Source organism: Triticum aestivum, chromosome 6A (assembly GCF_018294505.1).
Source record: "Triticum aestivum cultivar Chinese Spring chromosome 6A, IWGSC CS RefSeq v2.1, whole genome shotgun sequence".
Taxonomy (NCBI): Eukaryota; Viridiplantae; Streptophyta; class Magnoliopsida; order Poales; family Poaceae; genus Triticum; species Triticum aestivum.
Window position 1 is genome coordinate 9,045,939 of NC_057809.1, and position 72,089 is coordinate 9,118,027.

The window sequence follows — 72,089 nt, forward strand, 5'->3', positions numbered from 1 at the left end:
CCAAGCTTTGGCTTTTAGGTGTCCTTAGATTATCTTAGGGGTGCCATGGGCATCCCCAAGCTTAGGCTCTTGCCAGTCCTTGTTCCATAATCCATCAAATCTTTACCCAAAACTTGAAAACTTCACAGCACAAAACTTAAATTAGAAAATCTCGTGAGCTCCGTTAGCGAAAGAAAACAAAAGACCACTTCAAGGTACTGTAATGAACTCATTATTTATTTATATGTGTGTTATACCTACTGTATTCCAACTTCTCTATGGTTCATAAACTATTTTACTAGCCATAGATTCATCAAAATAAGCAAACAACACACGAAATACAGAATGTGTCAAAAACAGAATAGTCTCTAGTAATCTGTAGCTAGCGCAATATCTGTCACCCCAAAAATTCTAAAATAAATTGCTGGACGTGAGGAATTTATCTATTAATCATATTCAAAAAGAATTAACTAAATAGCACTTTCCAAATAAAAATGACAGCAGTTCTCTGAGAGCTAAAGTTTCTGTTTTTTACAGCAAGTTCAACAAGACTTTCCCCAAGTCTTCCCAACGGTTCTACTTGGCACAAACACTAATTAAACACAAAAAACACAACCAAAACAGAATCTAAATAATTTATTTATTGAATAACAGCAAGGAAAAATATTGGGTTGTCTCCCAACAAGGGCTTGTCTTTAAAGCCTTATAGCTAGGCATTGATAATTTTAATGATGCTCACATGAAAGACAAGAATTGAAGCACAAAGGGAGCATCATAAAGCATGTGAAAAACAAATCTAAGTCTAACATACTTCCTATGCATAGGCATCTTATAGGCAAACAAACTATCAAGGCAAGCAAAAACTAGCATATGCAAGGAAGAGGAAAGAAACAATAGCAATCTCAACATAACGAGAGGTAGTTTAGTAACATGAAAATTTCTACCACCGTATTTTCCTCTCTCATAATAATTACACTTAGGATCATAAGCAAATTCAACAAAATAGCTATCACATAAAACACGATCCACATGCATGCAAAGTTGACACTCTTCCAAAATAGTGGGATTAACATTAACTAAAGTCATGACCTCTCCAAACCCACTTTTAATAATATTGCAAACACTATTATCAATCTCACATTCATCATGGGGCTTAAATAAATTTTCAAGATTATAAGAAGAATCACCCCAATCATGATCATTGCAACAAGTAGAGGTCATAGCAAAACTAGCATCCCCAAGCTTAGGGTTTTGCATATTATTAGCACAATTTATATCAATAGAATTTATAATATCATCATTGAAATCATGCTTTTTATTCAAAGATCCATCGGGAGTCACTCCATAAGGTACTTTATCACAATTTTCAGATTCACGAATTTCAAGCAAAACTTCATAAAGATAATCTAGTGCACAAAACTCACTAGCAATTGGTTCATTATAATTGGATCTCTTAAAAAGATTAGCAAGCAGATGAGGATCCATAGATCTTAGGTTCTCTGTTTAGTAATAAATAAATAACTATTCCAACCATACGAGCAAACAAGAAACAGGAAAAAGAGGCAAATAGAGAAACAGGGGGAGGATAGAGAGAGAGAGAGAGGGCGAATAAGACGACAAGGGTGAATTGGGGGGGGGAGGAAAACGAGAGGCAAATGGCAAATAATGTAATGCGGGAGATAAGGGTATGTGATGGGTACTTGGTATGTTGACTTTTGCGTAGACCTCCCCGGCAACGGCGCCAGAAATCCTTTTTGCTACCTCTTTTAGCACTGCGTTGGTTTTCCCCGAAGAGGAAGGGATGATGCAGCAAAGTAGCATAAGTATTTCCCTCAGTTTTTGAGAACCAAGGTATCAATCCAGTAGGAGGCTACACGCAAGTCCCTCGTACCTGCACAAACAAATAAATCCTTGCAACCAACGCAAATAGGGGTTATCAATCCCTATAGGGCCACTTACGAGAGTGAGATCTGATAGATATGATAAAGATAATATTTTTGGTATTTTTTATGATAAAGATGCAAAGTAAAATAAAGGCAAGTAAATAGCAAAGTAAATAACTAAGTAGTAGGAGATTGATATGATAAAGATAGACCCGAGGGCCATAGGTTTCACTAGTGGCTTTTCTCGAGAGCATAAGTATTCTACGGTGGGTGAACAAATTACTGTTGAGCAATTGACAAAATTGAGCATAGTTATGAGAATATCTAGGTATGATCATGTATATAGGCATCACGTCCGAGACAAGTAGACCGACTCCTGCCTGCATCTACTACTATTACTCCACTCATCGACCGCTATCCAGCTTGCATGTAGAGTATTAAGTTAAAAACAGAGTAACGCGTTTAGCAAGATGACATGATGTAGAGGGATAGACTCATGCAATATGAAGAAAACCCCATCTTGTTATCCTCGATGGCAACAATACAATACGTGCCTTGTTTCCCTTACTGTCACCGGGAAAGGACACCGCAAGATTGAACCCAAAGCTAAGAACTTCTCCCATTGCAAGAAAGATCAATCTAGTAGGCCAAACCAAACTGATAATTCGAAGATACTTGCAAAGATAACCAATCGTACATAAAAGAATTCAAAGAAGATTCAAATATTATTCATGGATAGACTTGATCATAAACCCACAATTCATCGGTCTCGACAAACACACCGCAAAAAGAAGATTACATCGAATAGATCTCCACAAGAGAGGGGGAGAACATTGTATTGAGATCCAAAAAGAGAGAAGAAGCCATCTAGCTACTAACTATGGACACATAGGTCTGAAGTAAACTACTCACACTTCATCAGAGAGGCTATGGTGTTGATGTAGAAGCCCTCCGTGATCGATGCCCCCTCCGGCGGAGCTCCGGAACAGGCCCCGAGATGGGATCTCGTGGATACAGAAAGTTACGGCGGTGGAATTAGGGTTTTGGCTCTGTCTCTGATCGTTTGGGGGTACGTGGGTATATATAGGAGGAAGAAGTACGTCGGTGGAGCAACAGGGGGCCCACAAGGGTGGAGGGCGCGCCTGGGGGGGAGGGGGGGCAAGCGCGCCCCCTACCTCAGGGCCTCCTGTTAGCTGGCTTGACGTAGGGTCCAAGTCTCCTGAGTTATATTCGGTGAGAAAATCACGTTCCCGAAGGTTTCATTCTGTTTGGACTCCATTTGATATTCCTTTTCTTCGAAACCCTAAAACAGGCAAAAAAACAGCAGTTTTGGGCTGGGCCTCCGGTGAATAGGTTAGTCCCGAAAATAATATTAAAGTGGATAATAAAGCCCAATAATGTCCAAAACAGTAGATAATATAGCATGGAGCAATCAAAAATTATAGATACATTGGAGACGTATCATGAGGCCTGCGCGGCAGCACAGCCGACCGCGGGGAGGAGAGAGCAGGCAATCCCGCCGGCGCTTGTTTGAGCGGCTGGAGCAGGAAGAGCAGAGATTGAAGAAGCACGACGGCCGTTGGATGGACATCCAACAGTCACTGCTTGTGTGTCAACCTTTTTTTAGGAAAGCCTTAAATCTGTGGAAAACAGCATACAACGCATCTGCCATTATTTCTAATAATCTACAACCCACTTGCTAATTCTTAATGTTTTTTTGGAGCCCATATTCTTTTTGTTAGCATTACAGCCCATATTGTGGCCACGGTTAAAAAATCATACGAAAGTTTGCATATTTCTGTGCGGTCCGAACTCTTTTTAATCCCGAAATTTCGAGTCATGTTCAAAATGATTTTAAAAATAAATAAATAAATATATATATCAATATAAAATCCAACAAATTGTCCATGCATAAAAATCAATGCAATTTAAAATCTCAAAATGAAAAAAAGAAACTTGAAACTAATTGCCGGTTTGATGTGTTTTAAAAATGTATAGCCCATTTCTCATTACTGATAGGCCATTTTCTTGGCCAGCCGAATGAACCTCTCCTTGTCTTGAAAGATTTGCTGCCCAAGAGGCCTGACAAAGCGACTTACTTGGCAAATCACAAAAAACCTGGGCTGTGGCCATGGACCCAGCCGCCGCCGTGGACCCAGCTGTCAGCCTCTCCACGTACAGTGCTCTTCCGATGGAAGTCGGTCATTGACCACATTGACCATGCCGCGCCGAGAGAACCAAGGCGGTGGACGACGGCGAGGCCTAGGAACGGGACGACGCGGAGCCGGGGAAGACGCGGCAGTGGATGCCCACGCGGAGAGGAGTACGAGGGTTCACTGGTTCGGCTGCGGTTTGAGGCTGCCGTCGCCGCAGGGTCTGGCTAGCGGTGGGAGTAGTAGGGGGCGGTGAGGCCTCAACGGCAGCATAGCCGTCCACTGGAGGCAGGAGCAGGCGGTCTCGCCGGCGTTGGTTTGGGCGGCTGGTGCAAGAAGAGCAGTGATTGAAGAAGCGGCAGGTCTGTTCGATTCAAATCCAACGGTTACTGCTGCTAGAATCATTTGTTGACTAAGTTGACAAGCCCTGCGTACGCGTCAACTTAGTAGGCCCACAGGTCAGCCTCCCAACCGGTGCGCCTCAGATGTCAATGGGAGTAATCATTTTTTTCGCATAATAAGGAGGCAGTTGATTGCGTGCAGCCAGCCCAGCGGAGGGAGTAGGGTGGGCCGGGGAAGCCTGCGCGGCATCACAGCGGGCCACAAGAGGAGGGAGCAGGCAATCCCGTCGGCGCTAGTTTAGCCGGGTGGAGCAGGAAGATCAGAGATTGAAGAAGCACATCGGCCGTTGGATGGACATCCAACAGTCACTGTTGCTAGAATCGTGTGTTGACTGATAAAGCCTTGCGTAAACAAATCAGCCTTGAAATCTGTGGCGTGTACAGCCCATTTGCTATTATTTTTTATAACTTTTACTCATTTTCTAATTCATATGGAATTTATTGCAGCCCGTTTTCCATTTTTAGAATTGCTGCCCATTTTATAGTCAGTACCAGGGTTAAAAAATTAACTAAATATGTGGGAAATTTGGAAAATTCATAAATTTTTGCTGGGGGGGGGGGAATATTCTTAATCCAAAAATTAGTAGCCATACTAAAACAAATTTAAAAATAAATTAGTACTATGTCATGTTAAATCCAATGAAATACTCCCTCAGTCACAGAATTCTTGTCTTAGATTTGTCTAAATATGGATGTATCAAGTCACGTTTTGGTATTAGATACATCCGTATCTAGACTAATCTAAGACAAGAATTTTGGGACAAAGGGAGTATAAGATATTAGTGAAGAACAAAAACAAAAAAAGAAACTAATATCCCATTTGCTATTTTTTTGGAATTTTCAACCCTTTTGATATTACTTTTAACAGACACTGACCATACTCTTTGGCCAGGCCGGAATGCATCCCTCCTCGTCTTGAAAGATTTGCAGCCCAGTAAGTCGGAGAGAACAAATAGGCCTAGCTTGGGTATTCTTCAAAAAGAAATACTGGGCTACCTATTTTCCCAAAGAAAAAACTGCTGGGCTGGTCATGTTGTTAGACGGGCCACAGAGACCGCACAACCCAGTTTATAGCCTGCTCCTCTGAATTACTACTAAAAAAGTTGTGCAATTCTATCGTTAATTGACTATACGTTGAAAATGATGTGGGTCCTAGATATCAGCAGGGTGGATTAGAGTAAAAAACGAGGGGGTCATCTGAGTAGTAAAAGAGGCGCTTGCTTGTGTTCGGGAGTGGACCTGGTGGGTCCGTACTGTCATACTCACAACTACAGTTCTCTCCCGATTCACTATGCCGAAGAATAATATCGACTGAATGTAATGACACTATCATAGGAAATAATATCCTCCCATTAAATCGTGAATTTAAAGAACTGGTGCATGAGCATTTAGCTTTATTTATTTATTTACTTATTTATGTTTAGGTGACCATGAGCATGTACCTGGGCTGGATTCATGTGAGAGCCTCCCTTCCAGTTAATTATGGGCTTCTCTATTGGGCCTTCATCAGTGGGCTGCATGTTATCAATAAATGGAAAATGTGTTCCGTACGAAAAATAGTATGCACTACGTACGGTAGGGGCACTAAAGTATCGAACCGTGAAACGACTTCCAAAACATTGTGTTTGTCGTTCTAACAACACATTTATTCAACCAACAGACGAAATATACTACTAATTGTACATCAAAAACAGCAGCAGCAGCAACCAAGGCTAGGGGTGCAACAGAAGCAGTAAGCAGGCCAGAAGAGTGAAGACGCAGCTCCCCGGTCAATGCATTTCACTCTTCCGAGCAACGCACGGGCACTTTACTATAGATTAGTACGACCAAAAATTGAACTAACATTATATATAGTACGATAAATGATGATGCATGTCACCTAAAATTATATCATTGAAAACTATGTTTAAATATGAATCCAACGATATTGTTTTTGTTGACATGCACTAACATTTTGTCAGTTAAATCTTCAGTCAAATTCAATGGGGGATAAACCACGACCGAGTACTGGTGTAGAGGGCGGCGCTGCACAGGAGTCTCACCCCGCTCGTGGCGCGGCAGTAAAGCAGTCATATCACAAAACCCAACCACTCCCAGTAATAAGTGGCCTGGTGTTAAGGCATATCTCTCTCAATGTAGTTTTGGTGATTGATGACAACATGCTTGCGGACTAATCGTGTGCGTTGAGCATTTCAGAGATTCATCCTTTGGCACGAGACGATTTCTTTCCCCTCGGAGTGTTATTCAAGACGGTGTAGCTCTTTCGTTTCCTGTTTGGTGGACTAGTTTCGTAGGAGTCACCGTACTACCAAGAGGGGGTCCGCTTTGGTAAGGCTTGGGTGGAATCAACACATACACATCCTTTCCTCACCCTATGAGCCGTTCCGCTTAAATGGAGTGCTCTTTCCCCTGTCAGTGTGCGGTTTTGGGTCCAAGCGGTAGTACCGCGGTACCCAGCGGTAGTACCGCTTGTGGGTCTCAGCCGCAGTACCGGTGCGGTACCAGGCTCCTTCCACGTCGACTCAAGGGGGTCGCCTCTCGTGTCGGGTTGTGCGGTACTTGCAACGGTAGTAGAAGCGGTAGTACTGCCCTACCACCGCGGCAGTACCGCACTGGGCTCGGCTCCTATACTGCACGGTAGTACCGCATGGCAGAGCGGTAGTACCGCTGGGTCCAGCGATAGTACCACTGCCCCCTGCGGTAGTACCACCCTCTGCGGAGCTGTTTTGGAGGTAACGGTTGGATGGGATCCCCTCTTATAAAAGGGGATCCTCACCTCTTCCCCCAAAAGCTCCATTAATGCTCCAAGCTCCATTTTCGTCCGATCTCTCTCCCTAGCCAATCAAACTTGTTGATTTGCTCGGGATTGGTTGAGAAGGCCCCGATCTACACTTCCACCAAGAGAAATTTGATACCCCACCAATCCCTAGCGGATCTTGTTACTCTTGGGTGTTTGAGCACCCTAGACGGTTGAGGTCACCACGGAGCCATAGTCCATTGTGGTGAAGCTTCGTGGTGTTGTTGGGAGCCTCCGATTAAGTTGTGGAGATTGCCCCAACATTGTTTGTAAAGGTCCGGTCGCCGCCTCCAAGGGCACCAATACTGGAATCACGGCATCTCGCATTGTCTGAGGGCGTGAGGAAAATACGGTGGCCCTAGTGGCTTCTTGGGGAGCATTGTGCCTCCACACCGCTCCAACGGAGACGTACTTCCCCTCAAAAGGAAGGAACTTCGGTCACACATCCTCATCTTCACCAGCTCCACTCTTGGTTATCTCGCACCGTTACTTGTGCAAGCTTTTTAGTGTTACTTCCCGTGCTTGCTTGTGTGCTTGTTGTTGTTGCATCATATAGGTTGCTCACCTAGTTGCACATCTAGACAACCTACTTTGATGCAAACTTTAATTTGGTAAAGAAAAGCTAAAAATTGTTAGTTGCCTATTCACCCCCCCCCCTCTAGTCAACCATATCGATCCTTTCAATTGGTATCAGAGTCTCGTCTCTTAACTAAGGAATTTGCCGTCCGAAGAGTATGGTTGACACCGTAGACAGGGTGGAGGAGCACTCCGGTGTGAATCCGATCTCGTCTCTACGGGCGATGGGGGAACCTCGGTCTCTCGTGAGGAATTCAATGTAGCCTTGGCGACATTGAAAACCTCCATGACGACCGAGGTTGAAAGCATGTTTACTAAATTCATTGAAGGGCTTAAACTATCCACCGCACCGTTGAAAGTGGGTGATCCCACTGACAAGGTGACGGATGCTAACTCCGACAATGGGGAAGCTAGTAGTGGAAAGGCTCCTTCTTCTAGTGGTAAAAATGGCACCGGCATCTTTGCCCATGTGGAACCACCACTTGTTTATGGTGGACCGATTCCTTCCACCCATTTGAATCATGCCGGTCCTCCCCCTAAGATTGTGAAAAATGAGGACTTTGATTCTTGGGTTTATCGCTTTAAGCGTCATTTAAATCATGTGAATACTAATCTTTGGAGAATCTTGAAGAAGGTTTCTATCCGCATGACCCAAGCAACTTCACTCCTCGAGAAGCCGCGGATTATCAATTCAATGAGAATGCTCTCTTCGTCATCCAAGATGCAATTCCACCCGAAGATCTACCTCATATTTGGCCCTTCGCCTTGGCCAAAGATGCATGTCTTTGTGTTGTCTCTCTCTACTGGGGAAGCGCAAGCATTCAACGCTCCAACTATGAAGTAGTGCAAGATGAAGCCGATGAGTTTGCAATGAAAGAAGATGAAGAACCTCGTGAGCTTTATCGAAGAGTAACCAAACTCGCGGTCGCACTTCGAGATCATGGGAGCAAGGAAATGGATGAAAATTGGATCAAGCGCAAATTTCTCAAGGCAATGATGCCTTACCACAAGGCCATGTCCTCTGTCATTCGTCATAGGCCGGACTTCCACACTTTGACCTCAAGTGAAGTGTTGGATGAGTTTGTGGCTATGAACATCTTGGACAAGACCGCCGACAATGCGGTGCTTCGCTCTCAAAGGGCAAATAAGCCCAACCTTGCATTGAAGTCCAAGGTTTGTGTTGAAGAAGAAGAAGAAGAAGAGGAGGAAGAAGAGGAAAGAAACCCCGAAGATACAAAGTATGCCTATCATGAACACATGGCACTTGCTTCAAGGCAATTTTGGAGCAAGAAGAACTCAAGGCCAAACATCAACAAGAACAACTCAAGTGGCACGAAGAGCAAGCAACGTGTGAGGACTTGCTACAATTGTGGCAATGTGAGCCATTTTGTTGCGGAGTGCCCGTTTGAGAAGAGGGAAGACAATGGTGGCAAGCTCATACGAAAGGACAAAGCCAAGTCTTTCCCCAACAAGAGCAACTTCACCAATAAGACACCTCACAAGGCGTTGTTGGTTCAAGAAGAGTACCATGAGGATGAGGATGATGATGAAGATGGTGAGTCGGTTGCCATGGCCTCCGTTTCCATTGCAAAAACTCCACGAGTGTCTCTCTTCGACTCACCCAATGAGAACATCACCGCCAAGTGCCTCATGGCTAAAGCCACCAACAAGGTGTTTGCTTCCGATGGGGGATCATGGTTGCTCGATAGTGGAGCTACTAATCATATGACCAGAAGAAAGGACTTGGTGGTGGACGTGCAAAAGATTCCATCCATGCCCACCAACATCGAGTGGGGTGACGCCTCGTCCTCTAATGTATTGGGACTCGGGAAAGTTGTCATTTCTCACGATCTTACGATCGAGAAGGTCATGTTTGTTGAGTCCCTTGCATACAATTTACTTTCCGTTTGTCAACTAGCACTTATGGGCTTTGCCACTTTCTTTGATATTGATACTGTGGCCCTCTTGTGGACCAAGACTCTCAAAGTAGCCTTTGTTGGGCATGTCGAGAACGGTCTCTATGTGATTAACTTTTCGGAGCGACCCACTAAGACCGCGACATGCCTAATGGCTAACATTGACGTGGGATGCCTTTGGCATCGCCGTTTAGCCCACGTCAATATGAGATCTTTGCAAAGTCTTCTCAAGGGGGACCATGTCCGTGGACTAACAAATGTTAGTTTTGCCAAAGATCATGCTTGCAGTGCTTGTATCGAAGGAAAGCTACATGAGAAGGCTCATCCTCCCATGACTATCATCTACTCGAAGAGGCCTTTGGAGCTCCTTCATTTGGATCTCTTCGGGCCTCCATCCTTTGATAGTCTTGGCGGTAGAAAGTATTGCTTGGTGATTGTGAATGACTATTCAAGATACACTTGGGTATATTTCTTCAAGAGGAAGAGCGAGACCCAACAAACCGTCATCGACTTTGCAAATGAATCTCAACGACAACACAATACAAAGATCTTGACTATAAGGAGTGACAACGGCTCCGAGTTCAAGAACTACACCTTGGATGAGTTTTTGAGTGATGAGGGAATCAAGCATCAATATTCCGCACCCTATACCCCTCAACAAAATGGTGTAGCAGAGAGGAAGAACCGGACGTTGATGGATGCGGCAAGGACCATGATGGAGGAGTTCAAGTCTCCCTACAACTTTTGGGCCGAAGCCATCAACGCAGCGTGTCATGCATCTAATCGGCTCTACCTCCGCAAAGGCTTGAAGAAGACTCCATATGAGATACTCACCGGTAACAAGCCCAACCTCAAGTATTTCCGGGTGTTCAGGTGTAAGTGTTTCATTCTCAAGAAAGGTGTTCGGTTGTCTAAATTTGAGGCTAGAGCTTATGAGGGCATTATTTGTTGGTTATGCTACAAACTCTCATGCTTACCGTGTTCTCAATAAGTCCATGGGACTTATTGAGGAAACGTGTAACATGGAGTTTGATGAGAATAACGGCTCCCAAGTGGAGCAAAGTGGTACTTGTGATGTAGGTGATGAAATTCCTCCCCAAGCCATAAGAAGAATGGGTGTTGGTCATATCCTACCCATTGAGGAACCCCTTGTGGCCAAAGGAGAAGGACAATGTTCCACTCAAGTGGAACCTTCACCAACCCAAGACCCACACGCTTCCGAAGAACAAAGTGAAGGCCCTCAACCTCAAGAACAAGACCAAGGGCAAGGTCAATCTCAAGATGGTGTTGTAACATAAAGTGATGCCCAAGGTCAAGTTCTCTCCTCCGAGCAAGTTCAAGATCAAGAGCTTCCTCAAGATCAAGAACAAGCTAAAGACGGCGCTCAAGATGATCAAGCGACCACTCCTCGTCTCACCCCCGAGGAGGAATTGGAGCGTCGTGCCGCCAAGATTGCTTCCAAGCTCTCCACCAAGGATCATCTCATGACAAATGTGCTTGGAAGCTTAAGAAAGGGGGTAAGCACTCGTAGACAATTAGCAAACTATTGTGAACATCACGCGTTTGTCTCGTGTGTTGAACCCCAAAAGGTCTATGAGGCGCTCGAAGATCCGGATTGGCTCAATGCAATGCATGAAGAACTCAACAACTTCGAGCGCAACAAAGTGTGGAGATTGGTGCCAAGGCCAACGGAGAACCACAATGTCATTGGAACCAAGTGGATATTCAAGAACAAGCAAGATGCTCATGGGAAAATCATTCGCAACAAGGCTCGTTTGGTAGCATAAGGCTACTCCCAAGTCGAGGGTATCGACTACGGTGAAACATTTGCTCCCGTTGCTCGTCTTGAATCCATTCGCATGTTGATTGCATATGCTTCTCATCATAACTTTAAGTTACAACAAATGGATGTAAAGAGTGCTTTTCTTAATGGTCCGATTAATGAATTTGTATATGTCAAGAAACCCCCCGGGTTCGAGGATCCCTACTTTCCCGATCATGTGTATCAACTCGATAAGGCACTCTATGGCCTTAAACAAGCCCCACGTGCGTGGTATGACCACCTTACCGAGTTTTTACAAGACCGTGGTTTTGAAGTTGGGCTAATCGACCCCACTCTTTTTACTAAGAAGGTCAAAGGGGAGTTGTTTGTGTGTCAATTATATGTTGATGATATTATCTTTGGTTCCCCTAACAAAGCTTTCAATGAGGAATTTTCCGCTCTCATGACCTCAAAGGTCGAGATGTCTTCCATGGGAGAGTTGAAGTTCTTTCTCGGGTTCGAAGTGAAGCAAAGGAGAGAAGGAACCTTCATCAATCAAGCCAAATACACTCAAGACATGCTCAAGAGATTCAAGCTAAGTGATGTCAAGCCGGCTTCCACTCCCATGCCCACCAAGTGCCAACTTGACATTGATCCCAATGGTAAAGCGGTGGATCAAAAGGTATATCGCTCCATGATTTGCTCCTTGCTTTACCTTTGTGCATCTAGACCGGATATCATGTTGAGTGTGGGTATTTGTGCACGGTTTCAAGCCGCTCCTAAGGAAAGTCACTTTGTGGCGATCAAGGGAATCTTTCGATATTTGGCTCATACCCCAAACTTTGGTACCCAAGAGGAGCAAACTTCAAGCTTGTAGGTTATTCGGACTCAGATTGGGCGGGAGACAAAGTGGATAGGAAGTCCACTTCCGGGGGGTGCCAATTTCTTGGTTGCTCTTTGGTGAGTTGGTCTTCCAAGAAGCAAAGTTGCATGTCTCTCTCGTCCACGGAAGCGGAGTATGTGGATGCCGGTAGTTTTTGTGCACAACTTCTATGGATGAGGCAAACTTATAGGATTATGGTGTCATTTGTGACAAAGTGCCTCTTTGGTGTGAAAATGAAAGTGCCATCAAGATCTCTCTCAACCCAGTGCAACACTTCAAGACGAAGCATATTGAGATTCGGTATCACTTCATTCGGGATCATATTAGGCGAGGGGAGATCGAGCTCAACTATGTCAACACTCATGATAACCTTGCAGATATTTTCACGAAGCCTTTGGATGAAGCAAGATTTCGCGAGTTAAGGCATGAGCTAAACATCATTGATTCGAGCAATGTGACTTGAACCCTTGCACATCCCACCACACTCAACTTGTTGTCTAGTTTAGGTGTAGGCATGGACATAGGGGGAGTATTGTTCTCTCAATGAACTTTCCCTCCCCCCATAATCCATAAACTAATCAAACTCTTTCACATGTACCATTTTTGATGGTACATGTGCTTCAAAGATGAGTGTTGGTCATGGGCCCAAGGTTTAAATCTTCGCGGCGTCATACCTCTGAACTCAAACATAGGTGGCCTCGGCCACCGCCCTCTCTTGGAGAGGTTTGTTTTTGTCGGTTTTGTGTGTGTTTGTTCTCGCTCTCGTTTTGGTTTCTTTTTCTTGAGATAAGCCTTTTGGCCAGTCCTCTTTGCGGCAGAGCGGTACTACCGCGGCGTGCATGGTACTACTGCTGACAAGCGTCAAGGGGTACTACTGCCCACCCCAGTGGTACTCCCGCTGCGGGGCGGGGAGTGGGGGTTATGTCGGGGCAGGGGGAGTTGTTTTCTCCCCCATACCCATTCTCCCCCACTCGCTCGTCTTCTTCGTCGCTCCAGTGACGCATCGCCGCAGGAAGGCCTCGGCCGGCCGCCGTTCTGTGCCGTATCTCTCCATTTCCTCCGGTGGAGTCGATCCCCACCACGTCCTCTAGCCATGGATGCAGGTATTGCCCCCGATCCCGTTCTCTCTTTGCCTAGATCTTGCATCTAGTGTTTAGGGGCAATAGGCATTGTTTTACTTGTCTTTTGGCTAAGTCGAGGCTTGAGTAGGATGGAGATGGCTTCTAGGCCCTTTGGATTGAAGTTTGGTAGGCTTATTTTTGAATTTGGCATCTCCGGTAGTGCCGGATCTGTCCACGGCAGTAAGGGAACCATCGTTCCTCGTCTTGAGCGGTACTACCGCCCTCCTTGAGCGGTACTACCGCGCAAGCGGTACTGCCACGGTTGGGTCGCGGTACTACCCCTACATGCCATGTTCCATCATTTCCTACCATGTTTTGATCCTTGTTGTTTTGTTTGGTGGCTTATGCTCTTTCTTTCGTGGTTGTTTCTTCTGCTCGTGTGTTTGGTTCCAGGTGATGATCATCCTGAGAAGCAGGTCCGCCGTGTCAACCCCGGTCGTGCAACATCAAAGCGCTACCGCACATCTGAGTCAGCAGGTGGTTCCACTAGTGCTCCACCGCCGCCAGCGGGTGCTACCTCAAGTGCTCCACCGCCGCCTCAGCTTACAAAGAGATCGGCAAGCAAGCCAAAGGGAAAGACTGTGTCTGAGATGACTACCAAGGAATTTTTGGCAAAGCATCGCTACAACCCCCATGAGGAAGACCAAGATCCCACTTTGGTCAACTGCCCATTCTGGAACCGCTTTCAGTTTGCCATCTTCTTTGATGTGATCAAGGCTAAGAAGAATCACTTTGTTGATGTTCGTTCTATCGACACCGGTCCTATGGAAAAGGACCTTGAGTACTTTGGCGAAGCCCTTCAGATGTGCACTCAGTTGAACATTCTCAGTATCATGTAGTTCAACAAGGACTTTGATGCCGATTTGATATGCCAATTGTATGCCACTGTCCATCTTGGAACTGATGCAGAAAGGACTCTGACTTGGATGAAAAATGGCAAGTTGCTCACTGTCAAGTGGAAGGCCTTCATGGAGTTACTTGGGGTGGAAGATCACGGGCTTGAGAATCCAGTCGGTTTCCGTCCTCACCGCAATGTCACCTCCTCACAAGCAAGCCCTCTGGCCCTACTGTTCTAAGAAGGTTAACCCCAAGACAAAGAAGGTAACCTATGAGCTGTCTACCTATCTGGACATCCTTCACCGTGTATTCCGAGAGACTCTTTTCCCTCGCATTGGGAATCTGGATATGGTCCACTCCTATCTCGTGGACATGCTTCTCTTCTGCCAGCATGAGAAGGAAGCAAACACTGGAGAGTCCCTGGACATTTCTCATGTTATGTGGTCTAAACTTCTTTCTGCCATTTCTGAGTGCAAGTGCCCGATCTATGGTCCTTTCATCATGCTGCTCATTGAGAAGGCCTGGGCACATCACTATCCTAGGACTGCGCTGGAAACTTGAGAGTTGATTTCTCATGATATCAAGCGTCCGAGGAAGAAGGACAACTGGGGCACCCAGGCCCCTCGATCTGGTGATCCACCTTTTGAGGCTGACATGGAGACTGAGGACGAGGCTGAGGCCGACAAGGATGAGGACTATGAGCCCTCCGGTGTGGAGCCCTCATGGGCTAAGAGGATTAAGTGCAAGATGGAGAAACTTTTCTGCATGGAGTCTCATGGCCAGTACATGTCTCATGTCTCTGAGAAGAAGGCCGCAGACGTTGCAAGGAGCACATGCGCGAGTTGGGTGCCACTGTTAACAGCGGATCTGAGGAGAGGATCACTGATGAGGAGGAGTGGGTTCAGCAGCATTGGCAGTGGACCGATTCAGACACAGAGCAGTTTCAGATAAATGACGGCGGTGCAGACGATCCCGCTGGGATGTGATGTTCGAGATCCTCAGCTTGCTATCACCTGGAGCCGTAGCAACGCTCTTTGCCCTTTTGGTGTCTCAATGCCAAAGGGGGGAGAGGTTAGGGATTTGTGTTGTTGATGTTGCCGTGTTGCGACTGTCTTTGTGGTTTGTGGTGTCGTTGTGTTTTCTCGCCGTTTGCTTTGTTTGGTTTTGTGCCAGTGAGACTGAGGGAGTCCTGGATTAGGGGGTGTTCGAGTAGCCGGACTATACCTTCAGCCGGACTCCAGGACTATGAAGATACAAGATTGAAGACTCCATGTCCGGATGGGACTTTCCTTGGCGTGGAAGGCAAGCTTGGTGATGCGGATATTCAAGATCTCCTACCATTGTAACCGACTCTGTGTAACCCTAACCCTATCCGGTGTCTATATAAACCGGAGGGTTGTAGTCCCTAGGACATCAACTCCATATACAACAATCATACCATAGGCTAGCTTCTAGGGTTTAGCCTCCTTGATCTCGTGGTAGATCTACTCTTGTACTACCCATATCATCAATATTAATCAAGCAGGAGTAGGGTATTACCTCCATCGAGAGGGCCCGAACCTGGGTAAAAACATCGTGTCCCTTGTCTCATGTTACCATCCGGCCTTGACGCACAATTCGGGACCCCCTACCCGAGATCCGCCGGTTTTGACACCGACATTGGTGCTTTCATTGAGAGTTCCTCTGTGTCGTCGCCTTTACGCCTGATGGCTCCTTTGATCATCAACAACGATGCGGTCCAGGGTGAGACTTTTCTCCCCGGACAGATCTTCGTCTTCGGCGGCTTTGCACTGCGGGCCATTTCGCTTGGCCACCTGGAGCAGATCGAAAGCTACGCCCCTGGCCATCAAGTCAGGTTTGGAAGCCTAAATTATATGGCAGACATCCGCGGAGATTTGATCTTCGATGGATTCGAGCCACACCCAAGTGCGCCGCACTGTCTCGCGGGGCATGATCTAGCTCTGTCACCGAACAGTATCCCGGAGGCCGCAAACGCACCAGCTCTGACCCTTAATTCGGAGCCAGTTGTGTCAGTCGAGGATGAGCGGTTGCATGTCACCTCAGGGGCTGCGATCTCAAAGGCGATCGAGCCGAACGCCGGCCCCACACTCCGCATGACTCATGACTCCGAGGGTCCGGACTCCTCTCAGGACTCCGACCCCCCCCCCCCCCCCCCGCTCCCTTGCCGATCGACTCCGATTGGGTGCCAATAATGGAGTTCACCGCCGCGGACATCTTTTAGCACTCGCCTTTTGGCGACATCCTGAATTCTCTCAAGTCTCTCTCTTTATCAGGAGAGCCCTGGCCGGATTACGGTCAGCGAGGATGGGATACGGACGATGAAGAAGTTCAAAGCCCACCCACCACCCACTTTGTAGCCACTGTCGACGATTTAACCGACATGCTTGACTTTGGCTCCGAAGACATCGACGGTATGGACGATGATGTAGGAGACGAACAGGAACCAGCACCTGTTGGGCGCTGGAAGGCCACCTCGTCAAATGACATATATATGGTGGATACTCCAAAAGATGGAGATGGCGATGGAATAGCGGTGGATGACACCTCCAAGAAACAGCCAAAGCGCCGGCGTTAGCGGCGCCGCTCTAAATCCCGCCAAAGCAAAAACGGTGATTCCGGCATGGGATATAATACTACCCCGGATAGCGCCGAAGAACACCCACCACAGCAAGATTCGGCACAGGAAGATGGAGAAGCCAGCCCTCATGAGAGAGCGGCAGACCGAGAGGTCGAGGATGATAACTATATGCCTCCCTCCGAAGACGAGGCAAGCCTCGATGACGATGAATTCGTCGTACCATCAGACCCCGCTGAGCAAAATCGTTTCAAACACAGGCTTTTAGCCATGGCAAGCAGCCTCAAGAAAAAGCAGCAACAGCTTAGAGCTGACCAAGATTTGCTAGCTGACAGATGGACTGAAGTCCTTGCAGCCGAAGAGTATGAACTCGAACGCCCCTCCAAGAGTTACCCAAAGCGCAGGCCGCTCCCCCGATCAGAGGAGGAAGCACCTACATCACCAGCGCACGACATGACAGACCGGCCACCTCACGGCCACGACAGAGAGGCCTCTCGGCCCTCCACCCAAGCCATGTCCCGACGCCGCTCAACTAAGGCACGGGAAAATGCGCCAGACCTGCGAGACGTACTGGAGGATAAGGCAAGACAAACAAGATCGATCTACGGATCACGCAGGCGCCCTACGGCATGTGACGATGATCTTCACTCCGGATACAACAAATCCGGCCGGGCCGAACACAATAGACATAGTTCTTCCGAGCTGCATCGTGATATAGCCCAGTACAGAGGTGCCGCACACCCGCTATGCTTCACGGATGAAGTAATGGATCATAAAATCCCAGAGGGTTTCAAACCCGTAAACATCGAATCATACGATGGCACAACAGATCCGGCAGTATGGATCGAGGATTATCTCCTTCACATCCACATGGCACGCGGCGATGATCTACACGCCATCAAATACCTCCCGCTCAAACTTAAAGGACCGGCTCGGCATTGGCTTAACAGCTTGCCAGCAGACTCAATCGGTTCTTGGGAGGACCTGGAAGCTGCATTCCTCGACAATTTCCAGGGCACTTACGTGCGACCATCGGATGCCGACGACTTAAGCCACATAATTCAGCAGCCAGAGGAATCGGCTAGGCAATTCTGGACACGGTTCCTAACAAAGAAAAATCAGATAGTCGACTGTCCGGACGCAGAGGCCCTAGCAGCCTTCAAGCATAACATCCGCGACGAGTGGCTTTCCCGGCACCTGGGACAGGAAAAGCCGAAATCTATGGCAGCCCTCACGACACTCATGACCCGCTTTTGCGCGGGAGAAGACAGCTGGCTAGCTCGCAGTAACAACTTATCAAAGAACCCTGGTAATTCGGATACCAAGGACAAAAGTGGCAGGACACATCGGAATAAGCAAAAATGCCGCGTTAGTAGCGACAGCAATGAAGAGACGGCAGTCAATGCCGGATTCAGAGGCCATAAATCCAGTCAGCGGAAAAAGCCATTCAAAAAGAATACTCAGGGCCCGTCCAGTTTGGACTGAATACTCGACCGCTTGTGCCAGATACATGGCACCCTCGAAAGGCCAGCCAATCACACTAACAGGGATTGTTGGGTGTTCAAGCAGGCAGGCAAGTTAAGAGCCGAAAACAAAGACAAGGGGCTGCACAGCGACGATGAGGAGGAGCCTAGGCCGCCGAACAACAATGGACAGAAGGGCTTTCCCCCACAAGTGTGGACGGTGAACATGATATACGCAACCCACATTCCCAAGAGGGAGCGGAAGCGTGCGCTACGGGACGTATACGCGGTGGAGCCAGTCACCCCAAAGTTCAACCCATGGTCCTCCTGCCTGTTCACTTTTGATCGAAGGGACCATCCCACTAGCATCCGTCATGGCGGCTTCGCCGCATTGGTTCTTGACCCAATCATCGACGGATTTCATCTCACAAGAGTCCTCATGGACGGCGGCAGTAGCCTGAACCTGCTTTACCAGGATACAGTGCGGAAAATGGGCATAGATCCCTCAAGGATTAGGCCCACAAAAACGACCTTTAAAGGCGTTATACCAGGTGTAGAAGCCAACTATACAGACTCAGTAACACTTGACGTGGTCTTCGGATCCCCGGACAATTTCCGAAGCGAAGAGTTAATCTTCGATATAGTCCCATTTCACATTGGCTATCACGCCCTGCTCAGACGAACCGCATTCACAAAGTTCAATGCGGTGCCCCACTACGCATATCTCAAGCTCAAGATGCCAGGCCCTCGAGGAGTAATCACGGTTAATGGAAACACCGAACGCTCCCTCCATACGGAGGAGCACACGGCGGCTCTCGCAGCGGAAGTACAAAGTAGCCTTCTTAGGCAATTCTCCAGTCCGGCCGTTAAAAAGCCAGACACCGCCAAGCGCGCCCGGAGTAACCCACAGCAGGACCGCCCGGCACGTTCTAAGCAAGCGTAGCAATGCGGCCCCAACCCCAGCTCTCGCAACATAGCGAAACCAGTGCCTCGCGTACATAACTACGCCGTTGAAATACCATGGGCACAGGGGAAGGGGCACAATAACGGCACGCCCAAAATACGGCTTAAAACGTACTAGGGGCTGCCGGATTCTTTTTTTAATTTTTTCTTACTTTCAGGACTCCATACTTCGGACGACCTGTTCAGCAATTCGACTGCCGCACAAACGATGCAAGATCCAGGGAGGCAGACAAGCCATGCCGCATTTTGGAACTCCCAGGTGGTCTCTATTACGAGCGGTATACCTGTTTTGAATACAATTCCGCGGCCTGCCCCTGGTCAGGACATGTTAAATAGTCCAATATCTTTTTGCTTATCGCACTATTTGTATCGTTCGGCTTTGATAAATAGCCTCTCTATAAACAATGCATAGCTTTTTGTCTAATTTTTGCATTATCCTCTTTTCACATATATGTTTATTAAATGACATGATTGCACCCGTACACCATGGTACGGCAAACACGCCAGGGGCTTCAGTACCCCTCATTATGGTGTGAGAAGTCCGTACACTTTCACAAGTGCGGCACCCCGAACTTATAGCACTATATGCATCGGCTCCGAATCATGATTTGGGTCAATAGTTGGGTTTGCCCGGCTCCTATGTTTTGGTGCCTTACGTTCCGCTATATCGGCTAAGGTAGCACTAGGAGAACCACTGCGATTGTGCCCCGGTTCAGCTGGGTTAAGCACCTCAGTGGAGAAAGCTAAAACTGACTGTCATGATGAGGCGAGAGACCGGTCGCTGTTCGAGAGGTTTTTCGAGTCCCTAAAGACTTATGCCGCTTCGAGCGAGGAGCTGGCTTTGTCCGGCCAAGGCGTGGATAGCGCCCCGAACTCGGTCTTCCGAACTAGGGGCTTCGCCGAAATTTAAAATTATAGAGTTCTATGGCTAAGTGAGAGTGTTCAAGCATTATAGTCCGATTGCCTGGTTCGTTGTGCTGAGCGCCTCCCTCGAAGGACCCAACTATGGGAAAAAGAGCGCTCAGGTTTATCCCGAACACCCCAGCACTAGTGGCATGGGGGCAGAAGCCGACGACTGGCCATCTCTCAATTTTTTGATAAACGGCCGCACAGAAAGTAATATTTTAAATTCAATAAGCATTGCTTAGCGCATATGAACAAGTTTTCAGCGCACAGGATAAACATGAGCGAGTTCATTCAAAAATCACATCCTTGGTACATTCATCCGCCACAAGGCGGGCACCTGCAAGAACATCCTTGTAGTAGTTCTTGGGCTTGCGATGCTCCTTCCCCGGCGGCGGCCCGTCCTTGACAAGCTTCTCACCGTCCAGCTTACCCCAGTGCACCTTTGCATGGGCAAGGGCCCGACGGGCACCTTCGATGCAGACGGAGCGCTTGATGACCTCGAGCCTCGGACAGGCCTCCACCAGCTGCCGCACCAGCCCGAAATAGCTCCCAGGCAGGGCCTCTCCGGGCCACAGCCGAACTATGAAGCCCTTCATGGCCTGTTCGGCCGCCTTGTGGAGCTCGACCAGCTGTTTCAGCTGGTCGCTCAAGGGCACAGGGTGTCCGGCCTCAGAATACTGAGACCAGAACACCTTCTCCGTCGAGCTGCCCTCTTCAGCTTGGTAGAATGCAGCAGCGTCAGATACGTTGCGGGGAAGATCTGCGAATGCCCCTGGAGAGCTCCGGATTCGGGTAAGTAACAAGTAGTTTACTTTTATATTTCTGCTTTGCATAAAGAATGCCTTACCCGCTGCTATCTTCCTCATCTCCTCCAACTCTTGGAGGGCCTTTTGGGCTTCGGCCTTGGCAGACTTGGCAGTCTCAAGGGCTGTTGCGAGCTCGGATGCTTGCACCTTTGACTCAAGCTCCAAACTCTCATGTTTTTTCATGAGAGCCTGAAGCTCTTGCTGAACCTCGCCGACCTGAGCCCCAAGTCTGTCTCGCTCGGTGCGCTCCGCGGCCATTTTCTTTTCGGCCTTAGACATCGCCTGCTTAAGGGTTGCCACCTCAGTCGTGGCCCCTACAATAAGCAGTACAATCCTGTTATCTTTTTGCAATCACGCCTTTTTATAGGCACTTTTTCTGTAAGGTATTTCTTACCTTCTTTCTCCTCGAGCCGCCGCTTGGCAAGGCCGAGCTCTTGCTCGGTCCGCTCGAGGTCCTGCTTCAGGACACCCACCTCCGCAGTCAGTGCGGCGGTGGATAGCAGCGAAGCCTGCATACGCATATTGACTCTTTTTTGTTAGACTCCTGCGATATTTAATAGATCCTCTATTCGGCTTTTCTTTCCGAACGCCAAACAGAGCATCAGGGGCTACTGTCTATGCGGTAATATTTTTACATATTTTTACTTACCTCGAAGCCTGTTAGAAGGCTAGCGCAAGCTTCAGTTAGTCCGCTCTTGACGGACTGATCCTTCTGGATCACCGTACTCATAATAGTTTGGTGCCCCTCGTCGATGGAGGCGCCGTCGAGCACCTCCAGCAGATTGTCCGGCACCTCCGGTTGGACGAAGGCCGCCGGCTCAGAAGGCTTGCTCCTCTTGGAAGGAGTTCGCCTACCGCGGTCTGGAACTGTGGAAGATTCTGGCGCGGTGTCCGGCACAAAGCCGGACTTGGATCCCTGGGGGGCCTTATCCCCTTCACTCCTGGAGTCCGGGAGGTTGCCTTGCGGCTCCTCCGGGACCACCTCCTCCTGCCCCGGAGCTTGTCACGACGCCACTTCGGCGTCGTCTGCAGTGCGGGGGGAGACAGCGAGCGGAACTGAGTTCACGTCCGATGAGTCCAGGGAGCCGCCCGACGATTCGTTGAATTCGGCCCGGGGTGGGCTGCATAATTACGTTCGACATTAGGGAAAGCTGTGCAACAAAGGAACATCATGAGTTACTCTGATATCCGAACTTACGATTTCGCCGGACGCTTGGCCCCGCTTGGCCACTCCTCTCCGCCCTCTTCGGCGTCGGGGGAGTAGTCCGGCGGAGGGGTCTTCCTTTTCCTTGACCCCTCGGCCTCCCCCGTTGGGGCGGCCTTCCTCTTCTCTCCTTTCTCCGCTGGGGGGGGGAGAGTTTTCTTCTTCCTCCTCGTTTTCACGGGAAGAGGGCGTCTCGGACTCGTCGGATGACGAGTCCGACACCACCACGTTACGGGCACTCTTTCGAGTCCCCGTGGTCTTTTTCTTCTTGGCCTTCTTCTCCGGCACCACATAAGGCGCCGGAACCAGCAACTTCACTAGTAGAGCTGGGGCTGGGTCTTCGGGCAGCGGAGCCGGACAGTTAATCGGTCCGGATATCGCTCGCCAAGCCTGTCAAAGGTAAGGGAGTTTAGATCCCGCATAGAGTCAAACTATGAAAAAAAGCTTAACATCCTGTAAAAGGTGAAGATAGCTTACCTCACTAGCGTGACGCTGCGAGCTGTATCCGCGGTCCTCGGAAGCGGATGCGGGAGCCTCGGCACCCTTGAATAGCACCTTCCAGGCATCTTCGTATGTCGTGTCGAAGAGCCTGCTAAGGGTTTGGTGCTGCACCGGGTCGAACTCCCACAGATTAAAATCCCGTTGTTGGCACGGGAGGATCCGGCGGACGAGCATAACCTGGATTACATTAACAAGCCGGATTGGCTTGTTCACCAGGGACTGGATGCATGTTTGCAATCCGGTCACCTCTTTTTCGTCACCCCACGACAGGCCCGTCTCTTTCCAGGACATAAGCCGCGTGGGGGGTCTGGATCGGAACTCGGGGGCTGCGATCCAGTATGGATCGCATGGCTCGGTGATGTAAAACCACCCGGATTGCCACCCCTTTAGGGTCTCCACAAAAGAGCCCTCGAACCATAGGACGTTGGCCATCTTGCCCGCCATGGCGCCTCCGCACTCCGCCTAGCTGCCGTGCACCACCTTGGGCTTGACATTGAAGGTCTTGAGCCAGAGGCCGAAATGAGGGCGGACGCGGAGGAAAGCCTCACACACAACGATAAACGCCGAGATGTTGAGGATGAAGTTCGGGGCCAGATCGTGGAAATCCAGGCCGTAGTAGAACATGAGCCCCCGGACAAATGGGTGGAGTGGAAAACCCAGTCCGCGGAGGAAGTGGGGAAGAAATACTACCCTCTCATGGGGCCTTGGGGTGGGGAGAAGCTTCCCCTTTTTGGGAAGCCGGTGCGCGATGTCCTTAGACAGGTATCCGGCCTTCCTTAGCTTCTTGACTTGGCCCTCCATAGCGGAGGAGACCATCCACTTGCCTCCCACTCCGGACATTGCTGGAGAAGGTTGAGGTGGGAAGTGCGGGCTTGGGCGCTGGAGCTCGAGTGCGCAGGAGATGGATAGGCAAAGGAGGAAGAAGGCGTAGGTAAAAAGGTGGATCCTTATCCCCTTATATGGGCGGATGCGGTTGTGTGTCCCCACGAGCCTAGTAAAACTCGCTTGCCTCCCAAGCGCCGTGATAAATGGCGCGGTTGGGTTACCCACGTCTGTATTGATGAGAATCCCGTAAAGGGGGTACACGATCTCTGCTTTGACAAGACGTGCCAAGGAAACCGCCTCGCAAAACATGCTGAGGTGGAAAAGTAAAAACGATTTGAGTAAAGGACTTGGCCGTAGTGTGATGACGCACTGCGGAATACGTCAGCAGATTTGATTTGTGTTTATATCATTCTCTCTATGGCAATATGTGGAAACTTATTTTGCAGAGCCAGACACTACTCTTGGTGTCTACAATCTTCTATGAAGGACTTGGAGGAGGAACCCGCCTTGCAATGCCGAAGACAATCTGCGCGCCGGACTCGTCATCATTGAAGCTTGGTTCAGGGGCTACTGAGGGAGTCCTGGATTAGGGGGTGTTCGGGTAGCCGGTCTATACCTTCAGCCGGACTCCAGGACTATGAAGATACAAGATTGAAGACTTCGTCCCATGTCCGGATGGGACTTTCCTTGGCGTGGAAGGCAAGCTTGGCGATGCGGATATTCAAGATCTCCTACCATTGTAACCGACTCTGTGTAACCCTAACCCTATCTGGTGTCTATATAAACTGGAGGGTTGTAGTCCGTAGGACATCAACTCCATATACAACAATCATACCATAGGCTAGCTTCTAGGGTTTAGCCTCCTTGATCTCGTGGTACATCTACTCATGTACTACCCATATCATCAATATTAATCAAGCAGGAGTAGGGTATTACCTCCATCGAGAGGGCCCGAACCTAGGTAAAAACATCGTGTCCCTTGTCTCCTGTTACCATCCGGCCTTGACGCACAGTTCGGGACCCCCTACCCGAGATCCGCCGGTTTTGACACCGACAGAGACCTAAGTTCTAGACATATGGTGTGAGACATATGCTACCTTATCTTTATCTTCAGTATCTATGTCTATCTAGTACTTTGGTATCTTATGAGTTGCATGCTTATCCTGTTATATGCCCTGCTCTCATGTTTCCTATGCTTAGGTTGTTGGACTATAAAATATAGGGGGAGTGTTGATCCTAATATGTGTGTGTCTTGAATTCCAAAGGCACTTCTAACTAGGTGCACACATTCAGGGGGAGCCCGTCTATATTTTGTAGTTCTCGGTATCTTTACTTTCATGTCTTATCCCTGTGCAAATCCCTTGTTGTCATCAATCCACCAAAAAGGGGGAGATTGTTAAGGCATATCTCTCTTAATGTAGTTTTGGTGATTCATGACAACATGCTTGCGTACTAATCGTGTGCGTTGAGCATTTCAGAGATTCATCCTTTGGAACGAGACAATTTCTTTCCCCTCGGAGTGTTATTCAAGACGGTGTAGCTCTTTCGTTTCCTGTTTGGTGGACTAGTTTCGTAGGAGTCACCGTACTAGCAAGAGGGGGTCCGCTTTGGTAAGGCTTGGGTGGAATCAACACGTACACATACTTTCCTCACCTTCTGAGCCATTCCGCTTAAATGGAGTGCTCTTTCCCTTGTTAGTGTGCGGTTTTGGGTCCAAGCAGTAGTACCGCGGTACCCAGCGGTAGTACCGCTTGTGGGTCTCAGCCGCAGTACCACTGCGGTACCGGGCTCCTTCCGCGTCGACTCAAGGGGGTCACCTCTCGTGTCGGGTTGTGCGGTACTTGCAGTGGTAGTAGAAGCGGTAGTACCGCTCGAGAGCGGTAGTACCGTCCTACCACCACGGCAGTACTGCACTGGGCTCGGCTCCTGTACCACACGGTAGTACCGCATGGCGGAGCGGTAGTACCGTTGGGTCCAGCGGTAGTAGCGCTGCCCCCTGCGGTAGTACCGCCCTCTGCGGGGCTGTTTTGGAGGTAACGGTTGGATGGGATCCCCTTCTATAAAAGGGGGTCCTCTTCTTCTTCGTTGACTTACCTCTTCCCCCAAAAGCTCCATTAATGATCCAAGCTCCATTTTGGCCCGATCTCTCTCCCTAGCCAATCAAACTTGTTGATTTGCTCGGGATTGGTTGAGAAGGCCCCGATCTAAACTTCCACCAATAGAAATTTGATTCCCCCACCAATCCCTAGCGGATCTTGTTACTCTTGGGTGTTTGAGAACCCTAGATTGTTGAGGTCACCATGGAGCCATAGTCCATTGTGTTGAAGCTTCGTGGTGTTGTTGGGAGCCTCCGATTAAGTTGTGGAGATTGCCCCAACCTTGTTTGTAAAGGTCCGGTTGCCGCCTCCAAGGTCACCAATAGTGGAATCACGGCATCTCGCATTGTGTGAGGGCGTGAGGAGAATACGGTGGCCCTAGTGGCTTCTTCGGGACCATTGTGCCTCCACACCGCTCCAACGGAGACGTACTTCCCCTCAAAAGGAAGGAACTTTGGTAACACATCCTCATCTTCACCGGCTCCACTCTTGGTTATCTCGCACCGTTACTTGCGCAAGCTTTTTAGTGTTACTTCCCGTGCTTGCTTGTGTGCTTGTTGTTGTTGCATCATATAGGTTGCTCACTTAGTTGCACAACTAGACAACCTACTTTGATGCAAACTTTAATTTGGTAAAGAAAAGCTAAAAATTGTTAGTTGCCTATTCACCCCCCCCCTCTAGTCAACCATATCGATCCTTTCACTTGGTAAAATAAACGGACAAGCAACCATCACATCCCTTCGTATTTTTTGCATTTCATCTCTCTGCATTTACTTCCTCCGGTTCATCTCGCACACTCAATCCCTAGCTACTACTCCTAGGGCCAGTTCTTTTGGCGGCTTCCCCAGCTTTTCTCATAAGACTAGTCACAGTGGAGAGTAACATTAAGGCCCCTCACTCATATATTTGGGCTTCTAAACTACTACTACTTGTAGTACCTCCGTTCTAGTTTATTCCTCACCATTGTAATTTGTGCTAAAATTTGACCAAAGATAACATTTCATTAGTTAAATTTATGATCAAAATTTGACACAGATTACAATGGGGACCAATAAACCAGGACGGAGGTAGTAGTTATGGGATTACTAATCTAGAAGCCTAAAAGAACTGGCCCCTGGTACTCCTACTAGTAGTAGTACTCAAGTTGGAATTTCAATTGCACGGCACAACTTGTTAGGCAAAAATTTCGATACAGGGTGTAGGAAGCGGTTTGGGAATTTGCATGCCTTTCCGACCAGTGAGATACTCCGTACAAAGTATGATAGAGAAATAACCACAGAGAAGGAAGCTAAAAGTAAACAATCAAACGAGCATTTTTGCATTTGTTTTGCATTGAATCGTTTCACAAGCTTGACTAGTGTTATTTTTCTACTTTTACAAAAACCACATCGTAATATTAAAACGTGCATTTGCACGTACATAAGTAATAGTAGTACTCCCTCCGTCTAGGTGTATAAGTCTTCCATCATTCTTGGTCACGGTGCACAACCAAAGATGACTTATTGACCTGGACGGAGGGAGTAGCACAGTCTGCAAGCATATAGAGAGAGAGACGTGTAGTGCGATAGTATATAGTAAAGTTTGTGCTATATGCACGTACTTGCAAAATGCGTATGAATACACAAGGTTTCCAAACTTTCCTTTTTACATACTTAATTAAGGACGCTAATAATTCCTGAATGTTCGGGATTTATTATTTGCGTCCCAAAAGTAATGAGATCGCCTTACGAAACAAAAATTATACTCCTACTAAAAGCCATGGCGCTCGCAGGAGTGCTTGCAGCGAGCCACGGGTGCCCTGGTGTGTGGCCGTTTCCCAGCGCGCTGACACAACGCCTCTTCCTCACCCTCGTAACTCGCGAGGTGTTGATTGGCGGCTTGCCAGCAGGCGAGCGCGATCTCACCGGTGTGGTGATCCGGTGCCAGCAGGTACTCATCCTCATTGGAAGCGTGCACCCAGTCCACATACCGTCAAGCGTAGATGAGGCGCTTGGGCCCGACTACACTCAGGGCTTCGGCACGGGCGTCCTCCGCCACCCTCACGGCCCTCGCACGAGCCTTCTGCCAAAGAGCCAATTGCCTGACTCTCTCGGATGCGGCATAGGCCTGTCAGGCAGCTTGTTCCGCGGTGCGCTTCTCTTCCTCGGCCTTCTTCTCTGCCTCTATTTTGGCGCGCTCTGCTGGAGGCAAAGCCTCCCACAAGGCGACATCCATTTCTTTCCAAAGCTCCTCAAGGCTGGGGGGCTCGGCGGGCGGCGCGGCGTTCTCCTCGTAGCGGGGAGCCGACGCGTCCTCCGACGCGCGTGCTTGCAAGATTGGGAACGCCAACGCGTCGACCTCGACGCGTCGCGGCAAGGAGCGGAACACCGACACGTCCTCCTCGACTAGTGGCGACGAGGAACAGAATGGCGACGCGTCGCGTCGCGGCGAGGAGCGGAACGCCGACGCGTCCTCCTCGACCCGCTCAATGTAGCGAGGGCGCCTAGGGCTTGGGAGGGGCGATGCCATGGTGGTCGACGTGAGAGGGAGGGGGAGGAGATAGCGATGTTGTGGGAGGCGCAGTATTTATAGCGAGCAATGGCACACCTAAATAAGATATGGACTGAGCTGCACTGACTTAACTGCAGGTCCAATTGCATCACTGACATGTGGGCCAGACCCCTGTTGGGCCCATATGTCAGTGACCCAATGCACCTGCAGTTAAGTAACAGCTACATGGGCATATTTGTTGGAGTAAATTACGGAGGAGGGAAGGGGTGGAAATATTGCTGGTCACAATGGATTGGACGAGCGCGGGGGGAGGAGAGTCATGCATGCAGATTTTTTTCCACACGGGATGGAGTGGTGGGACCTCCGGAGGGAGAAGGAGAGTCTGGCAGGCATATTATTTCCACACATGGAGAGGAAAAGATTTGGAGAGAAACGGGCTTCCTACAGGTATGGGGAATGGTGCATAATAAGTCTCATCTTGCATGTCGGGCTAGGTATAGTCTTAAGTCATTAAAAACGTACACACCCCGCACTTGTTCATATTTCAAGGTGCAGTAAATTATTGCATGCGATGATTAAGTCTGGCCATAATGGTGGTATCTTAGTTGGTATCATGTGGCAAAGAATTAAAGAAGAGAGGGGGTTAGAGTAACTAGTGTTCATGCATGCATTGGTAAACACATTTTTTTTGTGAAGAACTACAAAAACTATTCCACCGCCTCTATCTTGCTAAGAGTAGGTGAAAATTTTGAATCGAGCCCTTTAAACTAGAAGGGAGGTACTAGTACTCTAATAGCTAACCTTGGCCCTGTTTGGATCCATGTGTTAGAGTTAGTTTGGGTTAGTTTGAACTCAACTAACCCAAAAAAAAAATCTAACCCACCCAAGAGGTGCTTATTTGGGTTACTCCCTCCGTCTAGGTGTGTAAGTCATCTTATGTTGTGCACCGCGACCAAGGTGGAGAGGAAAACGAGAAAACTTAATGTCTTTTTGCTAATTAATAGCATTGCATGCAATGAACTAACTAATGCATGTCATGTTTGGCAGTCTCAAGTCATTGAAAGCATGCACGGCCCACATCTCTTATTGGTTGATATGTCACAAAACAAGAAACGAGGAGGGAGTTAATGTATGGTGCCTAAGTGTTTTGAGATTATTTGGTTTTCGTAAGGTGACTTACACACCTAGACGGAGGGAGTAGTTCTTCTCGGGACACTAAAAAACACGTTTTTCTCTCGCTCTCCCTGCAGCAGATCCCTCCCCACTTCCTCGAAGCTTCTCGTCCTCTCCCTCCCTCCCTCCCTCCCTCCCTCTCGCACCGCCCATGAAGGCACCTCGCCGTATCCGTGCTCCATCTAACCCTGTCATCCAAACACCTCTTTCGCTAGAGTTACTTCAGGGTTAGTTCAGGATTAGAATCTTTAACTCATCTAACTCATCTAATAGTAGTTCTTATACTCATTATAATTAGTGTTGTAGATATTGATATTTTTAGTATAAATTTGGTCAAACACTTTGCAGACGGTTGACGGAAGTAAAAAGGACCAGAGGGAGTATCATGCATGCGGAGTAGGAAAAAAATTGCTAATTTATAGCCGGTCGAAGTCTCAAATGGCGCGACCGTGCAAGGGAGGCGAAGGTCGTGGGAGGCGCGATGGTTGACGGAATTAATTGAAGTTACCCACATGCCGGCATGGCATGCAAACAGGCAGAAGCTATACCGTTAGGCCTACGATATGGGTCTAGTAGACATGACATCCAGTGGGTCCCGCATAGTTCTCGAGAACTCTTTGGGGGCTTGCAGCCGTTTATCCACCGGGCATGCCAGCAACCCCATGCTGTTCGCACACCCTACTCGTCCCCGTCTTCTACTAGTACAGTACCTTACAACAGTTCACTCCCAGTCGTCCCGTCCTTTCACATTACACCAGTTCAACTTCTCCTAACCCTCCTCCAAAATCCATGGCCTCCCAAATCTCCATGGTCGCCGCTGAGTATCAGGTTAGAGCCATCACCAGCGATGAGTTCTTCGTCATCTACACACATGGATCCGTGATGGTGAAAGCATGCCTTTCTCGCTTCCTATGCATGTTCAATAGTTTCAACATCTCCAAGTCGTTCACCTGTGGTCCTTCCGATTTTCATTACTGAAAACTAACATCTAAATCTAAACCATAGTATTTGCCCTAGAACTACCAGGTTCAACATCTTGCAACATAAACCCATACAACCATACGCCAAGGAGGTACGTAGTACTATGAATTCCATTTTCGCTCCATACCAATCGTTCTGAAAACTACTTAGTACTTATAACGCGGCAATGAAAATCGAACTCTTAACCCCGCTAAAAATGATATTTTAAACATGGCTACTCGATCCGTGGCAATTGGCGAGCCACCGCCTCCAAGTCGTTCACCTGTGGTCCCGACCATCAACTCCTACAGATCAAATTATCACGCGAGCTGACTATTCCTACAAAGGTGCGCTCCACCACGTACCCGGTACCCGCGAATGCAGCAATCATGCACCTAGGGTTTTAGGGTTTATTTGTTAACGTTGCCTTTACGTAACACTCATGTGTGCGAGACAGCGAGAGACCGACTGCGTGTGTGCGCCTCTTCTCTTAGTATATGTACTCCACCGTTTGTCTGGTGTCCAAAAAATTATAATAACTACTAGCAATGTGTAATGCCCTCGATGTGGCTATATCTCCCACGTGTCGAAGCACGACTTAGAGGCATAACCGCATTGAAAGCAATGTCGCAAGTGAGGTAATCTTCACACAACTCATGTAATACATAAGGGAAAGAGATACATAGTTGGCTTACAATCGCCACTTCACACAATTACATGAATAAAGTATTACAACATCCAAATACAATCAAGGTCCGTCTACGGAACCAAAATAAAATAAGAACCCAAAATGCGACAAAGGTCCCCGATCGACCCCAACTGGGCTCCACTACTGATCAACTAGAACGAAACAACACAAAGGACAAGGTCTTCATCGAGCTCCTCCTGAGCTTGGTTGCGTCATCTGCATGGACTCATCGGCACCTGCAAGCTGGTTTTGGAAGTATCTGTGAGCTGCAGCAAGCGACTAGCATATATGGTGGCTAACATACGCAAATGAGAGCGAGAAGAGAAGGCAAAGCACGGTCGATACAAGTATGATCAAGAAGTGATCCTAAAACAACCTACGTCAAGCATAACTCCAACACCGTGTTCACTTCCCGGACTCCGCCGGAAAGAGACCATCACGGTAACACACGCAGTTGACTCATTTTACTTAAGTTAAGGTTCAAGTTATCTACAACCGGACATTAACAAATTCCCATCTGCCCATAACCGCAGGCACGGCTTTCGAAAGTTCAAATCCCTGCAGGGGTGTCCCAACTTAGCCCATGACAAGCTCTCACGGTCAACGAAGGAATAGACCTCCTCCCGAGACATTCCGATCAGACTCGGTATCCCGGTACTCCAAGACATCCTCGACAATGGTAAAACAAGTCCAGCAAAACCGCCCGATGCGCCGACATCCTGATGGGAGCTGCACATATCTCGTTCTCAGGGCAACACCGGATAGGTCAAGCTACGAGTAAAACCAGCCCTCAAGTTTCCCCGAGGTGGCCCCGCAGGCTGCCCATTTCGGACCAACACTTAGACAAGCACTGGCCCGGGGGGGTTAAAATAAGATGACCCTCGGGATGCGCGACTCCCAAGGGAAAAAGTCTAGGTGGCAAATGGTAAAACCAAGGTTGGGCCTTGCTGGAGGAGTTTTATTCAAAGCGAACTGTCAAGGGGTTCCCATTATAACCCAACCGCGTGAGGAACACAAAATCCGGGAACATAACACCGATATGACGGAAACTAGGGCGGCAAGAGTGGAACAAAACACCAGGCATACGGCCGAGCCTTCCACCCTTTACCAAGTATATAGATGCATTAATTAAATAAGAGATATTGTGATATCCCAACAAGTAAACATATTCCAACGAGGAACAACATCTCCATGTTCCAACAAGGAACAAACTTCAATCTTCACCTGCAACTAACAACGCTATAAGAGGGGCTGAGCAAAGCGGTAACATAGCCAAACAACGGTTTGCTAGGACAAGGTGGGTTAGAGGCTTGGTTCAACAATATAGGAGGCATGATAAGCAAGTGGTAGGTATCGCACCATAGGCATAGCAAAAGAGCGAGCATCTAGCGAAGCAAAAGATAGTAGTGATTTCAAGGGTATGATCATCTTGCCTGAAATCCCGCAAGGAAGAAGAACGAGTCCATGAAGAAGACAAACGGACCTAGTCGAACAGATCCTCACACACACACAACGTTATCGGAACCAACCCGAAGAAGCAACACCGGAAAGAAAGCAAACAACATAGTAAACAACCACCACATAAGCATGGCACGATGCGCAAACAAGTATGATGCATGTCCGGTTTAATGAGGCATGGCATGGCAAATTGCACAAACAATCCTACAAATTAAATGGAGCTCATTATGCAACGGTGCATATTGACGAAAAACCACATGACTTATTTAGTTCTCTCTCATTTATGTACCCAACAAGATTAAATGTTGTTAGCATGGCAAGAGGTGAAGCAAATGAAAACTACCTATCTAGTCAAGGTTAAATGAGGCCGGAAGCAACGAACAACAATTCCGGAAACTCCTCATGGGCATATATTAGGTTCGGTCCTGTTCTGCCCTAAACATAATTTTAGAGTTGTTTAACATGCAAAGAAATGTCACCAAGATAAACTAGGCAAAATTCTACCCCATTTACATATAAAGTTTATTAAATTTGGAGTTACGGTTAATTAGTTATGAATTAAAGCATTTTAACATGGCATAGGAGCAAAATTTAACCAAACAACATTTTAAACATTTCAAACATGGATGAAAGTTGCATATTATTAAACTAGACAAAATTATAAGCAACTTTCATATATAAATTGTTTTAATCCGATGCACGGTTTTTAAGTTATTATATGCATGAAGTTTAGGGGCTAATCTGTAAAAACTGCAGTCTCAGGAAAATAGCTAAATCGCAACAGAGAAATAAAAACACGCTGGGCCGAATCTAGTTGCGGGCCTAACAGGAACAGGAGCTGGGAGGGGGATTTCTCACCATGGGCTATGGCCCAGGTCGGTGGAAGAGGCCAATGCAGGACGCAGCAGGCTGAGGCCCACCCGGATGTATGCAGGCCGAGCGATCTGGCATGGGAGGCCGAACGAGGCCGGGTCAGCGAAGCCGGCCGGACGCGTCGTCTACCTCCTTCGAAAGGAACACAGACGAGGTAGAGGGCCATGGCGTGGCGACTTCAGGCGAGGGGACGGCAAGGAGGTGCTGGGACGGCGGGATCTAGCAGGTCTGGGTGCGGGGATGGAGCTCCAGCGGCGCGAGGATGGTCTTCGGCTCAGTGGAGCTGGCCTTGCAGAAGAAACATGGCGACGCATGGTGCTCGTCGCAGAAGAGGGCAAGTGTAGGAGGCAGAGGAACGGACGAAGCTCCTGCAGGGCGGGCGTCCATGGCATCCCTGATGGAGGTGGCCACCGGCGGCAGCGCTCCGGCAACGAAGCTTCTCCTTGACGCCGGCAGGGTTGCAAGTGAACTCTTGTACCTGGTACAGGGAGAGAACGAGGGGTGAGGTAGAGAGGAGAGAAGCCAGGGAAGGAAACAGAGAGTGGGAGAGCAGGGAGAGGGGCGACCTGGTCCTGGACGTGGTCGCCGGCAGCCGATTCGACGGAGGGCGCAGCTTGCGGCGGCCTGCGAGGTCGAGGCCTCGATCCAACCTGGATTGAGCGTTGTCTGCTGGTTGGAAGGATGGATGGATCGGGAAGGCATGGGAGGCCCTGATTGGAGCGACGGGGAAAACGATGTGGATGAGGGGATCAGGGAGGATCCCGATGTGGGAGTTGGCAAGTGGCGGCGCGAGGAGGAAGGATGGGACAGCTTTCCTTGATTTTAGGGTTGGACTGATACATATATATCAGGTGGATATTAGGTTAGGGGCTATCTCGACCCTACGATCGCAAACGGACGATCGCGGATAAAATAGCTAGAGAGTCCAAATAAGAAAACAGAGACGTTTTGTAGATGTTTGGGGATGTTTTGGATCCAACGGTGACGACTGCCCGGGTCGGGTCCGGGACAACTTTTCGGACGCGCGCGCGAGGGGGTTTGATGCACTGAGCAGAGAGGGTTTCGGACCGTGCGGTCGCATCGGACAACTCCGGAAGCGAAGAGGGGAAGGAGGATGGATTAGGGGGGCTGACGAGAGAGGTTAGGTTGGACCTGGCGGTAGGTAGTGAGCTGTGTAGACGGTCTCGAGCTGAGTGAAGAAAAGAGAGGGAGGCCCGGCGACTATTTCCGGAGACCGAAAACGTCCGACGTTAGACCGACTATAATGTCGCTATAGTTAATCGTTGGGGCATCAAACGAACTCCGATTGTGATGAAACTTGGCAGGCGGTCTACCTACACTATAACAAGACTGCACGCCAACTCTCATCCCATTCCGAGAACATTTTCTGGCCACTTATAAAATAATATTTCGGACATGCCGTGGGCGCGTGCAAGTGTGTCTGGGCTTAGAACGGACAACGGAGAAAACGAGGAGGCCGGGACGGATGCAAGTTTTGAAAACATGATGATGCAATGCACATGATGACATGGTAAGATGCAACACGCAAGCGAATGACAACGCAACAACAGCGAATAACTGGAGGACACCTGGCACATCGGTCTCGGGGCATTACAACACTCCACCACTACGAGAGGATCTCATCCCGAGATCTAGAATGGCACCGGAGGAACAACGGAAGAGAAGAGAGGAGAGGTAAAAACTAAGTTGCTTCTTTGACGAACGAGTGAAACCACAGAACCTTGAGAGGTTGAACAAATTGGAAGAAATAAAACAACGAGGAAGAACAAAGTTGAAAAACACTCCGTTAGAGAAGAGGGACAAAGAACATTGCGAAAAAACCTTGAGGTTGAAGGGAAGATATATATTGAAAAACACTCCGGTTAAGGGAGGGGAGCACGGAAGACCAAATTCGGGCAGCACTCCGGTTGAAAAGAAAGGAATAGAATAAGAACTTGATAAGGTGATAGAACTTGAAAAGAGGGCACGACCCTCCGGTTAAATGGATAAACATGATCAAAACATGGCCCTGACAAAGCGAGAAGATGGGTTGAGGATAGCAACATCACAATGCCTCCGGAAAAAGTATGCTAGAATGGAGTTGTTGGAAAACCAACAATGAAAAGAAAAGCTTGATATGGACTTATAGAAGACATCTCAAAATATGAGGTGACAACCTGCCACTCGTGGGAAAAGAATTGGGTTGATATGAACAAATTGACGAGAAAGTATGTCGCACCGGAAAAGGACAAATGAAGAGCTTGGATCATTTATGAGCACCATAATAGCAACAATCCTTAGGGAAGGCTTTAGGTGAAATATAACCCAAGGTAATAGCAATGAAGAGATTGATGGATTTAAAATATCTCGTTCATGACAACATGTGAATCATGAAACATGAATTCAAATTATCAAGAATGACATAATACCACCTCCAACGATATGGGAGAAAAATTGCACTCTGGATTACAATATGAAGAAAGCTTGAGCTTCTTGGAAAAGAATCTCGATGAAAACTTCAAGAAGGGATTAAATCCTTGAAGAATCCATCATGTAGAACCTTCATGAAGAACTCCGGTAAACAAAAGATAACGAAAAGGAAGAGAAGTTGAAAACACAAGGTGAAACCTTGTAATGATTTAGATGGATCTCCGTGGTGATATAATTGCGAGAGGTAGGAACTCCGGGACAAAGATAAGATGAACAATTGAGATCAAGAATTTTGATGAACCTCCGGAATAGGGAATTAACCACTTGGATGAAACAAGAATAAGAATTACATTATGCTTATCCTTCACCAATTAAATTGATGACAATCAATGGATTTGGCATACTACTTATTCTCATAGAAAGGATTAAAAGAGATATAACGTCAACTTGAGAAGGTCTTCAACGAACCACCAGAAAAATGAAACAACGAATAAATTGATACGATAACCAAGGAAGAGAGATCTTGAACGAACCACCGTAAGGATTAAAATGAACGAAGAGAAGATAAGGTAAACACCGGGAAGAATTAGCAAATGAATGAAGATGCTTGGGAGAATTTAGATATATGAGAACGAAGCGATCACGAGCCGATTAAAGGTCACTTGAACGAAGCACCGGTAAGATTGGAGAATGATAACTGAAAGCTGAGAATGAATAAACCTGAATTGATGGACTCCGGATAATCAGACTGAGAAGACTCTTGAATAGCTCCAGATGGGTGAAAAGAATTCCCACAATCGAAAATAATTATGAGAGGATGGCAACAAGCTAGAATCACGAATCTTCACGAGAACGGATATGATTGAAGAGAAAATTATTCCTTGGTCTTTAAATGTTGAGAATGATGACGAGAAACACCACCATGAATTATTGAGACACTCTGGAAGAATCAAAACGAAGAGGTTAAGCCAATGATGAAAAGAATTTGAAAGATCTTGGAGAAGACATTTGACTGATGATGAATCATTCTTACGTCAAACTTTGACAAGAAATTTGAGGATATCTCTGAGAAATAAGAAGAGTCAGGTAAGATCCTGGGGAAAACCTGTGGGTTAGGGCCCACTGAAAAAAAACACCGTAGAACGATTTAAAAGAGAGAATGCACCGGTTGAGTTAAATGGCTTGAATGAGATAACAACCTCGGAATAGTTTGAACTGATCTTGAATGAAAAAACGAGCCTTCTGAGATATCTTTAGCACTCCAGGACAATAGAATAGCGAGAGGTGAACGATTAAGAATTGCACCGGCATGAGAAAACATTGAAATGAGGAAAGGGTAAGGTCAACAAAGCTTGACTTGAAACCACCAGAGAAGATAAAAAGAAAGAAGAATGATGAAGTAGAAGCTCCATTAGTATCTTCATGAGAATCACCGGATAAGAATATTGAAGCAAAAGAATGGAGAGGCTTCACATCAATAAGATGGATACTCGATTAAGAAATCTGAGTCCTTGAAGAAAACAAGGGAGGGAGGGTGGGAAAGCACCATTGAGAATGAAACGAACACCGTTGAGAAGAGCTGAGATTGGATCTTGCAAATGTTCAAGTGATCGAATCCACTTGAAGAGAAACACACTGGTGAAAAAGGATTGACATGACAATCTCAATAAACGAGAAGAATTTGTATTCTCAAAGAAATATGAGAACACCGCTTAGGAAAGGTATGGAATCCACATTTGACTCCGAAGCAACTCGAATACCACAAACCAAAACAAAAACAAAGGAGTGGCTTGCAAAATAAGACGAACAAACATATGATAGAGATTTCGTCCGAAGTTTTCGTGGTGGGGCCTACACGGGCTCGATCGTACAGCACCATCATGTACAAGGCAGTGCACATGACATACGAAGCGTCCCCGAGTCGGCATAGCCAAGGACTCTTTAAGACACAACGAGACCACTGTAAAACCGACCGTGAATAGGCGGACCACTAGACGTCGAACCCCAATTTCAAATCATACATCTGTCGGAAAGATATCCTAAGAGCTACTTGAATTCCCACTTATAAACTCCTGAAATTTTCCGGTTATGCAATCGGGTGTTGGGGATATAGGGGAAGCATAATATCTCACCCAAAACTAGCAAATCCTACATCCAGCTGTATCCATCCTTCAACACATAACCAAGAAACCTTCGGAAATCCTCTACCTCAACCTTCGAAAAGCATCCGTTATACAAGTTATGGTGATACTCCCGAACTCCCGCCCCAGTACTGGGTGGCGTCGAGGTTATCTCACCAACGAACTGCATAAAAGAGATTTTCGATGTCGGCGTACTAAACTCAGGTATTCCAGAACTGCAACGATAAAATTATGACGACAACACCTCGGAGCTCAACTCCCCGGGACACTGCCACAAAACCCCTGACAGGAGGCACCAAGACAATGTTCTCGTCATAAAACCATCGGAACGATTCCAAGATACCCGCGTGATCCTAAAAAAAATTAGTGAAATTCGAGAAGAGAAGAGTCAAAACTCCACGTCAGGATGCCTTACCAGAGCGATGAGGAGACTGGGAAGTAAAAAGAATTCCTAAACTCTCTGATATATAATTCCTAAATGACTCAAAACATTTTTCTATACACAACTCGGCCGCTAAAAACGATCAATCAGTGGGGGCTCCTAAGGTCGGGGAAGGCTCTGATACCAACTTGTAACGCCCTCGATGCGGCTATATCTCCCACGTGTCGAAGCATGGCTTAGAGGCATAACCGCATTGAAAGCAATGTCGCAAGTGAGGTAATCTTCACACAACCCATGTAATACATAAGGGAAAGAGATACATGGTTGGCTTACAATCGCCACTTCACACAATTACATGAATAAAGCATTACAACATCCAAATACAATCAAGGTCCGTCTACGGAACCAAAATAAAAGAAGAACCCCAAATGCGACAAAGGTCCCCGATCAACCCCAACTGGGCTCCACTACTGATCAAATAGAACGAAACAATACAAAGGACAAGGTCTTTATCTAGCTCCGCCTGAGCTTGGTTGTGTCATCTGCACGGACTCATCGGCACCTGCAAGCTGGTTTTGGAAGTATCTGTGAGCCACAGGGACTCAGCAATCTCGTACCCTCGCGATCAAGACTATTTAAGCTTATGGGTAAGGTAAAAGATATGAGGTGGAGCTGCAGCAAGCGACTAGCATATATGGTGGCTAACATACGCAAATGAGAGCGAGAAGAGAAGGCAAAGCACGGTCGATACAAGTATGATCAAGAAGTGATCCTGAAACAACCTACGTCAAGCATAACTCCAACACCGTGTTCACTTCCCGGACTCCGCCGGAAACAGACCATCACGGTAACACACGCAGTTGACTCATTTTACTTAAGTTAAGGTTCAAGTTATCTACAACCGGACATTAACAAATTCCCATCTGCCCATAACCGCGGGCATGGCTTTCAAAAGTTCAAATCCCTGCAGGGGTGTCCCAACTTAGCCCATGACAAGCTCTCACGGTCAACGAAGGAATAGACCTCCTCCCGAGACATTCCGATCAGACTCGGTATCCCGGTACTCCAAGACATCCTCGACAATGGTAAAACAAGTCCAGCAAAACCTCCTGATGCGCCAACATCCTGATGGGAGCTACACATATCTCGTTCTCAGGGTAACACCGGATAGGTCAAGCTACGAGTAAAACCAGCCCTCAAGTTTCCCCGAGGTGGCCCCGCAGGCTGCCCATTTCGGACCAACACTTAGACAAGCACTGGCCCGGGGGGTTAAAATAAGATGACCCTCGGGATGCGCGACTCCCAAGGGAAAAAGGCTAGGTGGCAAATGGTAAAACCAAGGTTGGGCCTTGCTGGAGGAGTTTTATTCAAAGCAAACTGTCAAGGGGTTCCCATTATAACCCAACCGCATGAGGAATGCAAAATCCGGGAACATAACACCGATATGACGGAAACTAGGGCGGCAAGAGTGGAACAAAACACCAGGCATACGGCCGAGCCTTCCACCCTTTACCAAGTATAAAGATGCATTAATTAAATAAGAGATATTATGATATCCCAACAAGTAAACATATTCCAACGAGGAACAACATCTCCATGTTCCAACAAGGAACAAACTTCAATCTTCACCTGCAAGTAACAACACTATAAGAGGGGCTGAGCAAAGCGGTAACATAGCCAAACTACGGTTTGCTAGGACAAGGTGGGTTAGAGGCTTGGTTCAACAATATAGGAGGCATGATAAGCAAGTGGTAGGTATCGCACCATAGGCATAGCAAAAGAGCGAGCATCTAGCGAAGCAAAAGATAGTAGTGATTTCGAGGGTATGATCATCTTGCCTGAAATCCCGCAAGGAAGAAGAACGAGTCCATGAAGAAGACAAACGGACGTAGTCGAACGGATCCTCAAACACACGACGTTATCGGAACCATCCCGAAGAAGCAACACCGGAAAGAAAGCAAACAACATAGTAAACAGTCACCACATAAGCATGGCACGATGCGCAAACAAGTATGATGCATGTCCGGTTTAATGAGGCATGGCATGGCAAAGTGCACATACAATCCTACAAATTAAATGGAGCTCATTATGCAACGGTGCATATTGACGAAAAACCACATGACTTATTTAGTTCTCTCTCGTTTATGTACCCAACAAGATTAAATGTTGTTAGCATGGCAAGAGGTGAAGCAAATGAAAACTACCTATCTAGTCAAGGTTAAATGAGGCCGGAAGCAACGAACAACAATTCCGGAAACTCCTCATGGGCATATATTAGGTTCGGTCCTGTTCTGCCCTAAACATAATTTTAGAGTTGTTTAACATGCAAAGCAATGTCACCAAGATAAACTAGGCAAAATTCTACCCCATTTACATATAAAGTTTATTAAATTTGGAGTTACGGTTAATTAGTTATGAATTAAAGCATTTTAACATGGCATAGGAGCAAAATTTAACCAAACAGCATTTTAAACATTTCAAACATGGATGAAAGTTGCATATTATTAAACTAGACAAAATTATAAGCAACTTTCATATATAAATTGTTTTAATCCGATGCACGGTTATTAAGTTATTATATGCATGAAGTTTAGGGGCTAATCTGTAAAAACTGCAGTCTCAGGAAAATAGCTAAATCGCAACAGGGAAATAAAAACACGCTGGGCCGAATCCAGTCACGGGCCTAACAGGAACAGGCGCTGGGAGGGGATTTCTCACCATGGGCTATGGCCCAGGTCGGTGGAAGAGGCCAATGCAGGACGCAGCAGGCTGAGGCCCACCCGGATGTATGCAGGCCGAGCGATCTGGCACGGGAGGCCTAACGAGGCCGGGTCAACGAAGCCGGCCGGACGCGTCGTCTACCTCCTTCGAAAGGAACAGAGGCGAGGCAGAGGGCCATGGCGCGGTGACTTCAGGCGAGGGGACGGCAAGGAGGTGCTGGGACGGCGGGATCTGGCGGGTCTGGGTGCGGGGATGGAGCTCCAGCGGCGCGAGGGTGTTCTTCGGCTCTGTGGAGCTAGCCTTGCAGAAGAAACACGGTGGCGCATGGTGCTCGTCGCAGAAGAGGGCGACTGTAGCGAGGTAGAGGAACGGACGAAGCTCCTGCAGGGCGGGCGTTCATGGCATCCCTGATGGAGGTGGCCACCGGCGGCAGCGCTCCGGCAACGAAGCTTCTCCTTGATGCTGGCGGGGTTGCAGGTGAACTCCTGTACCTGGTACAGGGAGAGAACGAGGGGTGAGGTAGAGAGGAGAGAAGCCAGGGAAGGAAACGGAGAGTGGGAGAGCAGGGAGAGGGGCGACCTGGTCCTGGACGTGGTCGCTAACAGCCGAGTCGACGGAGGGCGCGGCCTGCGGCGCCCTGCGAGGTCGAGGCCTCGATCCAACCTGGATTGAGCGCTGTCTGGTGGTTGGAAGGATGGATGGATCGGGAAGGCAGGGGAGGCCCTGATTGGAGCAACGGGGAAAACGAGGTGGACGAGGGGATCAGGGAGGATCCCGATGTGGGAGTTGGCAAGTGGCGGCGCAAGGAGGAAGGATGGGACAGCTTTCCTTGATTTTAGGGTTGGACTGATACATATATAGCAGGTGGATATTAGGTTAGGGGCTATCTCGGCCCTACGATCGCAAACGGACGATCGCGGATAAAATAGCTAGGGAGTCCAAATAAGAAAACGGAGACGTTTTGTAGATGTTTGGGGATGTTTTGGATCCAACGGTGACGACTGCCCGGGTCGGGTCCGGGACAACTTTTCGGACGCGCGCGCGAGGGGGTTTGATGCACTGAGCAGAGAGGGTTTCGGACCGTGCGGTCACATCGGACAACTCCGGAAGCGAAGAGGGGAAGGAGGATGGATTAGGGGGGCTGACGAGAGAGGTTAGGTTGGACCTGGCGGTAGGTAGTGAGCTGTGTAGACGGTCTCGAGCTGAGAGAAGAGAAGAGAGGGAGGCCCGGCGACTGTTTCCGGAGACCGAAAACGTCCGACGTGAGGCCGACTATAATGTCGCTATAGTTAATCGTTGGGGCGTCAAATGAACTCCGATTGTGATGAAACTTGGCAGGAGGTCTACCTACACTATAACAAGACCGCACGCCAACTCTCATCCCATTCCGAGAACATTTTCCGGCCACTTATAAAATAATATTTCGGATCATTGTATTCAACCTTATGATTCCGAGAACATCTATGTTATTTAATATGTAGATATTACTGATCCATACATTTTAGTATAATATAATTTGGTTTAATTTTTTGAATTCAACCTTATGATTTTGAGATCATTGTATTTGTAAATCATATTATACATATAAAGGAGCAGAATTCTTTGTTGTGCTTTTGAAAGTATATATAAAAAATGATGTATATAGAATTTTATTCCAATCGAAAATGGATCTTGCCCGAAAAAAATAGAATACAAACGGGATTCGAATTGAGTTGGCATGGTAAACGTGCACTCTCGCAAAATTTGAACAAAGTGGGGAAAGTCGCAGTAACCGCCCGAAACCAAAATATGCGAGATGGAAATCACTACTGCCTATCCCTGCCATGCAAAGCCTATCTGCTTGATTTCTATAGGTTTCGATAGGGGTAGGTTTGTAATTTCACTCAAACGTGACATAACCACCTCTCACCCAGATTCATACATGGTGGGCGCCAAAACACAGTGTGTCCTTGGCCGAAATCGACTCCCTCCCTGATTCATACACGGTGGGCGACAAAAACAAACTCTTGTCGGCAAATATTCGGTGTATGCGAGATTACCGTCCTATCCCCAACCGACTAATATTGTTGTGATGTAGGAAATTTGAAACGGGGGGTAAGTTTGTAAATTTCCTTGCATTTGAGACAGGCGCGCCCTGAAGACATGGTTCCCCCCTTCCTCTCCACCTCCATTTCCCCATTCGTACTCCGTGGGCACCAAAACACCCTCTCCACCCCAGCCTCCTCCGCCCGCCACCCCATCCACGGCCGTCCTCCTCCACCATGCCGAAGCTGATACCCCGACGCCGCCGTCCATTACAAGAGATCGACCTCTCTCATCCACGGCTTCGGACCGGGATCCTTGCATTCCATCCTCTCGCTTCATCCCCTCCGTTGTCCACCTTGTCGGCGCCGCTCCTACGACCGTCTCGTCCACCGCGCCCCGCCGCCACCGTCTACCCTCCTAGATCTGCTTCCACGCCGCCGACAGCCATCGCTACCGCAGCACCGTCAAATTCTCAGAAGATGCATACACGGCGCCGCACCAGAGGCAGTACTCTTTCGTATCTGATCAACTTATTTATCGCAGCAAGAAAATAGATCACCACTGCTTTACTTTGATTTCTTGTCCATCACTTACTTGCTAGTTGAAAGCAAACATTGGTTGCGAAGTTTCCTTTGTCCGGTTTGCACCTTCAGATCCACCATGGAAGCTCAACACTATACTCCCAATGCTTATGGTTTTCCCCTTTTATATTCCACACTAGTTAAATCATAGTAGACTAAATTTCAAAATTGGGTCAGTCGATTTTTCAGAGCTCGACGGAGTTCGCCGGTGCGAACGAAGGGGCTCGGGTGGGGACTTTGGTTGTGGGGGCGGTGGTGGGGCCTCGCCGAATGAAGAAAACTCGACGCTGGTGGGGGCGGGGCTGGGGGTGGGGGTGGCGAGGGAACACAGGCGATGGGGGCCGGTGGTCCGGTCGGCGGCCCGTGCGGTGTTCTTTATGGGAAGAATCAGAGACGAGGTAGAAGAAGGGTTAGGAGACGTAGGATCTTCATCCAACCGCCTGAAATGGTCCAATGACCCAAATGACAAAAGTCACGCGACTTGCATGCAGACATGCCTTTATATTCAGTACCATCATCGTACCTACTTAGCACTGCTCCTGAATCCATCAAGCTAAACAACGTGCCACTCATAATTCCAAACTTGTTGCTCAAGTACGAATCTGATATGATGCTGATATTACTAAAATAGATAACATGTAATTGGTCAGCTAATGTTCCTACTTTACTTTAGAAAAAGCACGTGCACCACATATAGAGAGACAGCAAGGAGTTGCTTTCTTAATGCGCTCTGGTTCATCATGTGTGGGCACTGCGCAATGAACATTTTATTATCCAAAATCTGCTTGCTCTTCTTTAGCATGTTCCTCTGCAATGACTGCAATGACTTATAAAATTGGCACCAAGGCATTGAGTGCCATTCTAGATGCAATGAAACTCATACGCTCCCCATCTGTAGATTCTTGTTCAGAATATGATCCTAATGACTATTCTAACCTCGAGGAGTCAAAGGCAGATGGTCTGTCATGTTCACCCATCAAGGTGCCTGCTCTAATTTGGCAAGGTTTTATTGATTGCGCGTATCTTGCATATGTTGTCTTGCATTTCTTCTACTTTGTTGCACCGCCATCTGCTTAGTTTACTCATCATATATGTCGAGATGCCATGCCCATCCATTATCAATACATATTCTATCTATCATCATACCATGTTTTTTCACTCAAATGTTGTTCTTGTGCATCAGACATAAAAAAGGAAGAGAGTGATTGCCGAACCTGAAGGAGCACCAGCAAAGTCCTTGAAAAACATGGTTGTGCCGGAGAAATCAGACAGCACCCCACTTATATTGGTTGTACAACCAGTGACACAAAACGTAGGACCAAATCCAGCAGATTGTACCCATACTTCACTGGCCACACCACTAGCCCCACCACATAGGACCTGCACTCCAGCAAAAGGTATGCTGATTTCAGTTGCCATAGCACCAGCCGTACCACAGAAAAATCCCACTCCAGCAAAAAGTACAACGAGTCCACCGGTCGAAGACCTATCCCAACTAGAGAGACGGCCAATTCCTGCAGATTGGAACCCCATTTCAGTTATTCCCAGTTTAAAAGACAATGCTTCCAATGTTGTTAGGGACTACGTGCATATATTCCCTTCATTGGAAGATTATAGTGAAGACAAACACCATTTTCACATCTTCATGTCCCAGTTACGTGTAAGTGCTATTATTCATGGTGATTATTTTCCTGTTTTCTGCTGATTGAACACATCAGTGATTTACATTACATTGTTGTAAGTAGGCGAGGGTCAGTCTGGATAGTCATGACAAGCAAAGCTTGCTTGCGCTTTTCAAGGAAGCATTGCAGCAGTATTGGTGTTACCTGAGGAAATCACACTTTGATGGCAAGTCTATAAACGAATTTCTGGTGAAGTCTCCTATGCTAAATTTAGAAGACATTGAATGGAGAAACCTTGTTATGCACTGGTCTCGTTCCGAGGATGAGGTATTGTCTATGATATCGCATGAAAATTTGAACTTCTACTTTTCCGCATGTGCCTTACGGATCTTTTTTGCACGAAATCTGCTCGAAAAAGAAATCCGGTTTGAAAAGAACGACAGGATGTCGCAAATATGCTGCCCGCTTCTTTGCTCTTGTTAGTACTTGTTGTCCTGTATCACTGTACTTGCATACATACCTGGTTCATTATGTGACAGCAGTATGCATGATAGCTTGCTTATCAATTATTCGCTCCAAATTATCTGATTTGTATGAATGGTTACATTACTGTAGAATATATCCAATGCCAATGAAATTTTTTAGCTCTGCATTGTTCTTGTAAGTACCTGCTGTCCTTTATCAGTGTACTTATATTGACAGGTAGTTGTTCATGTACCATCACTCTGCGGCTTATTTTCCTTTGCCCTTCATTTTCTGCACATAAGATCTATATTTACTCTTACCACACTACAAGAAATATGCCAACTTGTGACCCTCACTATTGGCCGCTGAAAGGTTATAGTTTTTCATTTGCGATCTTTTTGTGACCAAAAACAGAATGTCAAAAGCTGGCAGTCGTAAACTGAAATTAGCGATCTTCTCTGTGAGAAGGTCGTAGACGTTTACGAACAAAACAGAAGGTCGTTGAACCCATGACCTTTTGTTTTGGTCACTGGCTGTCTGCCCAGGCCACGTCCGATCTGACGTGGCAAAATTGCGACCAATTGAAAAGGTCGTTAACAAGATTCAGCCTGGTCCGATTCGGTGTCTATATGGGCCGAGCCCAACAATTCAGCCTTTTTAATATATATTTTTCTGTTAATTTTCGCTAGGTACATGGGACTGGCCCAACAATTTGGCCTTATTATTTTCTGGGCCGTGGCCTTTTATAGTATATTTATTTTCTAGTTTCAGCCATTATATATTCAAACTGGTCCCACTAGTCAGATGGGTCCCACTTGTCAATTTCATCTATCAAATAGGTCCCACGTGTCAGAAATGTACAAATTAGACATATTATTTTCGTAAGTGGCCCCACTATTAAGTTTCCATTTCACAAGTTTTGAAATCACATACATAATCAATATTTCAAAAAGAACAAAGAACACATAAATTCATCACATATACCACTAAATAAATCTATTACAATCTTTACAACACAGATATGCTACAGTATGCCGCTGTTCACTGAGTAGGACTTCACGGCTTCACACTTCTAGACTTCACACTTCACACTTGAGCTTCTGTAAAAGAGAAACCACCACAATTTTAAGTCTACAATACAACAATTGATAATAATCAAGGATAATAAAAAAACAAGTAATAGGTTCAAATGTGAAGGCAGCATGAAACTAGTGATACGACAACATGCAGAAAACACTACAATGTAATAATGTTGTAAGTTCATATCAACACAAAATCAGCACTGTTATATAGAGCAAATGATATTCCCCAGCACTGTTATATAGAGCAAATGATATGCCCCCCTTTTATCTAAGAGTGTAGTTTATGCTAGTGACAGAACAAGGGATTGTAGTATATGCTAGTGACAGAACAAGTGTAGATATGATGTGCCAGATTGCCAGCAACAGTGCTTACATGCATCTTCATATTTCAAAACGCCAATCAGGTTAGCAACAGTGCTAGACTAGTTAGCTAGCAAAACACTAAAGAAGGCATAGACAGAAACAAAGGTAGCATGCATCACATCAAAAAATAGTAAGAACTGAACCTACATCATATCTACACCAATCAGGTTGCATGTGTATGCTAGAAATCAAGAATCAAAAGGACTTCAGCTTGTTTCAAATATCTTGCCTCTATTGCTCCCAGTTCAGTAAAGAAATGGTCGAGCAGTGAGTGATTCGTTTCAAGAACTTGGCAGTGCAAAATAGATTTCGGGTGGAGCACAAATAGAATACCTAGAAAAGAAACATAAAGAACTATACAGTTAAGTAAGCATCATTGGCTGTACAAATAAGTGGAGAACAATAAAGAGCTATACAGTCTGTTGAGAACAATAAAGAGCTATACAAATTCATATTCAAGTTTGACTACATGCTAACAGACTCATGATCAAGTTTGACTACAAGCTAACAGATCATTGTGAATACAGATGATTTTCGGACTAGAACCATTGCGCAAGTTCAGGTCGTTTGAAGTTTTGACAACAAGCTACAAAATCTAGTTAAATCAATAGTAGTATTGCAAGCAACAAATAGACTCTCAGAGCAGAACCAATGCACAAGAATGGACCAGCAACTACTAGGTCCAACAACTAAGATATGTAGGAAATTTCAGATGTATCACTTCATAGATCAAGCATAGGCGCAACATAAAAGGCTCATGAGCGCTACAAAGTCTGAACGATTCAGCAGGAAGCGAGCGGAATCAATCAACTAGACATGCGGACAACAGAGGTGCAGGGGAAGAAGCTCCTGCACCGGCAAAAGCAGACACAATCTGGTCCCACCAACAGGTCAACCATGCCAACATCTCCAGAGAACATACGAGCAATGGTGTCAGAAATCTTAAGCTTCTCCATAACAGGAGCGTGCCCAACAAGACCGACTTGGTGCAGAATCATCCCAGTCTATCTGCAGGCAGATACATTAAACAACAAAGTCAAGGAAAATGAAACTGAAACAAAGCAAACACAATGGTTGGATACGAGCAGAATCATGGGAGACAGCTATAATATAAAGAATACAATAAGATATAAAATCAGCCAGCGGAATCATGGAAGTACCACAACATAAACCATAAGTTATTATTGTTCACCGCTAGCTAGTGATGTAATAAAAACATTAACAAGTGGAGTTATTATTGTTCACCACTAGCTACCGATGTAATGAAAACTGATGCAGCAGCCGAAACCAGCATCCAAAAGGGCATGCAAACAATTCATAGCAAAATCATATATGCCCCATGCTAGGAGAACCAGAGCATCACAGAGTACTACTGACTGACCCCAAAACAGAGCATCACAGCAAAAGACTTCACTAGGGGCCATCCATCCACATAACCCACCATCCCGAGATCTCAATTCTCACGGGTAAAAAGCAAGCAAGAAGAACAGATTACCTAGGGCGTGGTCTGCTTGTACTTGGGCACCTCAGTGAGTAGCTTGTTGTAGGTGGCCTGGTCGAAGATGCATATCATTCAGTTACCAGTAGCAATCCTTGTAGGTGCATATTTACCACATCAAATAGTAAGTATACAGACAGAGTTGTGCACTTACTAACTAGTGTGTTGTGTGTTCACCCTTTGCATGCACCCATGGGCATTTAAATTAAAATAAAACAAGCCACCAATGGTTGGCTAATCTAGAACATGGCAGGCATTTATATGATGGCAGTACATAGCTAGGAAACAAACAGCAGTCCATAATTGCATCATCATGTGTAGAACAGAATACAGACTCGCCTCTACAGGCTACAACACTAGTAGAGTAGAGAACCATCCATAATAATTCTACTATAGGAGACAATGTAAACACAGAGTCACACCATTGACATATATTTTTATTGAGCCCTAACTAACAGATTCTGGTGGCTTAATTAGTGGGCAGATGTATGCATGCACAAAAAGGGGGACATTTTTCAATCAAACTGAAGAAAGATGCACATCATCCATTCAGTAACCAGTAGCAATAAAATCCCTGTTTACCCCACCCCAGCGCACTGTAATAAAATCCCTGAAGAATACAATAATCCATCTGAAGAAAGATGCATGCTGCAAGAATGAGTAATAAATAGCAAGCATAATTGTGCACTTGGTAGTGCGTCGTCCTCTGTTTACTCCACCCCAGCGCACCCCAGAGAACCCCCAGATCCGACACAACAAATCTGCGCAAGAAAGGAAAGGATCACGAGACGCAGACCGCTCGGGCACCAAAATCCACCGCGCAGCATACCAGACCAGAGGATCATCATCATCATCACAAGAAGAGAAGAGAAAGAAAAAACAGAGGCGATGGTACGTTACACTAGGGGAAGGGAGGAGAGGAAGGGCAGAGCTTACGGTGGCGAGCGGGGAGGCGAGGCATCAGCTCGCGCGGCGTGGAGGAGCAGCAAGGCCGCCATGGCGTTTGGGGGCGGGGAGCGACCAGCGACGGAGCTCTTTCCGTCCACTGTGCTGCACCCATGGTGTCCCGGTGCTTGAGCAAGGACGGCATCCTAGATCTGGGAGGGAGAGAACACGACGTGAGAAAGTAAGGGAGGGCTGTGAGGAGGAGATGGAGTGGAGGGACGCACCTGAGTCGCCGGACCACGCCGAGCGAAACCCTAGTGACGGGAGATGGTCGCGGTTGGCGCTAGAGGACGCGCGCGCCAAACTAGGAGAGGTCGAGGTCCGAACGAGGCGGGGCGGGGTCGATGGCGATGCTAGTGACGTCCAGCTCCAGCATGGCCTGGTTGGAGAAGTCGAACTCCTCGAGCGGGATGATGGTGCGCGGGTCGGCCCGGATCTCGGACGCCGCTGAGGGCGCGAGCGCGAGCGGGGCGAGGGCGGCCAGGAGCGTCGCGGTGAGGGTAGGGGATGGGAGAGAGGAGGAGGTGGTGGGGGAGGCCATGGACGGCGGGGAGCTGGCGGTGGCGATCTGGAAGGGAGGAGGTGACGACGACGATCTGGAAGGAAGGAGTGGTGTGCCGGGGAGAGAGGGGCTAGGGTTCACTGCTAGGCCGGTGGCAGGGCTGGTTGAGAGGAGGTCGCCGCGGGCAGGTGGGATTGGGGAGAGGATTGGATCGAATCATGGGAGCCGGGCCCCCCAGTGACAACCCGCAGGAACAGCACGCGGCGACAACCCAGCCCCTGCACGGCGGCGAGGTTGGTCGAGGACGAGGGAGACCAGGGGAGAGTGAGGGCGGCGGCGGAGGTGGGTGGCGGCGAGGTTCAGAGGGGTGGGTGGCGGCGACGAGGGGGCGAGGGGGATCTGCATCGGGGAGAGGGGAGAGGATCTGAGGGGGAGGGAGAGAAAGAAAGAAAGAATGGTGGCGGGGGGTGGGTGGAAAATATCCATGAGGACAAACCTAGGGTTTCGGCACGGGTGGGATTGGGACATTGGATTCGGAAGCATCCGACGGTGGTTGATGCGTGATCCGCGTGATATGCTCATGGTCCAATCAGAACGCAGCAAACCATTTGATGACCTTATGACCATATAAATTGGTCGTGATCCATTCAAGATAAAAAATTTCATTCCATTTTTCAGCTCTCAAAATGAGTTTTTTTATGGAAGTCCTATCAAATATTTGTTCAAATAATATCATATTTTGCACAAGTTTACATCGTGGATTTGCAAACAATATTGACAAAGGGAGTTTTCATTTTCTTTGGACAAAAATCAATTTTACATTTTTCGAGTGCCCAAAATAAGTTTTTTTTGTGAAGGACCTATAATATATTTGTTGCAAAATTGTACCAAATAAATTTTCTAAAATACTAGGACATATTTAATGCACAGTTGACCAAATGGTTGGGTGTAAAAAGTTTTGATCCACCTCTCATGAAAAGGACAAATTTCCGCCGATTCAGTTGGAAACGGGTCAAATTTGAACTATAGCTGCCTTGTAGTTTGCTATTTATTTTTTCCAAAAATCATTTCTAGGTACATAAGTATCTATTTAATCAGAGAAATATCAAAAGTTTTTCCAAGATTCAACCACTAGCTAGGAACGGTCAAGCCCGCTGTTTTGGCCGCATTTTGAAACAGGCATAAAAATTCAAAAACAATCAAAAAATTGGAAAACCTTCGCATTGTGTCATTATATGTGACCAAGTTATGAGGAAAAATAATAAAATTGTAATACGGCAATTATTTTAAAAAGGTGTTCTCAGAAATGAGCTATCATGCATGAAGATTCGTGGCTTTCAAGCCAAATGATCAATCTTATGGGCACATTCATGGCATAGTTTGTTCAAATGATCTCATATTGTGCACAAGGATGCATCTTGGAATTCCAAACAATGTTTCCTAAGGAAGTTTTCATTTTCTTTGCACGGAAAATTCATTTTCCATTTTCCGAGTGCCCGAAATGAGTTTTTTTGTGATGGACCTACCATATATTTGTTGCAAAATTGGATCAAATCAATTTTATAAAATAATAGGCCATATCGAATGTATAATTGACAAAATGGTTGGGTGTCAAAAGTTTTGATCCACCTCTGGTGAAAAACATAAATTTCCGCCGATTCAGAAGGAACCGGGTCAAATTTGAACTGCAGCTGCCTCATAGTTTGCTCATTATTTTTTCCAAAAATCATTTTTAGGTACATAAGTATCTATTTAATCAGAGAAATATCAAAAGTTTTCCAAGATTCAACCATTAGCTAGGAACGGTCGAGCCCGCCGTTTTGACCGCATTTTGAACGGGCATAAAAAATTCAAAAACAATTAAAAAAATCGGAAAACCTTCGCATTGTGTCATTATAGGTGATCAAGTTATGAGGAAAAATAATAAACTTGTACTACGGCAATTATTTTAAAAAGGTGTTCTCAGAAATGAGCTATCATGCGTGAAGATTCATGGCTTTCAAGCCAAATGATCAATCTTATGGCCACATTCATGGCATAGTTTGTTCAAATGATCTCATATTGTGCATAAGGGTGCATCTTGGAATTCCAAACAATGTTTCCTAAGGAAGTTTTCATTTTATTTGCACGGAAAATTCATTTTCCATTTTCTGAGTGCCCGAAATGAGTTTTTTTGTGAAGGACCTACCATATATTTGTTGCAAAATTGGACCAAATCAATTTTCTAAAATAATAGCCAATATTTAATGCACAATTGACAAAATGGTTGGGTGTCAAAAGTTTTTATCCACCTCTCATGAAAAAGACAAATTTTCGGCCATTCAAAAGGAAACATGTCAAATTTGAACTGCAGTTGCCTTATAGTTTACTCTTTCTTTTTTCCAAAAATTGTTTCTAGTTACATAAGTATCTATTTAATCATAAATACATGGTTTTGTGGAGATACGTCGTGGTTTGGACAATGGCCCAGGGCCCCAACTCCAAAGCGCGTAGACTCGCATGCCCGCCGCGTGGTCACCGCCTGACCGTGGCATTGCCATGCGTTCTGGGTAGACTAGGCATGTCTAGTAGGTTGGGAACTCCTCAGGTAGATGCTAGGAAGAAAATAACAACAGAAGGATCTCACAAGGAGACCGAACTATGCTCAAAAATGAATTAGCAGCCAAGTGTTTGATAAGCGGTACGGGAAATTCACAAGGCTAATGGGCCTGAGTTTTGGCTGAGGATGATCATCTACTAGGGAGACTGTCTTGGCAAATTTTCAGCTCAAATGGAGGAGTTTGGATGGCACTTTCTTTGCAAAGTACCACATCGGGCAAAAATATGGATGTTGAATCTGGGCTCAAATGGATAAGTGGATTGAGCTGTAATTTTGTGGAGTATGGTAATTTGGGCATATTAAAGCACTGTAAAAGTTTTATACCATTTGGATAATCCTAGCTTGTACTTCCTTCACAAAGCTTCTCTCTGGATAGAAACTTTATAAATTTTCTGAGGAAGACTTAATAGGAAAATGGAGCTGAATATTGGAATGTGGCAATGATTTTTATATGTAAGATGGTACAAAAAGTTTGAGGACAATACGAGGTGTCTAGATAGCACTTCCTTTGAAATGTGCCAATTTGGACAGAAAATAGAAATTGAAGTTGGGCTTACATAGATGATAGGATTATGCTGAAATTCGGTGTAGGGGGTTTCTATAGTCAGGGTAATGTCCTGGCAAGTTTTCAGCAATTATAAAGCAATATAAAATGTAGTTGCTTCACAAACTAAAAATATTACCACGAACAAAGATTCGATGGTGAGCTCACATGTATTGTTAGATAGAGCTAAACTTTTGTCTAGAGTTATGACTTTGGCATATAGAATATGTCGCAAAAATTAAACTCATAACGATATTCCTATCTTGTACTTCCTTCACAATGCTTCTAGGTGGACATAAACTTTGGAAATTTGCTGAGGAAGATTTACTAGGCAAATGGACCTGAATTTTATCACGCGGCAATGATTTGGATAGGAAAGAGCGCCCAAAAATATTGAGGGCAATCAAGAATATATAAATAGCACTTCCTTCACAAAGTGTTTTTCTAAACAAAATAGGAAAATGAATATTGTTGAATTATTTTTGAACTAGGCAAGGAAGGTTTTGTACATATTGGACAAAGATATGACCCAAAGAATTTATGAATTTTGTTTGGGAATGACAGAAATATAGGTTGCTTCACAACCTAGGGCAAAAACTGACACATGGACATGACACATAGGCAAAACTGATGAGGTGACGCCTAGTCATAGCAACCCACCACAATTTACAAGGTTATGACCATCTATATTGGTCATGATCAGCTAGAAATAAGGCAGCGGACCAGTGCTATATGCTTTATGACCATTTTGTGTAAGGAAATTACGACCTTTCTGACCAAAATGGTCGTTATAGTTTAGGGTTTCGAGCCCCCCGGACAGCTTTTGACCGATTGGTCTTAAATGGTCATAGATCTATGACCAATTCTTCTTGGGTCACTGACAGAAGGTCACTAGTAGACATATTTCTTGTAGTGCCATAAGGTTGGATAACACCGATGGTACTGAAGAAGTTTAGCTCTGCATTGCTCTTGGTTGTACCTTTTGCCTGTATCGCGGTACTTACATTTATAGCTACTTGGTTATGTAGCATCACTCTTCATCTTATCTTAAATATTCTCCATTTTTTCTTATATTGTCACATCTATATTTACTCTCAGCAAAATGTAGAATAAAGGCAATGCTTATGAAGAAGATTCTGTGGTAAACTTCTTGAATTGCCCCCCATCAGCATAGACAAGTGCTTTATAGAGCCTACCTTCACGAATAATGTAAGTTTGTCCTTCTCAAGCCCTCAAACTTTGTTGTGTATATTTGGTTAGGCATGACTGCAACAGCTGTTTATTTTTGGTGTTTGCATCAAATTGCATGTTTAAAGTTTATTATGTACTCCAGTTCATAAACAAAAGTTTGTCCTTCTCAATTTAAGTTTTCAGTTATACAACCAAGTTCCTTCTTCATACCATGTAAATTAAACTATACAGAGCAAGTGATCTTATTTTGCCAATCTAAAATGGGATAAATTGACAGCACACTAACCATTGATACTTATGAGTTCTTGATCTGTAATCCAATGGTGTTGTGAAGCTGTCAACTCCTTCACAATGTCATTTCATGCCATGTCTTGACCTGAACAATACCATATTGTGTTAATGCTATTTTAAATTGTGTCACTTTATTCGTCAGTAAGAAATGTGATGAATTGTCAGCACTGATACTTATATGTGCAAAACTTGTCATCTATCTGCTTGTTTATTTTTCAGAGTGGGGAGGATATAAGTGTCAAACAAGTGCAGTCTCACCAGCTTGCTCAGCTGCTTGTGCTGCAACTCCCGAGCAGGGCTAACCTTTCTTGAACTCTATTGAAGTGCCGCCGGTTTTGTATATTATTTTGTCGGCGTGTTTAGTTGCACTGGTGGCGATCTTTGATGCCCAGTGTATGTAATCTGCTGTCTGCTTGAGGTTTTTTTTTCTTATACACGATGCTGCAGTTATTTTACTGTATATATATCCTGTCTTCGTAGTAAACCGGCCAAACGGCCGTCATGCAAATCACCATGTATGATCCACATCATGGGTCCCGTCATCTTGGTCCATTAACAGGCCTAAATTTAAACTGGCCCACTAGTAGATTCGGGCCTTTAATAGGCCGAGTAAACTGCCGGCCCTATTTTCCCAAGAAAACTCAATGGGCCTTTAGGAGGCTGAAAGGTAGGTTGGGCCTGAAACATGCCGAACAGCTCACGGGCCGGCAGCAGGCCGAAATAGACCCCGGCCCATGAATGTGCCAATCAAATCATGGGCTTATAAGAGGCCAAAATTGTCTTAGTCCTTGTTTGGCCCAATCAGATTATCGGCTGCAAGCAGGCCGGATGCAAACTGAGCCGTAGTTAGGCCCAACTATATGACATGCTTTTAACATGCCGAAATTAATATAGGGCCGAAATGTTAAATGGGCCCTTAACAGGCCGAAACTAATATCAGGCCGAATTACTAAATGGGCCTTTAGCAAGTGGGCCCAAAAGCACAGCGTCCAGTTGACGGGCCAAATCTGATATGGGCCATAATTTAGCCCAAAGCCTCTTAAAGGGTCGGACCTGATATGGCCGTAATTTGGCCCAGAACGTGGTAGGCTTTTAATGGGCCGAATCTCATATGGGCCATTATGAGGCCTGGAACGTGGCAGACCATTAATGGACCGGATCAAATATGGGTCGGCATTTGGCCCAGCAAAAAAAAGTTTGATTCAGAGGGAGAAGAAGCAGCAGAAATTAGAACAGAAATATCATTTGATTCGACATGGCAGCCAGTTAATGGGTCGGCCTATTAGGGTCCTCAAAATCTTGTGGGCCTACAGCTAGGCCGGCCCATTAATGTCGGCGAAATCTCGTGGGCCTTTAACTGGGCCGGCCCATTATGGTCCACAAAAATCTTGTGGGCCTTCACCTAGGCCGGCCCATTATGGCCCGCAAAAATCTTGTGGGCCTTTACCTGGGTCGGCCCATTATGGCCCGCAAAATCTTGTGGGCCTTTAGCTGGGCCGGCCCATTATGTTCCGCAAAATCTTGTGGGCCTTTAGTTGGGCCGGCCCATTTAAACTTTATGGGCCACTTTTGGGTCGGTCCACGTGTTAACATATCATAGGCGCATCTCGCCCATTGGATGAGTGAAACCTGTGCCAACACGGAGCTGACACGTGTTTCCTACAGCCAATGATGATTTTACACGTGGAAAATCCCCATTAGTTCGGGCTTTTAACGGGTTATCGGATCCAAAACCGGACCCGATAGCTTAATGGCGTTCCGTTACGGTGGATGCCACGTGTCGGTCACCCTTGACGAAAGCACTTCCGTGACGCGCGATTTATCGTCATGGAAGTGGACACTTCCGTGATGATAATTTTGATAATGTCATGGAACACTTCTACGACAGCACAGGTATGACTATCTTGATTCTGTCATAAATTTGTCATGGATGTACATGCATGACAGAAAACGTGACCTACTTTGACAAACACGTATTATCACGGAAGTGTATTTTTTGTAGTGAAACCTTCAAATGAAATTCTGTTTTGTATGCTCAAATAGCTCATGTATTAACTAGGGCTATCTATATCTTCCATGCTAGGTGGGTTATTCTCACGATGAGTGGACTCTGCTCATCATTCACGAGAAAATGGCCAGTAACCGAGATGCCCAGTCCCATGCTCAAATCAAATCAAAATAATTGCAAACAAAACTCCTCCAGGATTGTTGTTAGTTGGATGGCATCCGTTGTTTCGGACAAGCCATGGATTGATGTTTGTTGGTGTTGGGGGAGTATAAATTTTACCGTTCTGTTTGGGAACCGCCTATAATGTGTGTAGCATGGAAGATATCGAGATCTCTTGGTTGTTATGTAGATAATTAAAGTATGCCACTTAAAATATTATTTATCTCTATTTCAAAACTCAAGCTCTGGCACCTCTGCAAATCCCTTCTTCCGTCTGTGAAGGGCCTATCTATTTACTTCTATGTTGAGTCATCATCCTCTTATTAAAAAGCACCAGTTGGAGAGCACCGCTGTCATTCGCATGCATTGCTATTAATTTATATTGAGTATGAATGTGCTTGGATCTCTTTTACCATGAATTACAATGTCTAGTCAGTCCTTGATCTTCAGGGGTGCTCTGCATTTATGTTTTGCGGTCTCAGAAAGGGCTAGCGAGATACCATCTTGTTATATCATGTTATGATTGCTTTGAGAAAGTGTTGACATCCGAGATTTATTATTATTGCTCGCTAGTTGATTATGCCATTGATATGAGTAAACGTGAGACCTAGATGTTATTGTGAATATGGTTAGTTCATAATCTTTGCTGAAAACTTGAATGTTGGCTTTACATATTTGCAACAACAAGATCAAACAGAGTTTGTAAAAGTTTTTCTTTATCACTTTCAGTTTGCCAACTGAATTGCTTGAGGACAAGCAATTGTTTAAGCTTGGGGGAGTTGATACGTCTCCAATGTATCTACTTTTCCAAACACTTTTGCCCTTGTTTTGGACTCTAACTTGCATGATTTGAATGGAACTAACCCGGACTGACGTTGTTTTCAGCAGAACTGCCATGGTGTTATTTTTGTGCAGAAAAAAAGTTCTCAGAATGACATGAAAATCCACGGAGACACGTTTTGGAATTAATGAAAAATACTGGCGAAAGAATCAGTATCAGGGGGCCCACACCTTGTCCACAAGGGTGCAGGGCACCCCCCCCCCCCCCCGGGTGCGCCCCCTGCCTCGTGGGTCCCCTAGGACTCCACCGACCTCAACTCCAACTCCATATATTCACTTTCGGGGAGGAAAAAAATCAAAGAGAAGGATTCATCGCGTTTTACGATACGGAGCCGCCGCCAAACCCTAATCTTCCTCGGGAGGGCTGATCTGGAGTCCGTTCAGGGCTCCGGAGAGGGGAATCCATCGCCATCGTCATCATCAACCATCCTCTATCACCAATTTCATGATGCTCATCGCCGTGCGTGAGTAATTCCATCGTAGGCTTGCTGGACGGTGATGGGTTGGATGAGATTTACCATGTAATCAAGTTAGTTTTGTTAGGGTTTGATTCCTAGTATCCATTATGTTCTAAGATTGATGTTGCTATGACTTTGCTGTGCTTAATGCTTGTCACTAGGGTCCGAGTGACATGATTTCAGATCTGAACCTATTATGTTTTCATGAATATATGTGAGTTCTTGATCCTATCTTGCAAGTCAATAGTCACCTACTATGTGTTATGATCCGGCAACCCCGAAGTGACAATAATCGGGACCACTCCCGGTGATGACCGTAGTTTGAGGAGTTCATGTATTCACTAAGTGTTAATGCTTTGGTCCGGTACTCTATTAAAAGGAGGCCTTAATATCCCTTAGTTTTCAATAGGACCCCGCTGCCACGGGAGGGTGGGATAAAAGATGTCATGCAAGTTCTTTTCCATAAGCATGTATGACTATATTCAGAATACATGCCTACATTACATTGATGAACTAGAGCTAGTTCTGTGTAACCCCATGTTATAACTATTGCATGAGGAATCGCATCTAACATAATTATCCATCATTGATCCATTGCCTATGAGCTTTTCACATATTGATATTTGCTTAGTTACTTTTCTGTTGCCACTTTTACGATTTCTACAAAAACTGCTATTGTTACTTTTGCCACCATTACCGTTACTTCCATACTACTTTGCTACTAAATACTTTGTTGTAGATATTAAGTCTTTCAGGTGTGATTGAATTGACAACTCAACTGCTAATACTTGAGAATATTCTTTGGGTCCCCTTGTGTCGAATCAATAGATTTGGGTTGAATACTCTACCCTCGAAAACTGTTGCGATCCCCTATACTTGTGGGTTATCACACCACATGTTGGAGGATCCATAAGAATATAACTTCTATGCAAATATACACAACCATAACTCATTACGTTGTATTCCTTGTCCATCTTCAACTAATTTGCTCAAGTTTGAAAATAATTAATGGGTATTAGCAATCATAAAAGATGTCCAAGATAATATATTTGTATGTGAAAGTTCTCTTCCTTATACTAATCATTCATGAATTGCTTGTATGACCAATATTGTGATTGTCAAGCTTCAAAAAAATCACTTTCTAGACCCAATGTGAAGCTACTACTAGGCATGAACATATTGAAGGAAATATGCCCTAGAGGCAATAATAAAGTTGTTATTTTATATTTCCTTATTCATGATAAAGGTTTATTATTCATGCTAAAATTGTATTGATCGGAAACTTAATAATTTCACAAATTAAACAAAGTTCTCAAATTTTGTTCGGTAATTCAAAAAATCTTTGAGGAATTTCAAAAAATGTCCGCTTTCAAATAAAATATTGGCGTTTTTTGAAAAAAACAAATAGTTTCAACATTTGTGTTTTTATTTTCACCCTTTTCAAAAAACAATTGTATAGAAATTTCAAATTTCGTTCACATTGTTTCAAAAAATTCTCCATGTTTTCAAAAATTTGTTGAAATAATTCAAAAAACTATATAGTTCAGTAAATGATTAGGCTGCACTAAAATGTTGGCGTTTTTTGAAAAAAAACAAATAGTTTCAACATTTGTGTTTTGTTTTTCACCCTTTTCAAAAAACAATTGTATAGAAATTTCAAATATCGTTCACATTGTTTCTAAAAATTCTCCATGTTTTCAAAATTTTGTTCAAATAATTCAAAAAACTATACAGTTCAGTAAATGATTAGGCTGCACTAAATATCCCGCTCTAGTGAATTCTTAAAACCATTGCGCTAAAGTCTTTCACTAGTAGTCATTCGCCCTAGTGGCTAGCATCACTCGTCAACGATCTGTGCGTCACTAGTTCGGCCAGCCTGTGCGTCGGCGCGCAGCTTGATACAGTAAGGTTCCAATAAGAGCTCCCATGGATTGAAGCCTGGGTCTTCTCCATGAGAAGTAGTGAAGCTAACCACTAGGTTAGCACAGTGTTCGTGATAAATGCTAGGGCGCGCCCTACTTATAGATAAAAAGTGTCGGGTTTACTCCTTTTTCTGTTTCTTGTTTTATTTTATTTTTCTCTGCCTTTTTTCATTTGTTTCTTCAGTTTTTTCATTTTCTTTTTCCTTTGATTTATTTTGTTTCTTATTTGGTTTTCATTTTTTGGGTTTTTTTGTTTCCTTTTGTTTTTCATTCTACATTCTTATATACATGATCAATTTTTTTCAAATACTTGTTCAACATTTTTCAAATACTTGTTCAATATTTTTCAAATACTTGTTCAACATTTCTAAAATACCTGCTCAACATTTATATATGTATGATAAAAAATTTCAAATACTTGTTCAACCTTTTTTCAAATACTTGTTCAGCATTTTTATATACATGATCAATATTATTTCCAAATACTTGTTCAATATTTTTTAAATACTTGTTCAGCATTTTTAAAATACATATTCTACATTTAAAAATACGTGTTCAACGTTTTTATATTAATGATCAACATTATTTTCAAATACTTGTTAATTAATTTTAAAACACTTTTTCAGCATTTTTAAAATGCGTATTCTACATTTAAAAAATACTTGTTCAACATTTTTATATACATGATCAACATTATTTTCAAATACTTGTTCAATATTTTTTAAATACTTGTTCAGCATTTTTAAAATACATATTGTACATTTAGAAATACGTGTTCAACATTTTTATATTAATGATCAACATTTTTTTCAAATACTTGTTAATTAATTTTAAAACACTTTTTCAGCATTTTTAAAATGCGTATTCTACTTTTAAAAAATACTTGTTCAACATTTTTATATACATGATCAACATTTTTTCAAATACTTGTTCAAATTTTTTTAAATACTTGTTCAACAGTTTTCAAATACATGTTCTACATTTTAAAAGTACTTGTTCAAAAATTTTATATACATGATCAACATTTTTTCAAATACTTGTTCAACATATTTCAAGTAGTCGTACAACATTTTACAAATACTTGATCAACATTTTCAAATGTTTCTTGAAGAGTGTTTTTGTAAACAAAAGTATACAGAAAAATAAAAATACTTGTTCAACATTTTCAAATTCTTGAAGAATGGTATAATATGATATTTTAAAGTATAAACAAAAGTAAAAAAGCGAAAAAGAAAACAAAAAACGTAAAAAATATAAGGAAAAAGAGCTTATGGCCTCCCGCAGTAGTGGGCCGGCCCAGCTCGAGTGGATTTGCTTGCTTCCACCCGAACGGGCTCGCACTGAGCAGAGCGGGCTCCAATCCATCCCCGACATACTGCTCAAAAAATAAAATAAAAATCCATCCCCGACATTGGTGCCCCGGAGATGGAGACGCCGGCACTGGCACCAGCGACCCCCACCATCCGGCCGCTCTCCTCTTCCCCCCACTCTCCACAACCCGCAATGGCGCCGGCCCGCAAGCGGAGGTCCGCCGCCGAGCCGCCGCTCGTCGTGACCGAGCGCACGACAAGGGGGCGTCCGCCCAAGGAGGATGGCGACCCCGAGTTCGTCGGGGACCCCATCCCCGCCGACGAAGCTCGGGCCAAGTTTCCCCACCACTACCACCGCCAGCGCAGGTAGCTCACGCCCCCTCCCCTTGTGTCTATTCTCTGAGCGTGTGTGTGGTGTGTGGATACTGTGCTGAATGCTTAGGGATTTCTGCATCCGCGTTCGTCTGGGCAGAAATGGGGAGGAGGAGGAGGAGGAGGTGAAGGCACGCTGCCATTACCGGGCAGCCAAGGTGGAAGGAATCGTCTATAACCTTCGTGACGATGTGTATGTAGTGGTAATCGTCTTCCTCTGCTTATCAACATGTTTGCTCCTCAATGGAGTATCTTTTACTACATGTTTCCAGTTATGCTTGCTGCTGATGAATGGTTGCTCCTTTATTTAGGCCGCCATGGTTAGTATCACTCTGTCATACGCTTCTGCTGTGAAATCGATGACCCTATCGTCATTGTTAATTAGCATGACTACTCTACTTCTCTGTAGAAAATTTGATGCATTTCCTCTGGTACCCAATTAGGCCCATGTGACTCTGCATATGGCTGCTGCTGTAAAAGAATCCTTGCTATCTTTTAGACTTTTTCATGCTATTGTTCTGCCCCCACAACTCATGTGACCATTGTTATGCTTGCTGCGATGATTGCCTTTTTGTTGTTGTTGTTGTTGTTGTTGTTGTTGTTGTTGTTGTTGTTGTTGTTGTTGTTGTTGTTGTTGTTGTTGTTGTTGTTGTTGTTGTTGTTGCTAATTATTAGACTTTCATCATAATGCTTCTTTTCAACAGCTCATGCCATAGCGGTTATGCATGCTGCTGTGAAGTACTTGATGGCTGACCGTCATCTTAATGCTCTGTTCATGCACCTGATGTGATTGACATCATGCTTCCTGCTTTGAAATACTCGCTCGCCTTAAAGCCGCAGTTTGTACAAAATGAACTGGAGGGAGTACTATCTCAGTTCTTTTATAGCGGCAGATAAAACGGACCGGAGGGAGTACCGAACTGCATCCATACGACACCTTTCACCGTGAATATGGTTTCTGCTGATGTAAAAAAATAAGCCAACTATACAGGCTCAGTAACACTTGACGTGGTCTTCGGATCCCCGGACAATTTCCAAAGTGAAGAGTTAATCTTCTATATAGTCCCGTTTCGCAGTGGCTATCACGCCCTGCTACGCATATCTCAAGCTCAAGATGCCAGGCCCTCGAGGAGTAATCACGGTCAATGGAAACACCGAACGCTCCCTCCATACGGAGGAGCACACGGCGGCTCTCGCAACGGAAGTACAAAGTAGCCTTCTTAGGCAATTCTCCAGTCCGGCCGTTAAAAAGCCAGACACCGCCAAGCGCGCCCGGAGTAACCCACGGTAGGACCGCCCGGCACGTTTTGAGCAAGCATAGCAATGCGGCCCCAACCCCAGCTCTCGCGACAGAGCGAAACCAGTGCCTCGCATACATAACTACGCCCTTGAAATACCATGGGCACAGGAGAAGGGGCACAATAACGGCACACCCAAAATACGGCTTAAAACGTACTAGGGGCTGCTGGATTCTTTTTTTAATTTTTTCTTACTTTCAGGACTCCATACTTCGGACGACCTGTTCAGCAATTCGACTGCCGCACAAATGATGCAAGATCCAGGGAGGCAGACAAGCCATGTCGCATTATGGAACTCCCAGGTGGTCTCTGTTACGAGCGGTATACCTGTTTTGAATACAATTCCGTGGCCTGCCCCTGGTCAGGACATGTTAAATAGTCCAATATCTTTTTGCTTATCGCACTATTTGTATCGTTCGGCTTTGATAAATAGCCTCTCTATAAACAATGCATAGCTTTTTGTCTAATGTTCGCATTATCCTCTTTTCACATATATGTTTATTAAATGACATGATTGCACCCGTACACCATGGTACGGCAAACACGCCAGGGGCTTCAGTACCCCTCATTATGGTGTGAGAAGTCCGTACACTTTCACAAGTGGAGCACCCCGAACTTATAGCACTATATGCATTGGCTCCGAATCATGATTTGGGTCAATAGTTGGGTTTGCCCGGCTCCTATGTTTTGGTGCCTTATGTTCCGCTATATCGGCTAAGGTAGCACTAGGAGAACCACTGCGATTGTGCCCCGGTTCAGCTGGGTTAAGCACCTCAGTGGAGAAAGCTAAAACTGACTGTCATGATGAGGCGAGAGACCGGTCGCTATTCGAGAGGTTTTTTGAGTCCCTAAAGACTTATGCCGCTTCGAGCGAGGAGCTGGCTTTGTCCGGCCAAGGCGTGGATAGCGCCCCGAACTCGGTCTTCCGAACTAGGGGCTTCGCCAAAATTTAAAATTATAGAGTTCTATGGCTAAGTGAGAGTGTTCAAGCATTATAGTCCGATTGCCTGGTTCGTTGTGCTGAGCGCCTCCCTCGAAGGACCCAACTATGGGAAAAAGAGCGCTCAGGTTTATCCCGAACACCCCAGCACTAGTGGCATGGGGGCAGAAGCCGACGACTGGCCATCTCTCAATTTTTTGATAAACGGCCGCACAGAAAGTAATATTTTAAATTCAATAAGCATTGCTTAGCGCATATGAACAAGTTTTCAGCGCACAGGATAAACACGAGCGAGTTCATTCAAAAATCACATCCTTGGTACATTCATCCGCCACAAGGCGGGCACCTGCAAGAACATCCTTGTAGTAGTTCTCGGGCTTGCGATGCTCCTTCCCCGGTGGCGGCCCGTCCTTCACAAGCTTCTCACCGTCCAGCTTACCCCAGTGCACCTTTGCACGGGCAAGGGCCCGACGGGCACCTTCGATGCAGACGGAGCGCTTGATGACCTCGAGCCTCAGACAGGCCTCCACCAGCCGCCGCACCAGCCCGAAATAGCTCCCAGGCAGGGCCTCTCCAGGCCACAGCCGAACTATGAAGTCCTTCATGGCCTGTTCGGCCGCCTTGTGGAGCTCAACCAGCTGTTTCAGCTGGTTGCTCAAGGGCACAGGGTGTCCGGCCTCAGAATACTGAGACCAGAACACCTTCTCCGTCGAGCTGCCCTCTTCAGCTCGGTAGAATGCAGCAGCGTCGAATACGCTGCGGGGAAGATCTGTGAATGCCCCTGGAGAGCTCCGGATTCGGGTAAGTAACAAGTAGTTTACTTTTATATTTCTGCTTTGCATAAAGAATGCCTTACCCGCTGATATCTTCCTCATATCCTCCAGCTCTTGAAGGGACTTTTGGGCTTCGGCCTTGGCAGACTTGGCAGTCTCAAGGGCCGTTGCGAGCTCAGATGCTTGCACCTTTGACTCAAGCTCCAAACTCTCATGTTTTTTCATGAGAGCCTGAAGCTCTTGCTGAACCTCGCCGACCTGAGCCTAGAGTCTGTCTCGCTCGGTGCGCTCCGCGGCCGTTTTCTTTTCGGCCTCAGACAGCGCCTGCTTAAGAGTCGCCACCTCAGTCGTGGCCCCTACAATAAGCAGTACAATCCTGTTATCTTTTTGCAATCACGCCTTTTTATAGGCACTTTTTCTGTAAGATATTTCTTACCTTCTTTCTCCTCGAGCCGCCGCTTGGCAAGGCCAAGCTCTTGCTCGGTCCGCTCGAGGTCCTGCTTCAGCACACCCACCTCCGCAGTCAGTGCGGCGGTGGATAGTAGCGAAGCCTGCATACGCATATTGACTCTTTTTTGTTAGACTCCTGCGATATTTAATAGATCCTCTATTCGGATTTTCTTTCCGAACACCAAATAGAGCATCAGGGGCTACTGTCTATGCTTTAATATTTTTACATATTTTTACTTACCTCGAAGCCTATTAGAAGGCTAGCGCAAGCTTCAGTCAGTCCGCTCTTGACGGACTGAACCTTCTGGATCACTGTACTCATAATAGTACAGTGCCCCTTGTCGATGGAGGCACCGTCGAGCACCTCCAGCAGATTTCTCCGGCACCTCCGGTTGGACGGAGGCCGCCGGCTCAGAAGGCTTGCTCCTCTTGGAAGGAGTTCGCCTACCGCGGTCCGGAACTGTGGAAGATTCCGGCGCGGTGTCCGGCACAAAGCCGGACTTGGAGCCCTGGGGGGCCTTATCCCCTTCACTCTTGGAGTCCGGGAGGTTGCCTTGCGGCTCCTCTGGGACCACCTCCTCCTGCCCCGGAGCTTGTGGCGACGCCACTTCGGTGTCGTCTGTAGTGCGGGGGGAGACAGCGGGCGGAACTGAGTTCACGTCCGATGAGTCCAGGGAGCCGCCCGACGATTCGTTGAATTCAGCCCGAGGCGGGCTGCATAATTACGTTCGACATTAGGGAAAGCTGTTCAACAAAGGAACATCGTGAGTTACTCTGATATCCGAACTTACGATTTCGCCGGACGCTTGGCCCTGTTTGGCCACTCCTCTCTGCCATCTTCGGCGTCGGGGGAGTAGTCCGGCGGAGGGGTCTTCCTTTTCCTAGACCCCTCGGCCTCCCCCGTTGGGGCGGCCTTCCTCTTCTCTCCTTCCTCCGCTGGGGGGGAGAGTTTTCTTCTTCCTCATCCTCGTTTTCACGGGAAGAGGGCGTCTCGGACTCGTCGGATGACGAGTCCGACACCACCACGTTACGGGCACTCTTTCGAGTCCCCATGGTCTTCTTCTTCTTGGCCTTCTTCTCCGGCACCACATAAGGCGCCGAAACCAGCAGCTTCACTAGTAGAGCTGGGGCTGGGTCTTCGGGCAGCGGAGCCAGACAGTTAATCGGTCCGGATATCGCTCGCCAAGCCTGTCAAAGGTAAGGGAGTTTAGATCCTGCATAGAGTCAAACTATGAAAAAAAGCTTAACATCCTGTAAAAGGTGAAGATAGCTTACCTCGCTAGCGTGACGCTGTGAGCTGTATCCGCGGTCCTCGGAAGCGGATGCGGGAGCCTCGGTGCCCTTGAATAGCACCTTCCAGGCATCTTCGTACATCGTGTCGAAGAGCCTGCTAAGGGTTTGGTGCTGCGCTGGGTCGAACTCTCATAGATTAAAATCCCGTTGTTGGCACGGGAGGATCCGGCGGACAAGCATAACTTGGATTACATTAACAAGCCGGATTGGCTTGTTCACCAGGGACTGGATGCATGTTTGCAATCCGGTCACCTCTTTTTCGTCACCCCACGACAGGCCCGTCTCTTACCAGGACATAAGCCGCGTGGGGGGTCCGGATCGGAACTCGGGGGCTGCGATCCAGTTCGGATCGCGTGGCTCGGTGATGTAAAACCACCCGGATTGCCACCCCTTTAGGGTCTCCACAAAAGAGCCCTCGAACCATAGGACGTTGGCCATCTTGCCGGCCATGGCGCCTCCGCACTCCGCCTGGCTGCCGCGCACCACCTTGGGCTTGACGTTGAAGGTCTTGAGCTAGAGGCTGAAATGAGGGAGGACGCAGAGGAAAGCCTCACACACGATGATAAACACCGAGATGTTGAGGATGAAGTTCGGGGCCAGATCGTGGAAATCCAGGTCGTAGTAGAACATGAGCCCCCGGACAAATGGGTGGAGTGGGAAACCCAGTCCGCGGAGGAAGTGGGGAAGAAATACTACCCTCTCATGGGGCCTTGGGGTGGGGAGAAGCTGCCCCTTTTCGGGAAGCCGGTGCGCGATGTCCTTAGACAGGTATCCGGCCTTCCTTAGCTTCTTGACTTGGCCCTCCGTAGCGGAGGAGACCATCCACTTGCCTCCCGCTCCGGACATTGCTGGAGAAGGTTGAGGTGGGAAGTGCGGGCTTGGGTGCTGGAGCTCGAGTGCGCAGGAGATGGATAGGCAAAGGAGGAAGAAGGCGTAGGTAAAAAGGTGGATCATTATCCCCTTATATGGGCGGATGCGGTTGTGCGTCCCCACCAGCCTAGTAAAACTCACTTGCCTCCCAAGCACCATGATAAATGGCGCGGTTGGGTTACCCACGTCCGTATTGATGAGAATCCCGTAAAGGGGGTACATGATCTCTGCTTTGACAAGACGTGCCAAGGAAACTGCCTCGCAAAATGTGCTGAGGTGGAAAAGTAAAAACGATTCAAGTAAAGGACTTGGCCGTAGTGTGATGACGCACTACGGAATACTTCAGCAGATTTGATTTGTGCTTATATCATTCTCTCTATGGCAATATGTGGAAACTTATTTTGCAGAGCCGGACACTACTCTTGGTGTCTACAATCTTCTATGAAGGAGTTGGACGAGGAACCCGCCTTGCAATGCCGAAGACAATCTGCGCGCTGGACTCGTCGTCATTGAAGACTGGTTCAGGGGCTACTGAGGGAGTCCTGGATTAGGGGGTGTTCGGGTAGCCAGACTATACCTTCAGCCGAACTCCAGGACTATGAAGATACAAGATTGAAGACTTCGTCCCGTGTCCGAATGGGACTTTCCTTGGTGTGGAAGGCAAGCTTGGCGATGCGGATATTCAAGATCTCCTACCATTGTAACCGACTCTGTGTAACCCTAACCCTATCCGGTGTCTATATAAACCGGAGGGTTGTAGTCCGTAGGACATCAACTCCATATACAACAATCATACCATAGGCTAGCTTCTAGGGTTTAGCCTCCTTGATCTCGTGGTAGATCTACTCTTGTACTACCCATATCATCAATATTAATCAACCAGGAGTAGGGTATTACCTCCATCGAGAGGGCCCAAACCTGGGTAAAAACATCGTGTCCCTTGTCTCCTGTTACCATCCGGCCTTGACGCATAGTTCGGGACCCCCTACCCGAGATCCGCCGGTTTTGACACCGACAGAGACCTAAGTTCCAGACATATGGTGTGAGACATATGCTACCTTATCTTTATCTTCAGTATCTATGTCTATCTAGTACTTTGGTATCTTATGAGTTGCATGCTTATCCTGTTATATACCCTGCTCTCATGTTTCCTATGCTTAGATTGTTGGACTATAAAATATAAGGGGAGTGTTGATCCTAATATGTGTGTGTCTTGCATTCCAAAGGCACTTCTAACTAGGTGCACACATTCAAGGGGGAGCCCGTCTATATTTTGTAGTTCTCGGTATCTTTACTTTCATGTCTTATCCCTGTGCAAATCCCTTGTTGTCATCAATCCACCAAAAAGGGGGAGATTGTTAAGGCATATCTCTCTCAATGTAGTTTTGGTGATTGATGACAACATGCTTGCGTACTAATCGTGTGCGTTGAGCATTTCAGAGATTCATCCTTTAGAACGAGACAATTTCTTTCCCCTCGGAGTGTTATTCAAGACGGTGTAGCTCTTTCGTTTCCTGTTTGGTGGACTAGTTTCGTAGGAGTCACCGTACTAGCAAGAGGGGGTCCGCTTTGGTAAGGCTTGGGTGGAATCAACACGTACACATACTTTCCTCACCATCTGAGCCATTCCGCTTAAATGGAGTGCCCTTTCCCTTGTTAGTGTGCGGTTTTGGGTCCAAGCGGTAGTACCGCGGTACCCAGCGGTAGTACCGCTTGTGGGTCTCAGCCGCAGTACTGCTGCGGTACCGGGCTCCTTCCGCGTCGATTCAAGGGGGTCACCTCTCGTGTCGGGTTGTGCGGTACTTGCAGCGGTAGTAGAAGCGGTAGTACCGCTCGAGAGCGGTAGTACCGCCCTACCACCGCGGCAGTACCGCACTGGGCTCGGCTCCTGTACCACACGGTAGTACCGCATGGCGGAGCGGTAGTACCGTTGGGTCCAGCGGTAGTACCGCTGCCCCCTGCGGGTCTGTTTTGGAGGCAACGGTTGGATGGGATCCCCTTCTATAAAAGGGGGTCCTCTTCTTCTTCGTTGACTTACCTCTTCCCCCAAAAGCTCCATTAATGATCCAAGCTCCATTTTGGCCCGATCTCTCTCCCTAGCCAATCAAACTTGTTGATTTGCTCGGGATTGGTTGAGAAGGCCCCGATCTACACTTCCACCAATAGAAATTTGATTCCCCCACCAATCCCTAGCGGATCTTGTTACTCTTGGGTGTTTGAGCACCCTAGACTGTTGAGGTCACCATGGAGCCATAGTCCATTGTGGTGAAGCTTCGTGGTGTTGTTGGGAGCCTCCAATTAAGTTGTGGAGATTGCCCCAACCTTGTTTGTAAAGGTCCGGTCGCCGCCTCCAAGGTCACCAATAGTGGAATCACGGCATCTCGCATTGTGTGAGGGCGTGAGGAGAATACGGTGGCCCTAGTGGCTTCTTTGGGAGCATTGTTCCTCCACACCGCTCCAACGGAGACGTACTTCCCCTCAAAAGGAAGGAACTTTGGTAACACATCCTCATCTTCACTGGCTCCACTCTTGGTTATCTCGCACCGTTACTTGCGCAAGCTTTTTAGTGTTACTTCCCGTGCTTGCTTGTGTGCTTGTTGTTGTTGCATCATATAGGTTGCTCACTTAGTTGCACAACTAGACAACCTACTTTGATGCAAACTTTAATTTGGTAAAGAAAAGCTAAAAATTGTTAGTTGCCTATTCACCCCCCCCCCTCTAGTCAACCATATCGATCCTTTCACCTGGTAAAATAAACGGACAAGCAACCATCACATCCCTTCGTATTTTTTGCATTTCATCTCTCTGCATTTACTTCCTCCGGTTCATCTCGCACACTCGATCCCTAGCTACTACTCCTAGGGCCAGTTCTTTTGGCGGCTTCCCCAGCTTTTCTCATAAGACTAGTCACAGTGGAGTGTAACATTAAGGCCCCTCACTCATATATTTGGACTTCTAAACTACTACTACTTGTAGTACCTCCGTTCTAGTTTATTCCTCACCATTGTAATTTGTGCTAAAATTTGACCAAAGATAACATTTCATTAGTTAAATTTATGATCAAAATTTGACACAGATTACAATGGGGATCAATAAACCAGGACGGAGGTAGTAGTTATGGGATTACTAATCTAGAAGCCTAAAAGAACTGGCCCTTGGTACTCCTACTAGTAGTAGTACTCAAGTTGGAATTTCAATTGCACGGCACAACTTGTTAGGCAAAAATTTCGATACAGGGTGTAGGAAGCGGTTTGGGAATTCGCATGCCTTTCCGACCAGTGAGATACTCCGTACAAAGTATGACAGAGAAATAACCACAGAGAAGGAAGCTAAAAGTAAACAATCAAACAAGCATTTTTGCATTTGTTTTGCATTGAATCATTTCACAAGCTTGACTAGTGTTATTTTTCTACTTTTACAAAAACCACATCGTAATGTTAAAACGTGCATTTGCACGTACATAAGTAATAGTAGTACTCCCTCCATCTAGGTGTATAAGTCTTCCATCATTTTTGGTCACAGTGCACAACCAAAGATGACTTATTGACCTGGACGGAGGGAGTAGCACAGTCTGCAAGCATATATAGAGAGAGAGACGTGTAGTGCGATAGTATATAGGAAAGTTTGTGCTATATGCACGTACTTGCAAAATGCGTACGAATACACAAGGTTTCCAAACTTTCCATTTTACATACTTAATTAAGGATGCTAATAATTCCTAAACGTTCGGGATTTATTATTTGCGTCCCAAAACTAATGAGATCGCCTTACGAAACAAAAATTATACTCCTACTAAAAGCCATGGCGCTCGCAGGAGCGCTTGCGGCGCGCCACGGGTGCCCTGGTGTGCGGCCGTTTCCCAGCGCGTCGACACAACGCCTCTTCCTCACCCTCGTAACTCGTGAGGTGTTGATTGGCGGCTTGCCAGCGGGTGAGCGCGATCTCACCGGTGTGGTGATCCGGGGCCAACAGGTACTCGTCCTCGTTGGAAGCGTGCACCCAGTCCACGTACCGTTAAGCGTAGATGAGGCGCTTGGGCCCGACTACACTCAGGGCTTCGGCACAGGCGTCCTCCGCCACCCTCACGGCCCTCGCACGAGCCTTCTGCCAAAGAGCCAATTGCCTGACTCTCTCGGACGCGACATAGGCCTGTCAGGCAGCTTGTTCCGCGGTGCGCTTCTCTTCCTCGGCCTTCTTCTCTGCCTCTATTTTGGCGCGCTCTGCAGGAGGCAAAGCCTCCCACAAGGCGACATCCATTTCTTTCCAAAGCTCCTCAAGGCTGGGGGGGCTCGGCGGGCGGTGCGGCATTCTCCTCGTAGCGGGGAGCCGACGCGTCCTCCGACGCACGTGCTTGCAAGATTGGGAACGCCAACGCGTCGACCTCGACGCGTCGTGGCAAGGAGTGGAACGCCGACGCATCCTCCTCGACTAGTGGCGACGAGGAACAGAACGGCGACGCGTCGCGTTGCGGCGAGGAGCGGAACGCCGACGCGTCCTCCTCGACCCGCGCGGTTCAGCGAGGGCGCCTAGGGCTTGGGAGGGGCGATGCCATGGTGGTCGACGTGAGAGGAAGGGGGAGGATATAGCGATGTTGTGGGAGGCGCAGTATTTATAGCGAGCAATGGCACACCTACGTAAGATATGGACTGAGCTGCACTGACTTACCTGCAGGTCCAATTTCATCACTTACATGTGGGCCAGACC